General features: G+C 42.5%; 1 protein-coding gene across 3 annotated transcripts; it reads right to left on the minus strand.

Moving 5' to 3' along the window:
• Positions 1 to 1,213: 1,213 nt before the first annotated feature.
• suz12b (SUZ12 polycomb repressive complex 2 subunit b) lies at positions 1,214 to 60,738 on the minus strand. 3 transcript variants are annotated; one of them, XM_048555062.2, is made up of 16 exons: positions 60,428 to 60,738; positions 59,547 to 59,593; positions 59,197 to 59,261; positions 33,933 to 34,001; positions 31,414 to 31,463; positions 24,418 to 24,503; positions 22,885 to 23,116; positions 19,061 to 19,163; positions 18,292 to 18,397; positions 17,839 to 18,016; positions 15,711 to 15,799; positions 14,404 to 14,547; positions 11,709 to 11,866; positions 10,529 to 10,727; positions 9,830 to 9,909; positions 1,214 to 3,467 (listed from the first exon to the last, which is right to left on the minus strand). In XM_048555062.2, the coding sequence occupies exons 1-16, from the start codon at positions 60,525 to 60,527 to the stop codon at positions 3,125 to 3,127; spliced, it is 2,049 nt and encodes a 682-aa protein (XP_048411019.1). In that variant the 5' UTR covers positions 60,528 to 60,738; the 3' UTR covers positions 1,214 to 3,124. The 3 variants fall into 3 exon arrangements, with proteins under 3 accessions (XP_048411019.1, XP_048411021.1, XP_048411022.1); XM_048555064.2 differs by lacking the exon at positions 60,428 to 60,738 and adding an exon at positions 59,941 to 60,031; XM_048555065.2 differs by lacking the exons at positions 59,197 to 59,261; positions 59,547 to 59,593; positions 60,428 to 60,738 and having other exon boundaries at positions 24,423 to 24,503; positions 33,933 to 33,995.
• Positions 60,739 to 60,948: the final 210 nt, after the last annotated feature.

A 60,948-nucleotide genomic window follows, 5' to 3' on the forward strand; every position in this document is an offset into this window, starting at 1 on the left:
TGAGAAAAGATCAGAAATTATGGTAGAAAAATTGTGATTGAAAAGTTGGTAAATTTGCTAATTAATCTATTTATCAATAACTATGAATGTGGGGATATCTGATGGGAAGAGGTTTTATATTCAATTAGTGATTGTTGCAGTGAGCAGGATAGCATAAAAATCACAGGCAGAAACAGAAGTGGTGAAGGAGCGAAGAAAATTGGGAGGGTCAATTTTAGATGCATTCACACATTTGCCCATTACCCAAGGTAAAAATCACTCTCTAGCAGACCAAAGAATGAGGTTTCAGCAACTCAGGCTGATCCCATAAATTTCCCTCATGTCTTTAAACTCAGTGAAGATCTAGTACTCTCACACCTGCATGACTTTACACAATTCATGCTCAACTCACCTCACAAATGACAATAATCACAATTCAATGTTCCACAAGCTTCTGAACAACTCAATGCAGCATCTGCTTAAGTGTACAACTCAACCCATGTTAATAAACCTGTGCCTTTCCCTTGTACTACAGTCTGCGCTCAACTACTTTGAATCTGAACGGATAGAACATACTTAGTACTGCTTTCCCAGTTCCACTAGAGAATTAGTTCAAACTTCAACTGCATTAAACAAAGTTTCTGCTCTTAACCACTACTGTGCAAGTATGTAAATGGATTTTGAGGCAGCGTACAGCAAGTTGCAGCCTTCAGCAATTCAAACAGATACAGGAATAGTAGCCATTAGATGTGAAAGCCAGCTAGCACCTATGAACTGGAATCCAGAAAGGAAAATAACAGCTTCAAAACAAGGAGTGCAAGCATTGGTAATAGAGAAGAAAGCATGATTAAAAATCTGAACACAACCACCCTAACGAAAGGGAACACACTCTCTCAGGTCTTGATGAGTTAACATTTTCTACATATGGAAAAACACATGACAAAGATGGCTTGCATTGAAGTTACCTCTCAGTGCTAAGCACAAGAAACAGAAATCAAATACAGTGGCAGCAAACAAACTACTTCTTTCCTCTGTCCCACCAGCCTCCACAAAAAGAAGTTCTAGACCTAGTTAACTTCCCTTTATATTTTTCTTATAAAGCATAATGTGCAAAACACAAATTCCTTTGACATCAGCCATGCTGTGCCATTTCAGGGTTACTCAAGCTTAGCTTCATTAAGGAGTTTTATATCTCAATTTCTAAATTAAAATTTGCAAGGTTGGCAACTTGAAGTAGGAAAAATGTCTTATTTTTATTTTTTTAAATAGAAAAACCCATTAACATTTCAATGACCAGTTTGGTTACAAAAGTTGACAGGAAAGTGCGGGCTTGTTTTTTTTTTAAAAAGTCAGTGTGAAATTTCATGAAATCCAAAATTTCCAGCGTTAATTCAAAATCTCGAGCTGTCAAACTGTGCAGACCATGCCAACCATCTGTAGCAGGAAAGTGGAATTACTTTGCTAAGAAAGAAACATTAGCAGCAGGAAAACACTACAGCACCCCAACCATATTACAAAAAAAATTCTAATTTACACGTGCACAGCATTAGCAGATCAAAGCCACAGACAAGATATGCACAGGCTATACAGACACTAGATTAAAAAAAGGGAAAAACAGTCTAAAAAATTTCACAGAAATGCACTTACCGCTGGAAAAAATTGGTGACTCAAGTAGAGTCAAAAAAGTCTGTAGCTCAAAGTAAACTGTTTAAACAGAAGCCCCCTCCCCCTCATTTTAAATATTTTTTTTTAAGAAAGAAAAATATGCACATTTTAAGGAAGTTTTAAAAAATAAACACCCGAGGTGATAATGTGAATCGGTCCACAGTGCTTACTAAGTTTAAAAACCTGCATCCCTGGTACTGCACCAGTAGTGAAAAATCACTTTCCATTGGAAAAAAACTGTAAACATTTACATTACTCCAAAATGTGTTCTACCGGCACAAATGACTGTGCACTCTAATGTGGCAAAACATTGCGTAAATTACATACCTTCCGGTCATTACTTTTTAAGTGTCTATTGCAATAAATACATGGTGTGTTGATAACAGGAAAGCAAGAGTCTCAGAATATTGCAAGAAGAGTAGATAAGTATTCCTAGTCCAGCCTTGCTGTGCACTGCCACCCCACAGCCAACTGGAATGGCAGCACCAATACTCAGGCGACTACCCCAACTACTCCTCTCCTGTTCGTAGTTTTTCAAAGTGGCTGTCGATAAGACAGCCTTAATATATTCAGAACATAGCATTGGTGAAACACAGCAAAAAAAACTCAATCGCTTGCATGCCATTGAAAAGAGCAACATTACAAATAAAGCACATCAACCATGCGTGCACACAAGTCTGGCTAGACAGTAAGCAAAATAAACATATTTCAGTTAGAACAGACACTAACTTCAAAGAGGTGCGTGGATAAAGAGCGAGAAAGGGTAGAGATGTCATTTCAAACATACTATTAAACAGACACAAAAAATTCTAAACAGGAACAGAGAAGTGCTACTTCTGTGTCGCAAGATCAAGACCGAGAGATATACACACGCAAACTTTGTCCATTTAAATTGCACTTTTCTTTTTTAAGCAGAAAGGTTTTCATTACACTCATGGTTTTATATTGTATACTTCATCTAAAGAACATGCTTGTTTTAAAAAATGGAGAATGTAAAGTGAAACCCTATCCTTTTGAGATTCCTTTGACAAAAACAACTTTGATTTAAAACAATTTTTTTTTTAAAACTGCCATATGGATGGTATGAAAGATTTGGTTTTGAGCCAAAAAAATTTTTCTAGAAAGAATGATTTTTGCACAAAGAAAACATCTGCAGCTAGCTGAACTGTACATGTTCAGGTTACTGTGGCGAATGCAATGTCTTTTTAAATTGTACTCCATCAGCTAAATTAATTCAAAACCAACATTTACAAGAATAAAGAATCTTAATACAACACTGTTGTCTTGTTTCACTGTTACCAATTAACCCATTGTCCACTTGGATCTTCTGCAGATTTCAGCTGCAACATTTATGGATCAATCTTGTTTTGCCCCTTCTTTCTTCAGTGACTGTCCACTGTGCCCAGGCTGAGAAAGGGTCAAGTTGGGATGAGGGTCCATGAAGGGGGAGGGATTAAAAAAATAGGACAAATGTTTCATTTCAGAGCTTGTGCCTTTTGCTGTGTTTGGTAATTCCCGAAGAGAGACTGTCAGTGCTTGAATTTCTGTCTCTCATGCCCGTACCACTGTCGTCACTGTTTGGCCGACTCTCGTCCATGGGCTCCTGTCTCAGTTTTAAAGCAGAATCTCTTTGCAGCTTCTGTTGCAGCTCATTGAGCCTGGCCATTACTTTATCTATGGTGTTTAAATTAATCAGGTTGAAGTCGTGCATGCTAACTAAATGAAGCAGAAAGTTCCGACAAAGGTTTTTCTCAATTATTCTTGGTCCACAAGTCTCTACAAAGAGCAGGCAGGATTGATGCATCTGATTGTCAGCAATGAACCTGTAGAGAGTAACGAGAGCCTATTAACAGATTGTTACAAGAATCAGAATTCTCTAAACACCTAATGTAATTATGCAGAAAACAGGTAAGCTTCCTCCCACAACTAAATCTAGACACGGCAGGGCATACTTGATTACTCCATTCACCTTAGTGCTAAACTCCAAATCCTAGAGTAAGTGCAAGCTGGCTGACATCAAAAATATCAGATCTGAAATTTTACATCCAATACCAAAATAGGAAGCCAATGTACCCATCTAGGTAATAAAATGTGAGGCTGCATGAACACAGCAGGCCCAGCAGCATCTCAGGAGCACAAAAGCTGACATTTCGGGCCTAGACCCTTCATCAGAGAGGGGGATGGGGTGAGGGTTCTGGAATAAATAGGGAGGTGGGGGAGGCGGATCGAAGATGGATAGAAAAGAAGATAGGTGGAGAGGAGAGTATAGGTGGGGAGGGGATAGGTCAGTCCAGGGAAGACGGACAGGCCAAGGAGGTGGGATGAGGTTAGTAGGTAGGAGATGGAGGTGCAGCTTGGGGTGGGAGGAAGGGATGGGCGAGAGGAAGGACAGGTTAGGGAGGCAGAGACAGGTTGGACTGGTTTTGGGATGCAATGCATGGAGGGGAAGAGCTGGGCTGGTTGTGTGATGCAGTGGGGGGAGGGGACGAACTAGGCTGGTTTTGGGATGCGGTGGAGGAAGGAGAGATTTTGAAGCTGGTGAAGTCCACATTGATACCATTGGGCTGCAGGGTTCCCAAGCGGAATATGAGTTGCTGTTCCTGCAACCTTCGGGTGGCATCATTGTGGCACTGCAGGAGGCCCATGATGGACATGTCATCTAAAGAATGGAAGGGGGAGTTGAAATAGTTTGCGACTGGGAGGTGCAGTTGTTTATTGCGAACCGAGAGGTGGTGTTCTGCAAAGCGGTCCCCATCTAGGTAGTCAGGATAATATCCAACCTCTCTACTGAAGTAGCTTAGTGCTTGTGAAAACATGACAAGTGAATTGTAGGTCGACAAAGCTGCACTTTCAACTAAAATGCCAGTAGTCTCAACACCTGGTTATAGTCCAACACGCTTATTTCAAAATACAAGCTATCGAAACACTGCTCCTTCATCAGGTGAGGAGCGTACAGGGGGCAGACAGCATGATACACACTAGTTACAGGGAGGTGATCACACCACAGGTTCAGTCAGGTAGATGGGTAGCTGCTAGGCAGTTTCTGTGGCTATTCCCCTTTGTAACAGGAAGCTACTTTGTTTATTTTTATTTTATTGGGGGTGGATTGCTTCTCAGGGGAGTATAATAGCAGCCACCAGGCCTGTGGTATCACAAGCTGGTTCTGCGCTAGAGCAGGGTTCGGGCAAAGATAGCAATAGTGATAGGAGGCTCACTAGTCAGGGCACATATAGGCGTTTCTGTGGCCCCACCCTGACACCAGGATGGTGTGCTGCCTCCCTGCTGCCAGGCTCAAGGATGTCTTTGTGTGGTTGCATGAAATGCTTAAGGGGGGGGGGGGGTGTACAGCCAGAGGTTATTGTGCACATTGGTACCAATGACAGAGGTAGGAGGATGGATGAGTTCCTGTGGAGTGAGTGCAGGGAGTTAGGAAAGTAGCTGAAACGCAGGACCAAGGGTATTAATCTCTGGGTTACTGAGTGCCATGTGCCAGTGAAGACAGGAATAAAAAGATAGCACAGTTGAATGCACGGATAAGGAGCTGGTGCAGGGGGCAACGTTTCAGGTTTTTGGATCATTGGAAACACTTCTAGGACAGAGGTGACCCGTACAAGACGGACAGGTGCACCCAAGCCTGAGGGAAACCAATATCCTCACAGCACGGCTCACTAGTGCTACTTGGGAGGATTTAAACTAGAGAGGCAGGGGGCTGGGAACCACAACTGCAGGTCGGCAAGAGGAGGGATTGAGGGAGCAGGTAGACGTTAGGACCAGTCAGAAAGGAAGAACAGGTAGAGACAGGTAAATGAAAACTATGGTACTGGCAGACTGACTGAAGTGTGTTTATTTCAATGCAGGGAGTACTGTAGGTAAGAGAGATGGGCATAGAGCATGGATCAGCACACGAGACTATGACGTTGTGGTCATTTGGAGACTTAGTTGAGAGGAGGACAGGACTGGGTGCTCAACATTCCAGCGTTTCGTTGTGTTACTACTCAGAGAATGTCACATCTGCACTCGGGCAATTGGAGGGCTCATCCACTTGGGCAATGCGGGCAGCGCAGTGACTCAGTGGTTAGTACTGCTGCCTCACAGTACCAGGGGCCCTGGTTCAATTCTGACTGTATGTGGGAGTTTGCATATTCTCCCCAAGTCTGAGTGGATTTCCTCCAGATGCTTCAGTTTCCTCCTAGAGTCCAATGATGCTAAATTGCCTATTGTATCCAGGGATGTGTGAGCTAGGTGAAATAGCCATGGGAAATGCAGGGTTATACGGGTGAGATGCTATTTGGAGGATCACTGTCCACTCTGTGGGCCAAATTGGCTTCCACACCATGGGGATCCCATTAGAGACAGCTCAAAGATGGGTATAAATCAATCACACTGTTGGCATTATGCTATAGGCCCTCCAAAAGCCACCGAGTCATTGTGGAGCAAATATGTAGGCAGATTATACAAAGATGCATTAGCTGCCAGTGGGTGACGTTAACTTGTCTAATATTGACTGGGACTCCCTTACAGCAAGTTGCTTAGACAATGCAGAATTTGTCATGCGCATTCAAAAGGGCTTTCTTGAAACAAAATGCAGATAGTCCAATTGACCGGGGGTGCCATTTCGGACCTTGCATTGATTAATGAGCCTGGCCAGGTGACAGATCTTCTATTGGAAGAGCATGTTGGAAATAGTGATCGCAACTCATAGAACATAGAACATTACAGCACAGTACAGGTCCTTCGGCCCTCGATGTTGTGCCGACCTGTCATACCGATCTGAAGCCCATCTAACCTACACTATTCCATGTACGTCCATATGCTTAACCAATGACGACTTAAATGTACCTAAAGTTGGCAAATCTACTACCGTTGCAGGCAAAGCGTTCCATTCCCTTACTACTGAGTGAAGAAACTACCTCTGACATCTGTCCTATATCTTTCACCCCTCAATTTAAAGCTATATAACTCCTTAAGTTTTAAGATATCTATGAATAAGGATAAGTCAGGATCTTGTGACAAGGTACTAAATTAGGGCAGGGCAAATAAAGTCAGTATTAGGCTAGGGAGTGTTAACTGGGAGGAGCTGTTATCAGGCAAGTCCACATTTGACATGCAGGAACTGCTTAAAGATCTGAGCAGAGTTTAGGACTGGCATGTTCCAGCAAGGAGGAAGGACTAGGATGGCAAGCTAAGGGGTTCTTGAATAAAGAGGGAGTTTGTGAATTTAGTCGAAAAGGAAAGAAGCAGCACATGTAAGGTTTACGAAGCTGAAGTCGAACAGGGCCCGGAGGAATATAAAGAAACCAGGAAAAGACTCAAGCAGAGAATTAGGACAGCAAGGAGTTATTAAGTGACCTTGGCAGGTAGGGTTAAAGAGAATCCCAAGGCATTCTATACATACATCAAAAATAAAGGGATAACTAGCGAGAAGGTAGGATCATCAAGGATTGAAGGCAAAGGATGTGGGCCAAATCCCAAATGAGTACTTCGCATCAGTATTCACCCAGAAAAAGGATTTGGAGGATAGTGAGATTTGTGTTGAGCATGCTAATTGCTTTAGCATTTTGAGATCAATAAAGGTGGTGTTGGATCTCTTGAGCATTAAGATGGTTAAGCCACCAGTTTATTGAGGCTGGAGAGAGGGGAGATTGCTGGGGCCTCGACCAAGATCTTTGTACCATTGTTAGCCATTGGACAGGTCCCAAAACACTGGTAAATAGCTAAAGTTGCTCCTCCATTCAAGAAAGGAAAGAGAGATAATCCTGGAAATTACAGGCTGGTGAGTCTCATATCAGTGGCTTGGAAGCTATTGGCAAGAATTCTTGGATTGGATTAATGTGCATTTTGAAGAGCATGGCCTAACTAGAGATAGTCAGCATGGGTTTGTGCAGGGTAGGTCATGTCATACCAACTTGACTGAGTTTTGAGGAAGCAAAGATGATCAATGAAGGTAGTAAGGCTATCAAACAAGGTCCCTATGATAGGCTCAACCAGAATATTAACATACATGGAGTGCACAGTGACTAGGTTGCATGGATTCAGAATTGGCTTATCCAAAGAAAGCAGAGTGTAGTGGTGGGAAAGGTGTTTTTCAGGCCGGAGGTGAGTGACTTGTGGCATTGTGCAGGGATCCATACTGGGATCTGTTTTGACATATAAATGACTTGGATGAAAGTGTAGAGATAACAAGGTGTAGAGCTGGATGAACACAGCAGGCCAAGCAACATCAGAGGAGCAGGAAGGCTGACGTTTCAGGCTCAGACCCTTCTTCAGAAAATCCGATTTTCTGAAGAAGGGTCTAGGCCCGCAACGTCAGCCTTCCTGTTCCTCTGATGCTGCTTGGCCTGCTGCGTTCATCCAGCTCTACACCTTGTTATCTCAGATTCTCCAGCATCTACAGTTCCTGTTATCTCTGGATAAAAGTGTAGTTGGGTGGGTTAGTAAATTTACAGATGATACAAAGATGGGAGCAGTTGCAGATAGTGTAGAAGGTTGTCAAAGGATACAGAGGGATATAGATCAGTTGCAGATATGGGTACAGAAATGGCAGATAGAGTTTAGTCTGAGTACACGCGAGGTGCTGCACTTTGGGAGATCCAATGTTAAGTAACAGTATACAGTTAATAGCAAGACTCTGAACAGCACTGATTAAGTAGGGATCTTGGGGTTCAAGTCCATAGGTCCCTGCAAGTTGCCACCCAAGGTGGTAAAGAATATATACTAGCATGCTGGCTTGACTAGTCAGGGAATTAAGAACAAAAGTTAGGATGTCATGTTGCAGCTTTATAAGGCTTTGGTTAGGCCACACTTACATTTGTATTCAATTCTGGTCACTACATTACAGGAAGGATAACGAGGCTTTGGACAGCATGCAGAAGAAGTTTATTGAGGGTATGAGTTACAAGGAGAAGCTAGGAAAACTTGGACTGTTTTCTATGGAGCAGAGACTGACGGGAGACGTGACAAAATTGAGATGCACAGATATAGAGTTGATGGTCAGAATCATTTTCCTCCAAGAGTTGAGTGTCAAATACAAGAGGGCATGCATTTAGTGTGAAAGGGGCAAGTTCAAGAAAGACACGAGGGGAAAGTTGTTTTCTTCTTTTCATACAGAGCAGGAGGAATCTGGCAAACAACACCATAGGGACGTTTAAGTGACTTTTAGATAAAGACATGTATATGCAAGCAATGGAGGAATATTGACCAAGGGCAGGCAGAAGCGATTTGTTTCATGCGGCGTCAGGTTCAGCACAACACTGTGGGCCAAAGTGCTGTGCTGTACAGTTATGTTCTAAGAGACTCAAATTATTAGGGCGACAGGGGCATAGCAGGGGAATGAAATAGATTAGATTATTCTGCAGACAGCCAACATGGGGTCAATAGGCTGAATAGACTACTTGATAGGTGAGACTTAAGGAAAGCTATCACATGCTCACTAAGGCAGATTTCTGATTTAGGAAACATCACTTAAACATCAAGTTCACGCAGTGCTCTGTCAAATACAAAGGCCAGTTTCACATACAAAACCCACACAAATAAAAGTCAGAAGTGACCAGCTAAAGGGGGTTGGAGGATATTGGTGAGGAATGCTTGTCCAGGTAGAAGATCTTCCTGCTCCTCAGTATGCTACTGGGGGTCTTGATTATTCAACTAAAGACACCCCAACCAAAAATAATTCTCCCAGCACCTTATTAATATGTGCAGAAATTCATTATCCAATTTTAGAAATCTCTATAAGCTGTTAACAGTGATTCCTGTTCAAGTGTAGATCATTTCCTCAACCAGATCATAACTCACACTGGGACTTAAAGGGCTGCAAATACTCCTATCCAACAGAAACATTTCTCAACTTATTCCTTTTGCTCCACACTTCTAGATTAGGAATTGATCAAATTGCTCTGAATGCAACAAGCACAGCCACAGTTGCAACAAAGGCACATTCTATTTGTTAATTTCATGGTTAAAATGAGAAATTCACAATTTAACATATTCAATTTTTGAAAGACCTGGGTTAACACAAAAGTATCAAGTATCTGTTCTAACCATCTCTGGACTTTTCAAACATGAAAAACTCAGGATGCATCCTGAACAGCAGTTGGTAATTTGCTACTGCTTCAGAACACATTATCCTATTACAATATTCTACAGCAAACAGACCAGCCAATGGAGATTAACAAGATCTAAAAATTACCCATGCTTCATAACGTGCAGATTCCACAGTTTCATTACTTCTTTCTCTCCTTCATTAACATCAGTGAACTCATCGATTTGCTGTAGTTTAAAGAAAAACAAAAATCAAACTCACTTTCCTTATGCCAGCAATGGCAGAAACATTTCTTAAACAAATAGTAAAAACCAAAAAGGTTGTACTAAGGTAAAACACTGCTGAACTCATTACAGTGAAATACAATTGATAGGAAGGTTTATCAATTGTAAAAGCTTAATCTCTTCATTAGTTGCACAGCCAAAGATCATTATAATTTGAGGTGAACTCACCATCTACACCAAGTTAGCTGAACATGAAGCTTTGATTATCATCTCCAACAGTACTGCAGAGGGGAGCTAAAGAAATTGAATTTGAGTTCAATTGGAGATGTCAGAGACAGGACCAGTTAAGTTGTGATCCTCACTCACCATCCCAAAACAAGACTGGAGGGTGGCGACAGTTTCAGGCATCAGGAATTTCACAACACCCATCATCTTCAAAGGGTGGGTGGAAGTGATATACATAAATAAATCATACTGGGTGAACAGGAAGGGGAAAATGAGGAATTATATGCTTGCCTGACATTCCAATGAAAGATCAAAGACCAATTTGCTATCTCAACACCATCATCATGCACCTAAACACTTTGTACAGCAGTCCTTTGATGAAGTACTGAATACTAACTGTAATGGTTTTCTCTCTCAGCCACTCAGGATCCTTTTCATCCTCACTGTCCACATCCATCTCCTGTGGCCGGAGCGGCAGACAAGTGTCACTATGGAAATAAAGTCGGTTGTGGCCACTGATGTAGGTCCGCTGTTGCTCCACTTCCCCATCTTCAGACTCCAAGAACTCAGAGAGACTGGGTTTTGTGCGTTTTGGCCTTTAAAAAATAAATTACCAGAAGATTTGAATGAACCAGCCTTGACAGACACCTTGCAGTCTACATACAAATTAAAATGCTCCATGATCATAACATCACTTTCCCCTAAAATACATACAAGTACATCCATGTATAAATGCAACAGAAGTAACTTATTTTCTGCCTCTATCTCCTGAAGCTACCAATTGTCAAACAATCGTCAGGAGCCAAACATACCCCACGGTTTGGGAAGACTTATCACTCCATTTCCAGCTTGAAATTCATCAACTGCTCATTGAACCTGGAACCGCGTCCAAATAGGCCAATGGGAGCAGGCTGATGACAGTAGAAGGCTCAGATTTCCCCCAGAGTTCCCTGCTCAACTGGGCTGAAATGAGACAATGAAGGTAGCACATTTCTTTTGACAACATAAAACCTACACATTCAATCCACAAGTCAATAATCCTGAACTTCAAAGAGACCAGAAGGATTAAACAGGAAAGGCTTCAAATAATTTTATTTTTCGTGTTTTACATTAATCATTTGTTTACTCTAACTTAAATGACCAGGAAGATCACAATAGCATTTACCAGTTATTTACTGGAAAATGTTTGATTCCCAATCGTCATTAGTTCACACAAGTGCAACTGAAGGGTCAATTACATCAATGAGACCCAAGCAGTAGGAAGAATTTGACTGCATTTTTATGCATTTTTTGTCCTTTTTGCAAGCTTTCTTAAACTATTGCTTCATTGCTGGATAAGTCCAAAAGAACAACACCTAGAATCGCTACAGCTCACAGCTAAAGAGACAACATATTAAATGAGGGACAGGCAATGCATGTCACCCTCTTGGTTCCAAGTGGTTTACATAGAAAGTATGAAAAGACCAAGGATCACATGGTAATGCAACTCTAGATGGCTGAGGAAAGCAAACTGATTTATGAAAATACAAAAGCCACTACTGCACCAATACAACACAAGGGCATGTGTACGTCATTACCTGCAGACTAATATGTGAGTCACTGGCGTCCTTTTCACAGGACCATTGCGGCTAAAGGCAAACCCAGGCTGGGAGTGAATATCCTGAGGATTTCCTGCATAAGAGCCGTCATAACACTCATTGATAGATACGTCTATCCTAGCACCTTTAGGATGAGGCTGCAAAGAAATACCAAAATGAGAAGCTCCATAAATCAATTAGCCCGAAGAACTCTATAGTCAACACAAAGAGATCAACAAGCTTCTGGAGTAATGAACAGATGTAGAACTAACCTAACTCCCTTCAGCAACACTACTCTAACATCTTATTGAAATCCACTTCGCACTTACAAAATTACGTGACTCCTATGATAACATACAGGCTCCCCTGCCAACCTGCATCCAATGACATCTGCAAAGCAAGTTAATACACTTACAAAGTTGGTTATTAAAGAAAGCAATTTGTTGAATCCTGTATCCAGTAAAGCTACAAAAAATTCAAAGTTGTTCTTTCAAATTCTGACAATGGGGAATTCAGATTCAATGTATTTTTGTTCCATAATCAGACACCAATGCAGTACCAGATGCTTAAACTGCAGAGAAATAAGTATTTTCAACTCCATCACAAACTTGAGCCCACAGCATGACGCCAACATTTGAGCATCACCAAAACTAGATTTAGAGAAAACAAGTCTAGAGCTTCCTTAAATTCAATAGTTTGGGAGATGAGGAAATTATTTTTGTCATCTAATTTCCTGTCCCCTTGAGAAGGGGATCATCCACCCTTTAGAAACACTGCAATTGCATGTACTGCATGTACACTTACAATGCTGTTAGGGAGGTAATGCATCCATTTGGTTGAAAACAACTGAAGTTGCTGGTGCATGTTCAGAAGTGTGCAAAAGGGCATCTGGTCACAACCAAGGTAGAGTTATTAACATCAAGGTAGTTTACAGTGATTTCCTATATTAATCTGCCCTAACGTCAATCATCTGGGGTTGTCATTTTTGTTTAAACTCATTTACAGGTTGAGAGTAGTGGTAGCCAGTACTGATTGACCATCCCTATCTGTCCTCAATGAGGTAGCAGTGAGCTATCATCTTGAACAGCTGCAGTCACACATTATAGGCAGATCCACAATGCCATTAGGGATGGCACGCAAGATTCTGAACCAGCGACACCGAAGGAACAGTAATATATTGCCAAGTGAGGATAATCAGTAGCTTGAAGGGGTACTTGCTGGTGGTAGTTCTTCCCATATTTCTACTGCCCATGTCCTGGATTTTGGCACTGTTTAAGGTGCCTTGGTGAATTTCTGCAGTCGTCTTTTAGATCGAACATATTGCTGTGACTGAGTGCCAGTGAGAGGGAGCAGGTGTTTGTAGATGTGGTGCCAATCAGGTGGACTGCATTGTTGTTGGAGTTGCACTCATCCAGGCAAGTGGGGAGTCTGCCATCACTCTCCTGATTTGTGCCTGGTAGATGTAGTACAGGTTTTGGGGAGTAAGGATTTGATACAATGGTCACTTCTTTGGTGAAGTGATCAGATGGTGTGGTGAAAAGCCATTTATAAAAGCCCTTTTAACACAATAAGCTAAATGTGCCTCAGAGCAGCATTAAACAAATTATGACACCAAACTACATACTGGGTCAAACATCTGTTTTAAAATTACTTCTTGAAGGAGCAGGTTGAATTAAAACTGGAGAGAGATACCGGATGTATTTTCTGGTTCTTAGGGCCCTGACATGGCGGTGCTGGGAGGGGGGACGAGAGAGCGCGACAGAGAGCGCGACAGAGAGCGCGACAGAGAGCGCGACAGAGAGCGCGACAGAGAGCGCGACAGAGAGCGCGACAGAGAGCGCGACAGAGAGCGCGACAGAGAGCGCGACAGAGAGCGCGACAGAGAGCGCGACAGAGAGCGCGACAGAGAGCGCGACAGAGAGCGCGACAGAGAGCGCGACAGAGAGCGCGACAGAGAGCGCGACAGAGAGCGCGACAGAGAGCGCGACAGAGAGCGCGACAGAGAGCGCGACAGAGAGCGCGACAGAGAGCGCGACAGAGAGCGCGACAGAGAGCGCGACAGAGAGCGCGACAGAGAGCGCGACAGAGAGCGCGACAGAGAGCGCGACAGAGAGCGCGACAGAGAGCGCGACAGAGAGCGCGACAGAGAGCGCGACAGAGCGGTTTTAAATTACGAACTTACAAAAGGAAAAAAAAATTACAGAAATCTTGGAGGGATTTGGGGCTGGAAGAGGTTGCAGTAATATGGAGGGCCAAAGCCATACATGTGTTCAAAACAAAGGAAATGAAAGTAAATATTCAGATATTGCTTAACTGGGAGTCACTGCCAGAGATGACGGGGCACTAAGACTTGTTGCAAAGTCAGACACAAGCTGCAGAGGTCCGGGTGACCCAAGTTTACTTAGAGTAGGACATGGGAGCAGAGGACTGCACTGAAGTGGTCAAGTCTAGAGCTAACAAAGGCACGTAATGTTTTCAGCAAATGAGCTGAGGTATGGAGATGGAATAGGCAGCACTGAGTGAACGGGGAAGTAAATGTTCAGTAGTGCATCCTCCATCAAACAAAGCTCCAAGATTACAAACGGATGCATTTAGAGGGAAAAGAAAAAAATCTTGCCAAGACAAAAAAATCAAAGACTGATCCCAGCTGGCTGCATGGTCCTTTTTAAGAGACTTCGATGAAATTCACACACACCACATAATTGAAGATAAATCTGCTATGGCAAAGCTTGAGGTGTTTAAGCAGGCTGTACAACTTCCGACAGTTCAATGTGCACCAAGGACAGTGCAAATCATCTCTAGCTTCAGTTTGCTGGCGTGTGTTGTTGTTGTAAAGAAACTGTGAAAATAAATGCAAGCAGTTAAAAGTTGAAAGTCATTTCTTCCTTAAATATGACTTATTCGACAATGCAGGCTATGGTATGCAATGTCTATTGAGCGCCTGGAAGCTACCAATTAGAAAATGTGAATGCCTTATAATGAACAAAATTACAATTTGCTTAGCTGGACAGGTAGCTGTATAATTTATGACAAACTAACTGACCCCAGAGCTTTCAGCACGATAAATATGTACTTCCCATCACAGCAGATGGAAAGCTTGCTGCTAGATTTAATTAACGAGATCTGGCATGAAAAACAATGAAATGGAATCACATTGAATATGAACTCTAATCGGAAAGAAATGTGATCTGTCAAATTGAGCCTCCGTGATAAGCCACTGACAGAGCAGCCATTTTACGTTTGGTCTCTGGAAGCTTAATGCAGCTACAATTGAAGAATAACCTTATCCTAAGATCATTCGGTTCCCTTTGATTTAGATCACAGTTCTCAGTTAGACACTTTAAAATAAAAAAGTTATTTTAAATATTTCTGGTGCATTTGAAAACTGCTTTAAACCATGCTACAAGACCACCATTGCTGGTTTTGGACTTGGTATTGAGGCTTTGGAAAGGGAGAGTGAGCTGATTAAAATCAAAACAAAAGCCGGAAGAACTGTAGATGCTGTACATCAGTAACAAAAAACAGAAGTGGCTGGAAAAGCTCAGGAGACCTAGCAACATCTGAGAAGGGGAAAAAAAAAATCAGTTAACGTTCCAGACGCTGCCAGGCATGCTGAGCTTTTCACGCAACTTGTTCTCGTACTTGGTTAAAATCAAGTTACCTCCAAGTGAGGCTGCACTGTGGAGAAGCCGAATATTTGAAAATTCACAGTCCCTTGCATAGGACTGTACTGAAATCATCAAGTCTGGCAGTAACAAAAGGTAGAAATATGAATTCAGCAAGTGAGCTGAGATATGAGATAAAATAGGAGGCACCAGATCAACAGCTAAGTGGATTTTGGTAGCTCATCTTCCAAGATTTAAAAACACTGCTGTGCACAATCTCCACTCCCACTTCAGTCCAGTTTGTATTCTGACTGACAGGTAAGCAGTCAAACACATCTGTAGCCCATGCCCACTTCTTAAAAAGAGAGAAGCATGCTGCCATGACTGTTTACTGTACCTGATAAAATATCCTTAATTTCTGTCGTGGCTCCACTGAAACTTGCTCCTTTTTATTTTGAAGTTCAGTCGTCACAGAATCTTTTACGGCTGTATATTAAAAAAAAATTAAACAAAATGTGCATCTGGAATTTCTTGTTCACACTCCTCCATAATTCAGACTTGCTCACACTGACGTTGCATTGACTGGACTCAGTAAACATCAATTCTAGCTTTGTCAAGAAGTATCATTCGCTGTTGTTTTTCATTAATAAATTTTTGTAACCAGGTCTTTTGCTTGATATCTCGGATTGTTGTGACAGATCCTATGCCAGTGTTCAAAGAGCAGGAGTGCTCTCCAGTATCCTGGGCAATACCTATCCTATCAATATTACTAAACTAAATGATCTGATTTTTTATTTCACTACAGCACAGCAACCTTTCATTGTTGTGCAAACAACACTAATTGGCTTGCTCCATTCAAGAATTCCTGCACATTTGTCTGTTTAAAGTACAGGATCTAAACCTACTAGAATTTGCTAAGCTCCAAGAACTGTTTCCCCCTCCCAATTCATTTGGGGGTCATGGGTATTGCTGACTGGGCAACATTTATTACTTGATCCTAGTTGGTCTTGAAGATGATGGTGAGCTGATGCCTTGAAATGCTGCAGTCCACATGCTGACAATGCTCCTAGGGAGCTCCAGAACTTTGACCCAGCTACAGTGAGGGAGCAGTGATAGATTTCCAAGTCAGGATGGAAAGTAGCTCGGAAGGAACATGCAGCTCATAATATTCCTATAAAGATCTGCTGCCCTAGTCCTTCGAGATGGAAATGGTCATTGATCTGGAAGTGTTTTTTTAAGGATCTTGAGAAACATTTCTGCAGTGTATCTTTGCAGATAATAGCAGCAGTGTGTACCGAGTGTCAGTAGCAGAGGGAATGCATATGGTGACAATCAAGCAGGCTTTTCCCTGGATGGTGTCAAGCTTCTTGTGTTAGCGGAGCAGCACCCATCCACAAAAGTGGGAGCATTCCATCACACTTGTGACTTGTGCCTAATTATTGTCAGCATTTTCATCTTAAGTCATGAACAAAAAGGTTGCAAATAGGGAGCACTGATCCTTGTAGGGTTGCAGGAACTAACCTGCTCAACTTGTAAATGCCTGTTTAACCCTATTCTCTATTGCCTGCCTGTTAAACAATCTCCTGCCATGCAAAAAACATTATCCTCTACCTTTGTACTGCTGAGATCCTGTCTGCTCTCAGATGAACATCTGAGATGGAGAAGCAGGTGAATCACCGTTGTATACCAGCAAATATTTGTCCTTCAAATCAACCCTACCAAGAATTGACTTATTGCTCACATCTAATATTCAAGGAATCTTAATGGTTCACAATTCAGGCACATCAGCCAATGATGTTTTCTACCTCAGAAGTAATACTGCAGCAGTGAATTTCAGTCGCAGCCACAGAAGGCAATTGAGGCCAAAGAATTGAATGTTTTCAAGGAGGGCATCAACATGGATCTTGATGCTAAAGAGATTAAAGGGTGCCCAGAGAAGGCAGGAACAGAGTACCTAGTTGGGTGATCAGCCACCATCATACTGAACAGTGCAGCAGGTTTGAAGGGCCAAATGGCCCACACCCTAATTCCTATTTTTCTGAAGAAGGGTCTCGACCCGAAAGATCAGCTTTCCTGCTCCTCTGATGCTGCTTGGCCTGCTGTAATCATCCAGCTCTACACCTTGTTATTGCCTACTTGCTATGTTTCACAATTTCAGACCAAGGATGTCATATAAATGTATATCTGGTGTTATTTAAAAGAGAATGGATTGCAAACAGCAACTTCAACCACATCTCCCCCATTCACCGCTGAACACAAATTTACTTGATTTCAGTTAAACATGAACTTGAGAATAATGCACGTGACCACAATTTTTGATTTAGCATACACGCAGGTGAGAATGAATATTCTTCACGACCATCGAGAAATGTTTTCTCACTCTTCAGGTGCAGTGTTGTAATTACAGTAATGCTATGTTACTAATCCTGGGGACAAGGGTTCAAATCCTGATAATCATTTAATAATCTGAATAAGAGTTCTTTCAAAATACTGAGGTCAAAACTGATGCGAGTTCAAGTTTTTACCGAGGGTCTGTGCTGGTTTCACCGAGTTGAGCTTGGTCTCTGCAACTGGGATATCTGTATTGCGAGTTGAAAGAGGCTTAGCAACTGGAGCTGTGGATCTATCCACCGCATCTCCTGTCCATCGAAGGGTGAACTGGAGTGTAGGACCCTGAGAAAAGGTTTCAAAAGGATGTAACCGCTGCAAAACAAAAATATAGTAATTAGAGCAAAAAAAGCTTGAGGTACTACTGCAAAATTCAAAATATCAACAAGCAGACTGTAAGATAAAGAACAGAAGCCACAGGAGACTTTCAAGTTGTTGAGTGTAAAGCTGACAACTAAAAAGAAGAATCAAATCTGCTCAAATGCTGTGAAAATATTATGCCACAAGCCATCAAAAAGGACAGAGTAATGCATTTAACTCAGCATTGCAATGTCTGGAAATGAAAATTCCAGGGTCAGGGCAATACGCACCTTCCCATCCAGAATAGTTTCCCATGTTGCTCTTTTCTTGCTAACAGGGCATTCATCCATTTCTTGCATGGCTACTTCATACTCCCCGTCAAGCAGCTGCAACCTCCTGCAGATAAACAGCATCAGATTCAGGGAAGTACAATTACATGCACAAAACTTAGAAATGTAACAGTGGCCACAGTGAGCAGCATTGCTGAGACAAGGGTCAAGATAAGAAACTGCTACTGGAAGGTGAAGTTAAACAGTGTATTTTCATTCCAGAACAGGCAACTGCTCCACAGGAAATCTATTCACTCAGATCTTGCCTTAGGACACGCATGTTGCAATGTGCCCAGGCTGGGATGCTCGTGTCTGGAGTGAAGGGTTTTTAAGAGTGTCTGTGGTTCTATCTTTTACTTTTTAACAAAGGTGCTCCCAAGTCTGATCTTCAAGCAAATCAATTAAACACTGACATACAAAACAGCAACATGAGTAGGCCATTCAGTACCTCAGGTACGCTCCACCATTCAATGGGATCATGGCTGATCATCTTACAAAGTACTATGTTTCCACTCATCCCCATACTCTTCACATTCCTTTAGCCCCAAGAATTAGATTTATCCCCTTGAAGAACCACAGCATGCCAGCACATTTTTTCAAACATGTTTATCTGTTGCACATTGCAGCTTACCCATACTACATTGTATCAAAAGTTAGCCTTGAAAGGAAAGACAACATATACACATACGCATAGCCCTTTCAGTTGTATATCATACATGTAACTACCTACCTATTCTTATCAAAGACGGTCATCTGAGCAACAAATGTTTTCTCCCCATCATCTTTGTGAGACGAATTACGCTTGCGCCTACTAGGAATCTCGTCTGTTACTTCTTAAAAAAGATATCAATATCATATCATGAGTGGAGATTTCAGTTATTTATAGGATAAGGTTATCAAATGTGAACATGAGCACAACTGCAAGCCTTCCAGAAACAGTTCAGTTCAACCACACTGAATGATACAGAAACCAAAATTAATCAATGTCGTCTGAAAGATTAAAACACATTTAATTCAAAACATAACATTCTTTTACCAGTTTGTGGGCCATGGTTTGTCGAGACACTCGCATCTCAACAGGAACCAACTGACAAACTCCCAGGACTTTTTAAACTAATACCAAATTCAGTAAGAGACCTTAGTCAAGAACGTAACATTGCTACTAGACAAAACCAATGCCCAGGAATAGAGGATTACATGCAGGCAAGGAAAGAGCTCAAAAATGGTCTGAGGAGAGCCAGGAGGGGGCACGAGAAAGGCTTGGCAGAAGGAATCCGGGAAAACACAAAGGCATTTTACACTTACGTGAGGAATAAGAGAATGGTCAAAGAAAGAGTAGGGCCGATCAGGGATAGCATAGGGAACTTGTGTGTGGAGCCTGAGGAGGTAGGGGAAGCCCTAAATGAGTTTTTTGCTTCTGTCTTTACGAAAGAAACGACCTGTGTAGTGAATGAAACCTTTGAAGAGCAGGTGTGCATGCTGGAATGGATAGAGATAGAGGAAGCTGATGTACTGAAAATTTTGTCAAACATTAAGATTGACAAGTCGCCAGGCCCGGATCAGATTTGTCCTCGGCTGCTTTGGGAAGCGAGAAATGCAATTGCTTCGCCACTTGCGAAGATCTTTGCATCCTCGCTCTCCACTGGAGTCGTACCTGAGGACTGGAGAGAGGCAAATGTAATTCCTCTCTTCAAGAAAGGAAATAGGGAAATCCCCGGCAATTATAGACCGGTAAGTCTCACGTCTGTCGTCTGCAAGGTGTTAGAAAGGATTCTGAGGGATAAGATTTATGACCATCTGGAAGAGCATGGCTTGATCAAATACAGTCAACACGGCTTTGTGAGGGGTAGGTCATGCCTTACGAACCTTATCGAGTTTTTTGAGGATGTGACTAGTAAGGTTGATGAGGGTCAAGCTGTGGATGTGGTGTATATGGACTTCAGTAAGGCATTTGATAAGGTTCCCCATGGAAGGCTCATTCAGAAGGTCAGGAGGAATGGGATACAGGGGAACTTAGCTGCTTGGATACAGAATTGGCTGGCCAACAGAAGACAGCGAGTGGTAGTAGAAGGAAAATATTCTGCCTGGAAGTCAGTGGTGAGTGGGGTTCCACAGGGCTCTGTCCTTGGGCCTCTACTGTTTGTAATTTTTATTAATGACTTGGACGAGGGAATTGAAGGATGGGTCAGCAAGTTTGCAGACGACACAAAGGTCGGAGGTGTCGTTGACAGTGTAGAGGGCTGTTGTAGGCTGCAGCGGGACATTGACAGGATGCAGAGATGGGCTGAGAGGTGGCAGATGGAGTTCAACCTGGATAAATGCGAGGTGATGCATTTTGGAAGGTCGAATTTGAAAGCTGAGTACAGGATTAAGGATAGGATTCTTGGCAGCGTGGAGGAACAGAGGGATCTTGGTGTGCAGATACATAGATCCCTTAAAATGGCCACCCAAGTGGACAGGGTTGTTAAGAAAGCATATGGTGTTTTGGCTTTCATTAACAGGGGGATTGAGTTTAAGAGTCGTGAGATCTTGTTGCAGCTCTATAAAACTTTGGTTAGACCGCACTTGGAATACTGCGTCCAGTTCTGGGCGCCCTATTATAGGAAAGATGTGGATGCTTTGGAGAGGGTTCAGAGGAGGTTTACCAGGATGCTGCCTGGACTGGAGGGCTTATCTTATGAGGAGAGGTTGACTGAGCTCGGTCTCTTTTCATTGGAGAAAAGGAGGAGGAGAGGGGACCTAATTGAGGTATACAAGATAATGAGAGGCATAGATAGAGTCGATAGCCAGAGACTATTTCCCAGGGCAGAAATGGCTAGCACGAGGGGTCATAGTTTTAAGCTGGTTGGTGGAAAGTATAGAGGGGATGTCAGAGGCAGGTTCTTTACGCAGAGAGTTGTGAGAGCATGGAATGCGTTGCCAGCAGCAGTTGTGGAAGCAAGGTCATTGGGGTCATTTAAGAGACTGCTGGACATGCATATGGTCACAGAAATTTGAGGGTGCATCCATGAGGATCAATGGTCGGCACAACATTGTGGGCTGAAGGGCCTGTTCTGTGCTGTACTGTTCTATGTTCTATGTTCTATGAATATAGGCTATTCAGCAAATTTTGGGGCCAAGAAATAAAAATTAAGGAGAGATTAAGTATGATCACCGAATAGCCAACTGTCCAGTTTGACTGAAGATTTCATACTGCAATTAACACCCATCATTAATGCCACACTCAATGAGAAACCTGCAAAGGGATTATTGAAGCAGAATTCCTGCAGAAAAAAGGCCGTTCAGCCCATCGAGTCGACACTGACCTTCTGAAGAGCATTCCAACTAGATCTAACACCCTCTGCTATCCCTGCAATCCCACTTATACAATGGCTAATCCACCTAGTCTGCACATCCTTGGACAATTTAGTACTGCCAATCCACCTAACCTGTGGGAGGAAGCCAGAGACCCACAGACACCAGGAAAAAGTGAAAATTCCACACAGTCATTCATGGGACTCTGGCGCTGTGCAGCAGCAGTACTAATCACTGTGCCACCTGTTGTTCTCTTATAGAAAGGTTGAGCAAGTAGGCAAAAAACGAAACAAAAAATTTGCTACATTAAATTCTGCCTGCCAAGTGTGGAATCTCACACTTCGGCAGGAAAAGAGATTCACCACTAAATGTAGAGTCATACATGTATAGGACTCTCAGATCTGCTGTGCAAGAAACAAAAAGGGTTACATACAGTGGAGCAAGTAATTAAAGTAGTCAACGGAATTTTGGTCTTTAGTGCTCAGTATTGGAGTTTAAAATAGGCGAAGTCTTGCTAAAACTGGGACAGATCAGCTGTGTGTTTAGTGGTCAGCAGACTTGAGGGATTGAATGGCCTACTCCTATCTTACATTTCTTCACACAAGGTCACTTCAACCATTTGCTAAACTGCAGCATTTTTACAATCTTAACATGATCTTCAAATTCAACTAGGAATATTTGAGCTTTAAAATTAATTAAATCAAGGTATCAAAAATTCTCGCAAACAGAATGCAATTCACATTTTAAATCCACAAACTTCATACAGTTTCAATATAAATGCAAAGATGGGATTAAAGTTTCAAAACATTTTTAGTCCTATATGTGGGCAGCGCAGTGACTTGGTAGTCAGCACAGCGGTCTCTCAGCGCCAGGGACCCAGGTTCAATTCCAGCTTTGGGTGGCTGCCTGTGGAGTTTGCACATTCTCCCAACGTCTGAGTGGGCTTCCTCCAGTTTCCTCCCACAGTCCAAAGATGCACAGGTAAGGTGAAGTGGCCATGCTAAACCGCCCATTGAGTCCAGGAACATGCAGACTAGGCAGGTTAGCCGTGGGAAAGGCAGGGTTACAGGAACAGGTGGAAGGGTGTTCTGGACAGAGTGCTCTTTGAAGGATCAAACTGAATTTGATGGACTGAATGGCCAACTTCCACACTGTAGGAATTCCATAATGCTATTTACAGTATTAGTAAAATCCCAAGCTTTACAAGGCTCAGTAATTTACAGCAAGAATGCCCTCAGCCTCATGAAGAATCATACTCACCAATATTTTCATTAATCTCTCCATTGGTTAGTCCATTCATTTCCCTTCTACCTGGACGGGTCACTCTGAACAACAACGAATAGGATTTTACCATATGGCTGTTGCTGGGCTCAAACTCGTTGCTGGGGACTGCTAGGGAAGGACAGTTGCCTGGTTTGGCCTGGCTGTTGTCTGGGTTCAAAGGCACCTGCTTTTTACCTGTAGGCACTTGCTTGATAGGACAACTAACATCCTTGAAAAAGGAAATGGACAAGTTAATGAACTACTTGCTCGAATGCAAATTGCAACAAAGGTTTAAAAAAAAGTAATTTCTAATACTGCACGTACTCTCATTACTAAAAAAAGTGCTAAAGTAGTGACTTACTGCAGGAAACCAAATCTTAGATATCAGAAATTCCAGAAACAGCACATTTGGCTTTGGGGCAAGAGAGGACAAAAAGATTCCAATCCACTTCATTAATAGATGCGTAAATTTCCAGACAAATTCTGTGAAATGTAAGAACTCCAGGACGAAAAGGATCACACACAAAGCATCTTGTGGAGCAGATGAGCTTTTGGTTACTGAGTTACATCACTGCAGTGATAATCAAATTCAAGTCCTCCATGAATGCCCCATCTCGTGAAATTAATAATGGGGAAAACTAGGTCTATTAAAAGATTACAAGGAATAACAAGGGTGCAGCTGCGTAACAGTTTCATTAAAACTAGTAATCTGGAAACCCGGAAGCCCAATTTCAAATAACCCATGGTAAAGGGGAAATATAAATACAAATAAACATTCTACAATGAATGGTGACCATGAAACTATCACCATCCAAACCTCAGCTGCCATTTTGGGAAGGTAATTGGTTTTCTTTCTAGTCTGATATACATGTGACTCCAAATTCTCCACAATATGGTTGACCGAAATGCCCACTGAAAGAATTCAGGCAAGACACTTAATTGTATTCAAGGTGACTCATCACCTTCAAGGGGATTCAGGATTGAACAATATTGGCCATGCCAGAGATATATCCTCAGCCCGAGAATGAATGATAGAAAAGTTACTGGAAAATAGCACTATGACATTACTCAATAAGGAAGAGGGAAAACTATCCAATTTCCTTGTTTGTTCCCCCCTTCATTTAGGAACCCCTATTGTAATATTTATTTGCAATGGCAAAGGATGAAGATGCTTTGGGATGGGGCTCAAATATCACTGTGGTCACAAATTAGCATATGAACAAGACCATAAAGACCAATTAAGTCAAGATCAATTCCAGTATAACTCAATTTCATTATGGGCTTTTAACCATCTCATTTAATTCCTTCAGAGGAAACTTCCTGCCTGACCTGTCAAAGTTAAATCAAACATTACAAAAGCACTGTCACAAACCCTTAAGTAAACATACCAAGTATCTTCTAGGATAACTGGAAATGTAAAATTTCACCAAGGCACTCCAACATCCACTAATCACCTTTCAAAAATACACATCTAACAAGCATCCCAGATAACATTGCAGGCTAAAATAATTAAAAAGCTGTATACTCTACCTTACGTTTTTTATGACAGACTTTAACAAGTAGCACCTCCAGGGATACAGAGTTTTGTTCGTTCTCCGAGTTTTGAGATGGCTTTTCTAGTTGGGGGGTGGGGGAGGTAGAGAAGATATTGACACAAACCGATTTGAATAGTGAAAAGACATTAAATGCTCTAATTCAATAAAATTCGAACTAATTTTATCAGAACATTGTTCAGATTTACCTACAACTAAAGTAAGGAGCAATGCAAATAAAATAATTTTATTCAAACAAAACATACAGCATGAAACAAAGTATTGTTTGAACTTGTACCTCAGACTCTGACAGAAGGTTACATCTACCATTCCACAGTGAAGACTCAAACCCCACCAGGCTGTCAAAATGATACCAAGTGGCAGAGCGGCTCTGCCCAACAAAATAAAACCAAAACTGTGAATTCAAGGCAAGTTACCCACATCACCCCAATACTGCATCTTGTTGAAGTGAAGAGGGTTTGCTACATGCTATATCCAGAGGAAGAGGAGACCTGGGAGGCCAGGAATGTATTATAAACTTTGACATGGTGATCATTTATTGACAATTGCAGCACCCAGTGGTCGCACCTAATGCTGTGATACTGCATCCTAACTTAGTTCAGGTGGGCGAGGCTGAAAGCAATGGGAGGTGAGCGCATGGGCGCGCCAGAGACAGCAGGTGCAAGGCCGGAGAGAGCGCACACAAGACAAGAGAGTGTGCAACAGAAAAAGGGCCAGTCTTATAGATGCTGCTGGGAGGCAATTTAATTTTAATAAAACGCTGAGGCAAAGTTCAATTAAAGGAGTGTTAAGTGCAACTGCATATCTGTATTTAATAAAGGCAAAATAACTGGACAGGCATTACAAGTTCACCCATGATATTCAAGTTTAGGTACACTTCTGCCAGAACTTCGTACATCCATTAAGAAATTTTAGGCTAAGTTAAGGCACCCCATCCATTTAAGTTGAGTGGTGGGACTCAAGCCAAACCCACACCTTAAGAATGACAACTGAGTGAGTTGCAAATCAGAAAGCTCAAGTCAGCAAATAAATGCAGATGGACAGATGATTGGGCAAATGGTATTACCATGCAAAAGGGCTCAGTCAACCACAAATTTTTACTTCACAGATTCAATTAACTGTAGTAACAGTCACAGAATTAACTGACCGGACAGAAGAGGGACCTGGTTATATTTCACCTAAGGTCTGATGTACATTTTAGGCTGAGTACAGAGTATGCAGTAAATTATTGATCATTCTAATTTTTAATCATGCACAATAAAGTTGCTGAGCCAGTAAGATGACCACAGGGTGCAAGCACAAGTTGTTAAATGCCACAACTACAGCCACAAGGATGATTTCTCAACAACTGAGTATCATAAAAGCTACAACCAAACTGATCAATACATTTCCAAAGGTCTCAGATCCCTCAGACACTCAACAGGATCAGCTCTTGGACATACTACCAGGCTCTCAAATGTCTGGACTCAACACACGTATTCAGAATCAGCTTTTACTGGAAACCTGTGACAAACGGCGCATTCATCAATATGGAGATTACCCACAGAAAGATGCAGTTGTGCAACACTGCCACAATTCTTATAAGAAAGCTGATACTATTACATCAGGAATTTGCGCACTTTTAGTCTCAAGAGATTTTTAAAAATTCACTCATGGAATACAAGTATCATTGGTCACATGTTAAGATTTATGCCCATCCCTATTGCCTTCAGCGTGGTGGTGGTGAGCCATAAGACACAGGCCATTCTGAGGGATCATGACTGATCTGATGATACACAACACTACTTTCCTACCTCTTCCCCACTAATTCTCTAAGTAATATTACAGTCTTCAATAGGCTTAACCCAGCCTCAACAGCCCTCTGCCACGAAGAATTCCACAGATTCACTTCCCCAGATGAAATCCCATCTCCATCTTAAGTATGTGACTCCTTATTCTATATACTAGCATTGGTCAAGGCCACTTAATCTTATATGCTTGAATAAGTTCATCTCACTGTTCCAAATTCTGACAAGCACAGGCCCAACCCACTCAACCCTCCTCCAAATAGTCCTCCATATATGGAATCAGCCTAGGCAATCTTCTCTGGACTAACTCCAATGCCAACTAGGTTATTCCTTACATCAAGAGACCTAGACTGTATGCAGTATGCCAGCTGTAGACTGACATGTGCCATGTATGGTTTTAGCAAAACATTCTTATTTTTAATGCTTCATTCCTTTTGAAATGAAAGCCAACATTCTCTGAACTTGGATGCTACTTATTTTTTGAGATTCATGGATGAGGATTCCCAAATCCCTTCTTTCTGTAGCTTTCTGCAGTTTCTACGTTTAAGTAATATTTAGTACCCTCTACTCTGCCAAAGTGCATCACCTCAGCCCACATTATATTCCATCTGCAATGTTTCTACCCACTCATTCAGCCTGTCTATATCGTTCTGCAGACCGTCATCCTCGCCATTTGCCTGCCCACCTATTCTTAAGCCATCCACAAACTTGACTAACATATATTCACTTTCAACATCCAAATCATTAATATATATTGCAAATAAACTGCAGCTCCAGCAATGACCTCTGCGGCAGACCACAAATCAAATCCTGAAAATGCACCCCCCACCCATGTTATACCAACGTAGTCTTCTGTTTGTCAATCTTTTATTGATGCTAAAATAATTCCTGATCCTAGTATCACTTTCTTGAACCAGTATAGGTACAAGAATCAGATGGTCATATTCAAAGGGAGTTCCAAAATTTTAATCAAGCCATAGTGGAAGAGTGATGATTTGGTTCCAACCCTTACTGGTGTTCTATGTGTGAGCAGCCCTTGCCCTTTGTGGAGGAGGTTGCGGATTTGGAATTGGTTATTTAAGGAGCTTTGGTGCGTTGTTGCAGTGACTCTTGCCGATGGTACACACCATTGGTAGAAGGAATGAAGTGTTAAACAGGATAGAGTGCCAATCAAGCAGGTTGCTACAATCTGGACGATTTTGCGCTACTTGGGTATTTTGGAGCAACACTCATCCAAGCAACTGACAAGTATTCCATTACACGCCTGACCCTTGCCTTATAAACAGTGACCAGGCCTTTCGGGAGTTTGGAGGGAGGTCACTCGCTACAAAATGCCCAACTTCTGACCAAAAACCAAACTGGACTAGCCCGTTATATCCAGACTGTGGCTACATTAGCAAGTCAATGGTTACAACCCAAAAGGTGCACTCCGTAACACAACCTGGTTCCTTTGACAGCACCTTGTAAACCTGTAACTTATATCTAGGAAGACAACAGTTACAATAGAAACACATTTGCAACTGTATCACAACTCCTACTTTGACAATGGGTCAAAATCCTTGAATTTCCACCTTATCAGCACTGGATGTACCCTAGACCACATGGACTGCTTAAGGCAGCATTACATCACCACTTTTACATTGGAAATTAGAGATAAGCAATGAATGCTGGCCTGCCCAGCAATACCAATATCCCGGGGGGGGGGTCTAAATTGTAATTTAATAATGCAAAGTCACAGATCGGCCATGATCTGATTTAATATTAGAACAGATTTCAACAGTTTAACGACCTAAAAACTTCCTTGTATTCCACTGTACAAAGAGGATAATGTAATATGGGATAGCATGGTGGCTCAGTGGTTGGCACTGCTGCTTCACAGGGTCAAGGACACAGATTTGATTCCAGCTTAGGGGTGGAGCAGTTTACAAGTTCTCTCAGTGCCTCCAAGGATTTCCATGATTTGCTCCTCCTTCTTCCCACAGTACAAGGACGTGCTGATCAGGTGGATTAGCAATGCTACATTGCCCAGTGTCCAGGCCTCTGCAGACTAGGTGGATTAGCCATTGTCAAAGAAGGGTCAGAGAGATTCTGTGATGGAGAGGATATTCTGCGGAGGGTCAGCGAGACTCGATGAGCCAAATGGCTTCTAGCTGGACTGTAGGAATAAAAATGAACTGCTACTGAGTTGCATACCATTTAGGAGATATCAGCATAAATGAAAACTCAGCTATTTTCTATTTTAGTAGGCCTAAAATGGGAAAAATCAAACCGTCACAATTTAGAAAATGTAAAAATTAAAACTATGCCTGTTGGAAATTTAAATTTTATGTTGCATCTGAAGTATATTTTATGTTGCATCTGAAGTTCTTGCCATTTCACTCTTGCTTCCCCTACTCAATACACTTTTTGGCCTCTGTACCTCAGCATCTGATTTTTACATTCAATGGCTCCTTAAAGCTTGACTGATTTAATAAATCAGCACTCTCCAACAAAAAAAACTGGTATTGTGTTTTGTTGAGTGCATACAAATAAAACGCTAGACCCTACCTCCTCTTTAGTTTTTGATATGATCCAGTTTTACTCCAAACATTTTAAACCCTTACCCTCAATGATTATCCTGCCTATTTAGCAGGGCAAGTGAACACAAAGACAAAAAGCAAAGGGAGAGGCACTAATGACAAAAATATCTGGGAATACAAAGGCTAAAGGAACCCCAAAGCTTCACAACATACTTAATTGTGCCCTCACCCAACATCTGCCATTTGTAGATGTATTTGCATAACTAATCACAAGGAGTAACACTAACTAAATTCAATGCTGGCACACAAGCGTATTTGTACGATGCCCTCCTGGGGACGTTATCCCTTAACATTAACTACGAATAGGACATCACCTTAGTCTCGGGTTTTTCTCATCATCTGTTATCCATTTATTATTCTTTTGCTAGCATCTCACCTCTTACAGAAGTCAACTTGCTAAAATATGGGCACGATACAATGCCCAAATTAGTATCTTTCACATTCAATTGGCAGCACATACAAATGGTAGCACATTCACAACTGCAAAGGTTAACATGATCCTGCTTATTCTCATATAGCATCCAATTACAGAAGTCATGCCAGAGCTAATTTTATGAAAGTACTAATATTACCCAAGCATTTAGTTCAACTAACACAGCACAAACCGTACACCTTGATATTTTACATGACCCAGCTACCATTGTTTCAACCAGTAAACAAAACCCAATTAATCTATCTTAAATCAAAGGAATTGTCCAAAGGAACATATAGACACTGGCACGCAACTTCTATTTATAAAATCATGAAATCACAAAAATTGATAGTCCCGTGATTAAAAATAAATGCAACTTCCAGGCAGTAGAAAACAGACAAGCCCAATCAGTAATTAAAATACACAATCCCAGCCATGTGGCAAATCCATCATTGAAAGTTACAAAAAGGGAAGAGGAGTTTCACCTAATCAGATAACATTAATAGTGGGTGTGATCAGTTTAATGCTATGGGTGGGTGACCCGTACATCTATGCAACATATTGACATACACAAATAGTTTAAAATCCTGGACCTTTTAAAAAGCACAGAGAATACCTACACATGGATTGCAGGGGTTTAAAAGACAGCAGCTCACCACCAATTTTGAGGGCAACTGAGGATGGAAAAGGAGTGCTGACAAAGCCAGCAACGCCTGCATTCCATGGAAGTTTAAGAAAAATGACAGTATCAGAAAATCTTGGTTCCAACACCGAAGCAGCAGTCCTCCACCACCCCACAGGATGCTTCTAATAGAGTTATATGGGTGATGACACATTTGTACAAAAGATATATGGCTTCCTGTAAGGGGAGGTCATGTCTCACTAACATGATTGAACTTTTTGAGGTGATGAAGATGACTGAGTAGGGAAAAGTAGCTGATATCGTCTCCACGGAATTCAGTAAAGCCTTTGACAATGTCCCTCACAGCAGGCTGGTACAAAAATCGTCTCATGGTCAGCTAGCAGAATGGATACAGAATTACTTGGTCATGAGATAGAGGGTAACAGTGCAAGGGTGCTTTGCAGAATGGAGAGTTGTAACTTGCAGTGCTCCACAGGGATCAGCACTGGGACCTCTGATGTTCGTGATCCACATAAATGATGTGGAGGAAAACATGGTTGGTCCAAATACTAAATTTGCAAATGATATAAAAATTGGAGGAGTTTCAGACAGTGAGGAGGAATTTCAGAGAATGCAACAGGGAAAAGATCAGTTGGAGGCATGGGCAGAAAAATGGCAGATACAGTTTAATCTGGGCAAATGTGAGATGATCATTTTGGAAGTTCAGGTGGTAATTACACAGTGAATGGCAGAACCCTTTGGAGTATTGATGAGCAGAGGAATCTGGGAGTGTAGGTCTGCAGATACTGAAGAGAGCAGTGCAGGTAAATAAGATAGCAAAAAGGCCTATGGCGTGCTTGCCTCCATGGGAAGGGGCATTAAGTATAATGATAGGCAAGTTATGCTGCAGCTTTATAGAACTTTAGTTAGGCCACAATCGGAATACTGCATACAGTTCTGGTCACTACACTACCAGAATGGTGTGAATGTTTTGGAGAACGTACAGAAAAGGTGTACCAAGATGTTTGAGCAAAGAAGAAAGATCAGATAGAGATTTGTTTCCACAGGAATGTGGGAAGGAAAACGGGGCAACCTGATAGAATGTTAAAAGACTGTGAATGGCATGGATAAGAGGGAAAAGTACGATGCTTTTTCCCAGGGTACAGATGTCAATTTTTGGGGACGCAGGTTCAAGGTGCAGGGTGGGAGAGGCATAGACGAGGGGGTGAGTATGTTTAAAACAGATGTGCTTTTCCACACAAAGGGTGGTGAGTGCCTGGAATGCACTACTAGAGATGGTGATGGTAGCAGATACAATTGCAGAATTCAAGAAACACCTAGCCGAATATATGAATAGGAAGGGAATAGAGGGATACAGATCTTGTAATTGCAGACAGTGTTAGTACAGAAGGGAAAGATGTCCCAGTGCAGGCTTACAGGGCCAAAAGGGCCTGTTCCTCAACTATATTGATCTTTGGATAGAACAGTTAATATTAAAGTGCAAATAATCTCGTACACTGAGCAGCACTTACATCTGCTTCCCTGTATCAAACAGTATAATTAACATACATACCATTTTTATGGAAGAAACCAGTAAAAGTAAGTTGCAGATGAGCTGTCAAACTGAAGAAAAATTTGAAGAAATTAATTCCCTTGCACTTCACAAATGTTTGTGCACAAACAGCAACCCATTATACAAGAGTCAGCATAACCAACATTGCAAGGCAATTAACCTTAGTAACCATACCATTTACAACAAGCTTTGTAACTAAATTGTCAATGATTGGTTTTGTAGAGTGGGAGCAGACATATTCTAACAAATACACTGGGAACACAAGAAAATTGTTACAGCCTATTGTCTAATTAGAAGTTCTGGTGGAAAAACAACATTCGTGCAGCTTAAATCAGAATGGCAGTGAAAATGGAACATGTAAAAGTGAGATGACCCCCTAATTTCAGGTGAATCAAGTCCTATTGAGCCAAGCCTGTGAAAAGTCAAACTTTCGCATAGGTTACTCAGGATTGGATAAATTTGGAAATGTACGATACCAGATTAGCTACCTTGCTAAACTACTCAGTTACCTGGTGCAAACATAAGGTGGGATATAAAGAGTAGAAGCTTGGGTAGATTTCAATTTTAAGTGGAACAGGGCAGAAAGATTTGAAGTCTCTCAACTAGATTCAAGCTGTTAAAAGTATAATCTGTCCAAGTGGTGAGCTGGTTGCTATCTACACAAAATGATTGGGAAATGCAATTTCATAAGGAAATCTCAGAGTCCACCTTTTCTTTTAAATTTGAAGCCTAGTCCAGAGGGTAGGTAATTTGCTTGAAGGGGAGATCCTTTATGACAAGGTTGATGTGGAAGCGAGGGAGGAGACACTTATGTTTGTTTAATACATCTTAAGTGGTGTGACTCTTTGACCTATGTCTGATACTACGTCTCTCACTAACATCTGAAGGAGGAGTAAGACTCAAAGCTTATGTTTCCAAATAAATTTGTTGGACAAAACCTGGTGTCATGTGATTTCTGACCTTGTTTGGGAAAAAGGGTTCTATAATTTCAAAGCACACTGACTCAGAAGGCAGTGAAGGTGGAGTCGTGGAACGTTTTAGAGATGAAGGTGGATTGATTCCCTTACCTGATTAGGGCCTATGGTTAAGGGACATACGGCAAAGTAGAATTTGGAACAAGGAAAAATCAGTTATATTTTTAGTGAACGGAACAACGGTTTGAAGGGCCAATTGGCTTATTTCTGCAATTGTGTACAAGACAAACTATAATTTCCCTTTTGCTGCAAAGTAATGCAATCCACTTTCTCAGCAGATAGGTAAGTCATGTGGCTACCACTGCAGGGATACTTCACGTTGTGAATCTCCATTACACTCTAACTACTGTGAACTCCGGTGCAATTTGACAGTTGAATACATTCAATGTTTAAATCTTAAAGAAACAGGCCATAGCAGAACAGTGAGATCAGTCGCCATGATAGTATACCAAGGCAGGTAAGTTGCAGTACGAGTGGCATTAATTTTGTCCCAACATTAAGCTTAATCATTTAGATTTAACTGTCATTGGTAGGAGGTGAACAGTTGGCTCAGGTAGTCTTTAGACAATGGCTACTGCTCTCAAAAATATTTTTTTAAAAAACAAAAACAGCTATGACTATCGCAGCCAAATGTGTTCTTGCACAGTATATGTTTAATTTTGTCCGCGGAGACTACAGTGTCTACAAGTCTTTTTTTCTGCCCAGTGCCATATAACCATATAAGTTTCATAACTGATCCATTATTGCAACATCAGACCAAGCAAATTAAACATCTTGGTTTGAAAAAAACACATCTTGAACAAGGGAAGAATGCCGCAATTAACCTTACAGCTTACTGAAGTTAATCACTAATTACCAGAGACAAAGGACATTTCAGCCAGTTATTTTTTTAAAAACACATTGCCTCATGAAACAAAAATGTTTCAGTTGACACTGAAGTGTTATACTCCTCAAATAATATGGCAATGAAATTAGAAGATATGGCAGAAACGCAAGTGCAACTGTTAAAAAGCCCCAGAGGCATCTTCATTTGGGGGAAAATCATAATGAGACTACTCTAGGGTGTCATCAAATTATGAAGCAACATTTCTGCTGTTAAAAATCACAAAAGCTAACCTTAGCATAAGAAAATTTAGGACTAAATTTGAAAAAAGATTTCATAAATACAACTGACAGTGCGAAATACTACACAAAGGACTACAAGAAGATATTAGCATTGTGCAGAGGAAAAATATTCCCTAATTCTGAGTTGGAGGCAATGGCATGCTCCTGGTGGTACTTAACAAACTGATCTAGTTGGTGAGCCAGTTAAGAACATTTTACCATTTAACAAGTCTGAAAATCAGCAACTGAACAACCTCTCAGCCGACCTTCCTGCTCTCCTCCCACCAACAATCCCCTATTACATTCTCTGAAGATCAACAATGGAACACTGTACAGTCCCCAAAGTTTGCAGACCAAACATTACAAGGCTCCACTTGATAAATTAAGGGTCAAGCCAGTGCGAGCGCGCGAGCTCACTCACTCACGTTGAAACCAACTTACCTGGGAGATTCCTGCTCTCCCCTCATCTTCTCTACTTTGGCCAGCATATCATTCACTTTAAAGGTTTTCCTGCAGCATTGAAAAATATGTTTAATTTCAGATATTGTTACAAGAAGTTAACTAGTCCATGAAATACAAGTGGAATGACCTCAATTCACAAATCAACTTACATTTTGCCAGTTCGAAGTGTCAATTTGTAAAGACAGACTTGCATTTCCATTCTGCCTTTCAGTACCACATGGTGCTCCCCGAGCATTCCATGATAAATCAAGTACTTGGGTAAGCACTTGTGCAATATAGGAAATAGCAGTCAATGAGTTTTTGGGAGCTGACTATGCACAATCAGATAATCAGACTGTCTTTTAATGGGACTATTGGTAATGACACCACAGGTACCACCATTTTCTTTGAAACAGCACACGGAAGATTTTACATTCACCTAAGACAGACAGGAACCTCGGTTTAAGCATTTAATTTTTATTTGGATGTGCTGGCTTTTAACTGGAAACTCTACAAAACTAAACACAAGAAAAAGGAAATGCTGGAAACAGTCGTCAGTTAGCATCTTTGATAAAAATTTGGGAATCTAAAATACAAACATCTATGACATCATTAAACAATAAACAATTGAATTGGGGCTTGTTTGGATTGGAATGAAAGAATGGATAAGTGTGCAAGTGTACTGTACACTGAACCGTCACACCCTCAGGATATCCTAAATTACTGCATAACTAAAATTTAGAATCAGCATGGAAAATCATTGAAAGCAATCCAATCTAAACAGGATAGATGCACCTTGAAACACTAACTGCAACTGTTGTGTTAGGAAATGTTGCAACTGCAGTTTTGTAATACAAATTGACAATGACAATTACTTAAATACCAGAACACAGCTACTTAAGAGCAAAACTGCTTCTTTACAGTACAAACTAGAGAGACAGGGAAATGCCAGAAATGAGACACAACCACCATTAACTGAGGATGCAATTCAACTGAACCTGCCAATTAAAATTACTTCATTAACATTTTTACAGAATACAGTAATGCACAAGAAACTGGCATGGTGGCACAGAGGTTAGCAATGTTGCCTCACTGCCAGGTACTCAGGTTCAACTTCAAGTCTTGAGTGACTGTGTGGAGTTTGCACTTTCTCCCTATGTCTGTGTGGGTTTCAGCCAAGTGCTCCAGTATGCACCCCCCAGCCCCCCGACCCAAGAGGTGAGTTCAGAGTTTTATAATTTTTTCATGGGTTACAGGCATCAATGGCTGAGCCAGCATCTGGTGACCAACTTGAAATGCTGAAAATGCTACTGATGAATCAACATCTTGAACTACTGCAGTCCATGAAGCACTTCTGTTCAGGAGGGAGTTCTAGGATTTTGACCTTATAACAATGAAGGAACAGCACCATATTTCCAACTCAAGATTGTAGGATGCTCAGAGTGGGAACTTGCAGGTGGTGTTCGCATGCATCTGCTGTCCTTCTCTTAGGTGGTGGTGGTTGCAAGTTTGGAAGGTACTGCCAAATGAGCTTTGGTTATTTACTGCAGTGCATGTTGCAGAAGGTACACTGTTGTCACTGGGCATCAGTGATAGAGGCAAACACTAAGATGGGTCAATCAAATGGGCTGCCCTTTGATCTGATTATTCAAGAAGCTTGATGCTTACTTGGATGGGTGCAGCTCCACTACAGTGAAAAGTAGTCTACCACACTCCTGACTTGTGCCTTGCTGATGGAGTGTAGGTTGGGAGAGTGAGGAGAGGAGTTCTTCACTGCGCAGGATTCCAACTGTCACCTGCTCTTGTACACTTAACATTTTTATGGTTGATCTAGTTTAATGCTATAAACCACCCAAGATATTGATGGTGCAAGATTCACAGATGGTAATGTCAATTAACGTCATGGGTCAATGCTTAGACTGTCTCAACGTAGACGGTCACTGACTGTATATATGGCTCAAATACTATGCAGCACTTGTCATTCCAAATCTGGATCTTGCTCGGGTCTTACTGCATACAGACAGGGGCTGCTTTGGTACTGAAGAGTTGAGAATAGCAATGAATGAGTGTGACCAGTGAACATCCCAACTTCTGACCTTATGGAGGGAAGGTCACTACGAAGTAGCTGAAGATGTTTGGGCCTAGGATGTTACCCTGAGAAAAGGAGAGGCTCTTGTGATGCAGTGGTGGCATCTCTACTTCTGGATCAAGGTGCTGAGTTCCAATCCTACCTGTTCCAGGGGTGCACAACAATATCTCTGAACAAGCTGAGTAGAAAATATCTACCCCAAAGAACTCTTGCAGAGATATCCTTGGACTGAGAAAATTGATTTTAACTATCTTCCCTTCTGCAAGATTCCAAATGGCAAGTTGCTACAGGAGTTTGCTTCAATTTAAACTCCCCCATAAAACATAACCAAATGTAAATTTGTCAATGGCCCAAGCATGAGCAAGCTGGCTGAAGCACCATTACATGTAGAGCGGCCGGGTCCTTTACAATGATCAGAACCAGAATACATGGATGCCAAGCCAAAACAGAACATTAAGATCGGCGTCTAATAATTTAGTCGAAGGGGCTGCTTCAAAGGCAAAATTGGAAACAGTATGACAGATCATGCCCACCCTCTTCCAAAAACCATTTACAGCAACAGCAAGTGAGCAGATATCCAGCCAAATGGTACTTATCTTTTTAAAAGACAGGTTGTCTCCTATCCCAAAGCAGTGGCACACCAATGGTACTTAAAACAAAAAAGTCAGCAACCACCAGGTTTGGTAGCAAAATTTATCTTTGCACTGCAGAAGCACAGTAGACCAGTATTACCCAGTAAAGCAGTATTTTTCACCTATATACATTCGTAGAAATCATACAATCGTAGAAAAGTGCTAGCTGCTTACAATGCGCCTTCTCACTCATGTTTATTATGACATGAAAAAGCATGTCCAAAGGAGTAAAGTCATAGCAATGAATTAAAATGCTCTTCAAAAGAAAAGACAATAATTTCTGGTTCCCACACCAAATCTCAGACCAGAAACAGAGTCTGAAGTAGATAATACAGAATTTCAATGCATTGCTTGAGTTTCAGTTGAAGTCAATGATTTGTGGCATTAGTTAGCCTTGGCAGCAAGCTCTTCCGAAAAATATTAATCAGGATTAAACAACTTCCCTTTAATTGTTTTGCCATGGCAAAGAACTGGAATTAAAATCCTGCCTACTGCAACTTTCAGAAATTAAAACATGCTGTGACAAACTTTACCACATGGAAGTTTCAGTCTGCAGTCCAAAACACATTCATTTGGTGATTTATGCTGGTTAATTCTCTGAATTCGCAGTTGACACATCATTTTGTCACAATCCACTTTCACTCCCCATATTTCCTGGTCAACTCCATGAGTGATAATGATTAATAGATTCAATGACTTTATCATAAGCACAATTGGCACCATTTTCCCCTTATCCCAACTATGCTTATTATTTAGACAGTGATAATGGGAACTGCAGATGCTGGAGAATCCAAGATAAAAGTGTGGAGATGGATGAACACAGCAGGCCAAGCAGCATCTCAGGGGCACAAAAGCTGGAGTTTCGGGCCCAGGCCCTTCATCAGAGAGGGGGATGGGGAGAGGGAACTGGAATAAATAGGGAAAGAGGGGGAGGCGGACCGAAGATGGAGAGAAAAGAAGGTAGGTGGAGAGGAGAGTATAGGTGGGGAGGTAGGGAGGGGATAGGTCAGTCCAGGGAGATGGACAGGTCAAGGAGGTGGGATGAGGTGGTAGGTAGGAAATGGAGGTGCGGCTTGAGGGGGGAGGATGGGATGGGTGAGAGGAAGAACAGGTTAGGGAAGCGGAGACAGGCTGGGCTGGTTTTGGGATGCACTGGGGGGAGGGGACGAGCTGGGCTGGTTTTGGGATGCAGTGGGGGGGGGGGGGGGGGGGGGGGGATTTTGAAGCTTGTGAAGTCCACATTGATACCATTGGGCTGCAGGGTTCCCAAGGGGAATATGAGTTGCTGTTCCTGCAACCTTCGGGTGGCATCATTGTGGCACTGCAGGAGGCCCATGACGGACATGTGCATGGGGCCAAGCTATGCCTGCCTCTTTGTAGATTGCGTGGAACAGTCCCTCTTCCGCACCTACACAGGCCCCAAACCCTACCTCTTCCTCCATTACATTGTTGACTGTATCGGCACCGCCTCTTGCTCCCCAGAGGAGCTCGAATAGTTCATCCACTTTACCAACACCTTCCACCCCAACCTCAAGTTCACCTGGGCCACCTCCAACACATCCCTCACCTTCGTGGACACCTCAGTCTCCATCTCAGCTAACCAGCTAGAAACCGATGTCCATTTCAAGCCCACTGACTCCCACAGCTACCTAGAATACACCTCCTTCCAAGCCCCTGCAAAAATTCGATCCCCTATTCCCAATTCCTCTGCCTCCGCTGCATCCATTCCCAGGATGAGGCATTCCACACCCGCACATCCCAGATGTCCACGTTCTTCAAGGACCGCAACTTTCCCCACAGTGGTCGAGAACGCCCTTGACTGCGTCTCCTGCATTTCCCGCAACACATTCCTCACACCCCACCCCCACCACAACCGCCCCCAGAGGATCCCCCTCGTTCTCTCATACCACCCCACCAACCTCCGGATACAACGCATCATCCTCCAACACTTCCGCCATCTACAATCCGACCCCACCACCCAAGACATTTTTCCATCCCCACCCTTGTCTGCCTTCCGGAGAGACCACTCTCTCCGCAACTCCCTTGTCCGCTCCACGCTCCCCGCCAACCCCACCATACCCGGCACCTTCCCCTGCCATCGCAGGAAGTGGTACACTTGCCCCCACACGTCCTCCCTCAACCCCATCCCAAGCCCCAAGATGACCTTCCATATCAAGCAGATGTTCACCTGCTGTGGCTTCCTCTACATTGGGGAAACCAAGCGGAGGCTTGGGGACCGCTTTGCAGAACACCTCCGCTCGGTTCGCAATAAACAACTGCATCTTCCAGTCGCGAACCATTTCAACTCCCCCTCCCATTCCTCAGATGACATGTCCATCATGGGCCTCCTACAGTGCTACAATGATGCCACCCGTAGGTTGAAGCAACAGCAACTCATATTCCGCTTAGGAACCCTGCAGCCCAATGGTATCAATGTGGACTTCACAAGCTGCAAAATCTCCCCTTCCCCCACTGCATCACAAAACCAGCCCAGCTCGTCCCGTCCCCCCACTGCATCCCAAAACCAGCCCAGCCTGTCTCCGCTTCCCTAACCTGTTCTTCCTCTCACCCATCCCTTCCTCCCACCTGAAGCCACACTTCCATTTCCTACCTACCCCCTCATCCCACCTCCTTGACCTGTCCGTCTTCCCTGGACTGACCTATCCCCTCCCTACCTCTTTACCTATACTCTCTCTCTACCTATCTTGTTTTCTCTCCATCTTCAGTCCACCTCTCCCCCTCTCCCTATTTAATTTCAAAACCCTCTCCCCATCCCCCTCTCTGATGAAGGGTCTGGGCCCGAAATGTCAGCTTTTGTGCCCCTGAGATGCGGTTTGGCCTGCTGTGTTCATCCAGATCCACACTTTGTTATCTTATTATTTAGACAACTGTCTTTCCACACTAACACACTGCACCCTAAACCCTGGGCCATTATCTTAAGTTGTCTTACATACAGTATTTTATCAAACTCCTGGCAGCTGGGTGTTGTGCCCATTCCATGAAGATCAAGATAAGCTTTTGAACAAACAGCTTTCAACCAAAACCCAATTGCTGACTACCTGCATACTTGGCCAAGAAACTGCATACAACTTAAAAGACCGACAAGACAAACATTGCAAGGCCAATTTCATAGATTAAATGAGAAACTACTTGCAGTGGCAGCAAGGTATAAGGCACATAAGACTTCAAAGGTGATCAGCAAAATAGTCATGTGATGACATGGATAAAAATTACACACAGCAAGAGGTTATGACCTGTAAAAAGGTACCATAACAAAATCCAAGGGAAATTGGTTAATTACTTGAAGAGGACAAATTTGCAGGGACTTAATCTATCTCTCATCTGCAACATGCCCAGTTTGCTCAGTCAGTCAGAGGGTGGTGCTAATAACACCAAGGTTGCAGGTTCAATCCTTGTACAGGCTAAATGTAGTTTTCGGGCAGCATGAGGGCTCAGCAGTGAGCACTGGGTGGGTTATAGGGGGATGGATCTGGGTGAGATGTTCAGAGAGTCAGTTTGGACTTATTGGGTCAAAAGGGCCTGTTTTCACACTGCAGGGATTCTATGACTATCTTCTATGATGATAATCGACCAAGACAAAAGCTAACAGATCCAGTGTCTTTGGCGCATCATTCAAGATTCTCCAACAAGGAGCCCTGAGCTCCTCCCACTTAAAACATTCATTTTAGTGTAAAGTTTTTCTCAAAAAAGGTTCTTACAGCTGTGTCAGAAGGAGTGGATTTAGTTTTGTGCAAATAGTAGTAAAGCTAACAGAAAACTGAATACATTTTACCTTAAAATAGTACATAGAACTTTTCGTATTGTCACAATACACGCCACAGGAGATAGACAATTACAGCAGAAAAAGACAGGTTTTGAGGAAGTTAACAAAAGAACAGCGCAAATTATACTGGTACAGATATTCCCTATTTTTTCCTATTATTTTACTCAAGCAATAAGGTAGCCATTTGATTACTGAGCAATTGTCAACCATTCAATTCCAAATATAAAGTTATACCAAGCTGCCACTAGCAATATTTAAACAGGATTTACATTGGCATTTCCTCCAATATACCCAACAAAAATATATATCCCAGTCAATTACGATGATACAGCAACACAATTTAAAACAAACTTTGCAAAGTTAAAACAAAAATAATTACACTGAACATTCAGCTTTTCACACCCTGTATGTACATTTTACTACAAGTTAAACTAACCTGAACTGTCCTTAAAAAGGAGGCATCTACTCAGGGTTGCTTCTTTTCTGCTCTTGCCTTTTTGACTGAACTAGTGATTGCTGTCCAGCCAAGTCATCCCTAGAAGTAAAATGCAGCAAAATCCCAAGTGGAACTTTTGCTTTTTACTCCTTCCCTGCCACTGCTCTGCCTCATCAGAAAACAGGTCTTAAAATACAATATGGCTTGATACATTGCTTCATGCAAATATTAAATGTGAATCCATTTTGGAACAAAAGGAGGATAAAGACCAGAGTGTTTTTTTTTTAAGAAGGCACAAAATTAAATACAGCAAATGCCCAATGTGTTTTGGGGGTTCAGGTGCAAAACTCTTTAAACGCCACAAACAAGAACAGAAAATAATCTCTGACAGCAAATAAAATGGAGCGTTTCACTCCTGGACTTCCCAGATATCCTCCTACTTCAAGGCCCACAACTATCCCCCTCCGTTGGTCCACAATGCCTTAAAAATTATTCACCATCCCCCAGACCTCCCCTGCACTGAGGACGAATGGTCAGTTCTCAGCAAAAGACTCATGTGCATTCTCCTGCACCCATGGATGCTGGATGTTGAACTCTTTCTCCACCACCTCCCACTCCACACCTGTTTCTTTGACAAGGAGTCTAGGCCATACTCTGCAGACCCCTTCTCCCACCTTTAACTAACCCCATCCTGCTGGACACCACCCCACAGCCTTGTATCCTTCCTCAATCTCCTTCTCCAACTGCCATTGCAACAATCTCAATCTCTCCACCGCTCTGCCTCACTTCAACCTCTGGGTTCGAACACTCAGTCCTCCACCCCAACCCAACTTCAGGGGCGGGTGGGCTGCATTGTTGAGGTATGGCGTACTGACTTCTACATTGCAGAGTCCAGGCACCAACTCTGACATCTCCTCCTACCACTCCCACTGGCACTGTTGATCACCAAACCATCTCCCAGACCATCAATAACCTCATCACCTCAGGAGACCTCCCACCCATAGCCTCCAACCTCATCATCCCCCCAAAACAGCTCTGGCCATTTCTATCTCCTTCCCAAAATCCACAAACCTTACTGCCCTGCTCGACATATTGTCTTTGCCTATTCCTGCCCCATTGAACTCATCTCCGCTTACCTCGACTCTGTCTCTTCACCCCCCACCCAGTCCAGGAACCACACCCCTACGTTCAGGACACTACCCACACCCTCCACGACTTCCAATTACCCGGCCCACAACATATCATCTTCACCATGGACTTCCAGTCCATGTATACTTGTATCCCATGCTTATGGTCGAAAAGCCCTTCACTTCCTCACCCACAGGCCCAACCAGACCCCTCTACCAACACGCTCATCTGCTTAATGGTGTTGTCCTTACCCTCAACAGCTTCTCCTTTAACACCTCACACTTCCTACAAATTAAAGGCGTGCCTACGGGCATCCGTATGGGTCCGAGCAATGCCTGCGTCTTCGCAGGATACATGGAACAGTCTCTCCTCCGCTGTTACACAGGCACTATTCCCTCAGTTCTTCCTCCACTACATTGATGACTATATCAGTATTGCCTTGTGCTCCAATGAGGAGCTTGAACAGTTCAACTTTATCAATACCTTTCACCCCAACGTCAAATTCACCTGGACCATCTCCACTACCTCTCCTCCATTTCTTGACCTCTCCATCTCCATCGCTGGCAACTGTCTCAACAGCAACATCTATTTCAAACCCAGCAACTCCCACATTTACCTCGAGTACACCTCCTCTCAGCCATCCTCCTAAAAGAATGCAATCTCTTACTCCCAATTCCTCGGCCCCAAGATAAAGCGCTCCACTCCCAGACTTCATCCTACTTATGTCGCCCGCAACATTCCCTCCTCTGTTGATCCACAATGCGTTATGGGGCTTCCCTGCTCATCTGATGCTGCCTGAACTGATGTGTTCCTCCAGCTCAGAAATGTATTGACTCTGACTTCAACATCTGCAGTTCTTGCTCCATCCCAGAAAATAGTCAAGGCAGCTAATGCTGGCTTTCTTAGAAGGACTAGAGTACAAGGATGGATACGTCATGCTGCTGTTTTACCAAACCCTAATTAAAACCCACTTAGAATTAGGGCCAGGTTATTCAGGAGAGATGTCAGATAGCACACCTAAATCCAGTCAAGATTTAGAACACACTTCCTCAAACAGCAGATAATTCAATTGTTAAATAGAAATCTGAAATAGGCGTTTCTTAAATTAAGCAGAGACATCAAGGGATATGGCCCCAAGCTAAGCATTTTGAATTAGGCCACAAATCAGCCATGATCATACTAATCTGAGCCGAGAGGAACATGAGTGGGCAGATGAATGCTGTTGTGCTTCAAGGAGTGATTGAGGTCTTTGAAGACTGCTTTTCACTTTTCCTTAAAAAAAAATTGGATAATAAGTTGAGAAAGCAGGGCCTGGCTGCAGACAGGGCTTCCAGCAATTGGGATGTGATTCAATCTATCAAAGCTAATTAAGGGATTTTAGCTTGAATGCCATGGATCTGTTTACAAAAGATGTAGTTGGTGTTAGCCCACTAGCCTACCTGTTGAACCTGTAACAGACATTGCTGATGGTTGTGTTTTTAAAAAATTCCAGGTGCTACTACAGGAAGATGAGTACAACAAAACTGATCTGTATACTAGAACTGATTTGCAGAGATCTTTGTTATCAAACATTTGGCTGTAATTTATACAGCTGAACTAGTTTTGGATCTCAAGGGTGGCCAAAGTATGGGAAGTGCTCAAATTATTTCCATGTTAAACCATTTGACCTATCCTCTTTCATAAGATTGAAACGTTTAAAAAATAATTTTAAATAAAAAGCGGCATCTCACATGACCGAAAGAACTTCAGGATGGCCAGAAACATTTTACAGCAATTGCGAGTCTATTTCAAATGATGGAGTGAACTTATACTATCAATAGTAGCTGATTCATTAAGAGATCAATCTCTCAGAATCAATTTAAACATTTCAGGTATTCATTCAAGCACAGCAAACCAAGGCATCAAATCACAAAAGCTGACAACAGATCTATTTACGAAATTATTTAACTGGTAATGGGGACAACCCTGTAATCAAGACGGACACCTTGTCATATTCACATCCAAAGAATCAAGAATACCCTATGGTATGCTCCTGAACAAAAAAAAGTGTCATACTCTAGAAAGCCATTGTTTTTTCACTTGTATTTTCACAGGGAGGCATTACAAACATTATCCCAAGCATCCAAGTTCTGTCTGTTCTCATTTCTTTTTTGCTTGAATATGTTACGACACACCTCAATGGCACTACCATTGCACCAGAAGGTTGTCCTAGACTTATTCGCTAAACAGAAGGCAAACCTGGGCCACGCAAATCCTAACCACTGAGAAAACCAAAATGACTCTTCAGTCAACTTGTTCAAACAGATACTATACACCTCCAATAAATGGCAAATGGGACCTGGCCATTTTTTTGCGGCAGCAGCGGGAGTGGTCGTGAGGGGGGCTGCTGACGGGTAGGTAAGTTCTCCATTTCGACAGTGGATCTGAGTGGGAGCGGTCGAATTGCGCTCTGGGAAGGTGAGTGATCTGATATATTTGGGCAGTGGCCAAACCGGAGGCTCTGGTGTGTTGATAAGGATTATTCTTCTTCCTTTTTTGCAAAAAAATCATCGCGAGCTGGTAAGTAGTGATTGGTAATTTTTTTTTCAATTCATTTATCTATTTATATTATATTAGGGCTAAGCTAAGCTGGTGAGTAAAAATGGCAGGAGATCCCAGAACAGTGTTATGCTCCTCTTGCTCAATGTGGTAGCTCAGGGATGCGGGTGATGTCCCCAACTCCCACACATGCAGGAAGTGTGTACAGTTGCACCTCTTGCTGGACCACGTGACGGCTCTGGAGGTGTGGACGTACTCACTTTGGACCATCCGTGATGCTGAGGAAGTAGTGGATAGCACATTTAGCAAATTGGTCACACCACAGATTAGGATGGCTGAGAGAGAAAGGGAATGGGGGACCAAAAGGCAGAGAAAAGGCAGGAAGGCAGTGCAGGTATCCCCTGTGGTCATCTCCCTCCACAACAGGTATACTGTTTTGGATACTGCTGGGGGAGATGGCTCATGAGGGAAAGGCAGCAGTAGCAGGGTTCATGGAACCGTGGCTGGCTCTGCTCTACAGAAGGGCAGAAAAAAAAATAAGAGTGGAAGGACTATAACCATAGGAGATTCAATTGGAAAGGTGGTAGATAGGCAGTTCTGTGGTCAAAAATGAGATTCCTGAACGATATACTGCTTCCCAGGTTAGGAATGTCTCAGATCGACTACAGGCCATTCTGAAGAGGGAGAGTGAAGAGCCAGCTGTCGTGGTGCATACAGGCATAAATGGGATGAAATCCTATGAGCAGAATTTAGGAAGTCAGGAGCCAAGTTTAAAAACTAGGACCTCAGACGTAGTAACCTCAGGATTGCTACCAGTGCCACTGTACTAGTCAGAGTAGAAATGAAAGAACAGACAGGACAAATGAGTAGCTTGAGAATGGTGCAGGAGGGGTTGAGATTTTTGCAATATTGGGTCAGTTCTAGGGAAGGTGGGACTATTTCAAATTGGATGGTCTACACCTGTACAGGGCTGGAACCAATTGTCCTGGGGTGCTTTTGCTAATGCTGTGGGGAGGGTTGAAACTAATGTGGCGGGGGATGGAAACCAAATGAGGCAGCTAGCAGACAGTAAGGAGGTAGTAACTAAAGCCTGTAAGGAATTAGATAATGAAGTCATAGTGACTAAGGGGAAGAGCAGACAGAGAGCAGATGAAGAACGCAAAGGGACAAGTGGTCTGAGGTGCATTTGTTTGAATGCGAGAAGTGTAGTAGGTTAGGCAGATGAACTTAGGGCTTGGATTAGTACTGGGAGAATGATGTTATTGCTATCACTGAGACTTGGTTGAGGGAAGGGCAAGATTGGCAACTAAATATCTTAGGATATAGATGCTTCAGGCAGGATGGAGAGGGAGGCAAAGGAGGAGTCGCATTACTGGTCAAAGAGGATACCACAGCTGTGCTGAAGGAAGGGACTATGGAGGACTTGAGCAATGAGGCAATATGGGCAGAGTTCAGAAAAAGGAAGGGTGTGGTAACAATGTTGGGGCTGTACTACAGGCCTCCCAACAGTGAGCATGAGATAGAGATACAAATATGTAGACAGGTTATGGAAAGTTGTAGGAGCAACAGGGTGGTGGCGATGGGAGATTTTAATTTTCTCAACATTGCCTGGGATTCACTTAATATTAGGGGTTCGAATGGAGCAGAGTTTGTAAGGAGCATCCAGGATGGTTTTCTAGAGCAGTATGTAAATAGTTCAACTCGGGAAGGGGCCATACATGACCTGGTGTTGGGGAATGAGCCCGACCAGGTGGTTGACGTTTCAGTAGGGGGTTACTTTGGGAATAGTGATCACAATTCTCTAACTTTCAGAATACTGATGGACAAAGACGAGAGTGGTCCTGAAGGAAGAATGCTAACTTGGGGGAAGGCCAACTATAGCAAAATTCGACAGGAGATAGGGAATGTGGACTGGGAGCAGTTGTTTGAGGGTAAATCCACATTTGATATGTGGGAGACTTTTAAAGAGAGGTTGATTAGAGTGCAGGACAGACATGTCCCTGTCAAAACGGGGGATAGAAAAGGCAAGCTTAGGGAACCATGGATGCCAGGTGAAATTGTGAGACTAGCAAAGCAGAAAAAGGAAGCAAAAGGTCTAGGCGACTGAAAACAGACTAAGCTTTGGAAGAATATGGAGAAAGTAGGAGCAATCTGAAATGTGGAATTAAGAGGATGAAAAGGGGTCATGAAATATCCTTAGCAAACAGGGTTAAGGAAAATCACAAAACATTTTATTCGTGCATAAGGAGCAATAGGGTAACTAGAGAAAGGGTTGGCCAACTCAAGGACAATGGAGGGACGTTATGCGAGGAGTCAGATTCTTAATGAGTACTTTGCGTCGGTATTCACTGAGGAAGGGGACATGTTGTTTAGGGCTAGGTATTTATCACTCTAGGTCAAGTCGGCATAAGCGGCGATTCTGGTACGGGGGGGCACGGTGTTGGGTGTTCTCAAAGGCATTCGGGTGGACAAGACCCCAGGTCCAGGTGGGATCTATTCCCAGGTTGTTCAGGGAAGTGAGAGAGGAAATAGCTGGGGCCTTAACAGATATCTTTGCAGCATCCTTGTGCACAGATGAGGTCCAGGAGGATTGGAGAATTGCTAATGTTGTCCCCTTGTTTAAGGGTAGCAAGGATAACCCATGTAATTATTGGCCAGTGACCCTGACGTCAGTGGTGGTGGAAGTGCTGGAGAAGATACTGAGGGATAGGATCTATTTACGTTTGGAAGAAAATGGCTTATTAGTGATAGGAGCATGGTTGTGTGTACAGAAGGTCATGTCTTACCAATTTGACAGAATTCTTTGAGAAAGTGACACAGTTGATAGATGAGGGAAGGGCTGTAAGATGTCATATACATGAACTTCAGTAAGGTATTTGATAAGGTTCCCCACGGTAGGTAGGTCCAGGGTATACTAGCTAGATGGATAGAGAACTGGCTGGGCAACAGGAGATAGTTGCAGTGGAAGGGGGTTTCTCAAAATGTGGAACTATGACCAGTGCTGTTCCACTGAGGTCTATGTTGGGGCCACTGTTGTTTGTGATATACATAAATGGTCAGGAGGAAGGTATAGATGGTCTGATTAGCAAGTCTGCAGATGACACTAAGATTGGTGGAGTAGCAGATTGTGAAGGGGGCTGTCGAAGAATGCAGAATATAGATAGATTGGAGAGTTGGGCAGAGAAATGGCAGATGGAGTTCAATCCAGGCAAATGCAAGGTGATGCATTTTGGAAGATCCAATTCAAGAGCGAACTATAAGGTAAATGGAAAAGCCCTGGAGAAAATTGATGCAGAGAGATATGGTTGTTCAGATCCATTGTACCCTGAAGGTGGCAACACTGGTCAAGAAGGAATACAGCATGCTTTCATTCATCAGATGGGGTACTGAGTACAAGAGTTGGCAGGTCATGTTACAGTTGTATAGGATTTTGGTTCGGCCACATTTGGAATACCGTGTACAATTCTGGTTGCCACATTACCAAAAGGATGTGGATGCTTTGGAGAGGGTGCAAAGGAGGTTCACCAGGATGTTGTCTGGTATGGAGGGCACTAGCCATGAAGGGAGGTTGGAGTAAATTAGGATTATTTATGTTGGAAAGTCGGAGGTTGAGGGGGGACCTGACTGAGGTCTACAAAATCATGAGAGATATAGACAGGGTGGACAGCAAGCAGCTTTCCCCCCACCCCCCCAACGCATAAGAGTGGGGGGACTCAATTACTAGGGGTCACGATTTCAAGGTGCGAGCAGAAAAGTTTGAGGGAGATATGCATGAAAAGCTCTTTACGCAAAGGGTGGTGAGTGCCTGGAACGTATTGCTAGCAGAGGTGGGCACGTTAGCATCATTTAGGATTTATCTAGACAGATAAATGAATGGGCAGGGAGCAGAGGGATACAGATCCTTGGAAAATAGGCGACAGGTTTAGATAGAGGATCTGGATCGGCACAGGCGTGGAGGGCCGAAGGGCCCATTCCTGTGCTGTAATCTTCTTTGTTCTTTTGGTCTGCATGTAGCAACACCATCACTGTACCACATGTACCCATATTTCCAATCAACTTGCTCGTGCATATTATGGCTCATCTCCAGGGCTGGTGGGACTTCAACTCAAACCTCATGGTTGATGTGAGGAGACTAGGATGAGATTTCTAAATTCCTGGAAGTGCAGGGTCAGATTAAAACAAGTCAGAATGGTTTTATTAAGGGGAGGTCGTGCCTGACAAACCTGTTAGAATTCTTTGAAGAGGTAACAAGTATGTTAGACCAGGGAAACCCAGTAGATGTTAACTATCTAGACTTCCAAAAGACCTTTGATACAGTGCCTCACGGGAGGCTGCTGAGCAAGGTGAGGGCCCATGGTGTTCGAGGTGAGCTACTGGCTTGGATTGAGGTTTGGCTGTCTGACAGAAGGCAGAGATTTGGGATAAAAGGCTCTTTCTCGGAATGGCAACCGGTGACGAGTAGTGTCCTGCAGGATTCAGTGTGGGGGCCGCAGCTGTTCACCTTATATATTAATGATCTGGACGAAGGGACTGGGGGCATTCTGGCAAAATTTGCCGATGATACGAAGATAGGTGGACAGGCAGGTGGTACTGAGGAGTTGGGGTAGCTGCAGAAAGATTTAGACAGTTTAGGAGAGTGGTCCAGGAAATGGCTGATGAAATTCAAAGTGAGTAAATGTGAGGTTTTGCACTTTGGAAAAAAGAATACAGGCATGGATTATTTTCTAAACGGTGAGAAAATTCGCAAATCAGAAGTGCAAAGGGATCTGGGAGTGTTGGTCCAGGATTCTCTAAAGGTTAACTTGCAGGTAGAGTCCATAATTAAGAAAGCGAATGTAATGTTGTCATTTATCTCAAGAGGGTTGGAATATAAAAGCAGCGATGTGCTTCTGAGACTTTATAAAGCTCTAGTTAGGCCCCATTTAGAATACTGTGTCCAATTTTGGGGCCCACACCTCAGGAAGGACATACTAGCCCTGGAGCGTGTCCAGCGGAGATTCACACGGATGATCCCTGGGATGGTAGGTTTAGCGTATGATGAACGGCTAAGGATCCTGGGATTGTATTCATTAGAGTTTAGAAGGTTGAGGGGTGATCTAATAGAAACTTACAAGATAATGTATGGTTTAGAAGGGGTGGATGCTAGGAAGTTGTTTCCGTTAGGCAGGGAGACTAGGACCCGTGGGCACAGCCTTAGAATTAGAGGGGGTAAATTTAAAACTGCAATGAGACGACACTTCTTCAGTCAGAGTGGTGGGCTTGTGGAATTCATTGCCGCAGAGTGCAGGGGAGGCCGGGACGTTGGATGCCTTCAAGGCAGAGATCGACAAATTCTTGATCTCAAAAGGAATCAAGGGCTATGGGGAGTGTGCAGGGAAGTGGTGTTGAAATGCCCAGCCGTGATTTAAATGGCACAGTGGACTTGATGGGCCGAATGGCCTTACTTCCACTCCTACGGCTTATGGACTACTGCAGCACTCAAGTGGAAATGCAGATTTTTCCCACCCACGACCCCCACCCCCAGAGCATCCAAGAGATACCCAGCTAGTCCCACTCTCTAAAGGGCTATGTAGATAGGGCTGGAGAGTGGGACTAACTGAATAACTCTTAGGCACCCCTAGAGGAAGTGGGCCTGAACCCAAGCTTTCGGGCCCTGAAGTGGGGAAAATACCACAGCATCACAAGAGCCCTAGATTTTATAGGAGTATGAAACTCATTTAGAGCCAATAAATAGCTAATGCATGGAAAAGTGGTACAGCAATTATCATGGGGGATTTTAATCTACATATCGATTGGTCAAACCAGGTCAGTCACGGCAGCCTTGAGGAGGGGTTCATAGAATGCATCAGTGTTAACGTCTTTGAACAATATGTAACGGAACCTACGAGGGAGCAAGCTATCCTAGATCTAGTCCTGTGTAATGAGACAGGGATAATTAACGATCTCACAGTTAGGGATCCTCTCGGAAGGAGCGATCACAGTATGGTCGAATTTAAAATACAGATGGAGCGTGAGAAGGTTAAATCCAGTACCTGTGTCCTGTGCTTAAACAAAGCAGACTACAAAGGAATGAGGAAGGAGTTAGCTAAGATAGAACGGGAGCAAAAACTTTATGGTGTGTCAATTGAGGAACAGTGGAGGACTTTCAAAACTATTTTTCACAGTGCTCAGCACAAGTATATTCCAGTGATAAGTAAGAACTGTAGGAAAAGCGAGAGCCAGCCATGGATGTCTAAGGAAATAAAGGAAAGTATCAGATTGAAAAAAAAACACGAATAAGCAAAAAGTAGCGAGAAACTAGTAGACTGGGAAATCTTTAAAGGCCAACAGAAAGCCACAAAAAGAGTTATAAAGAAAAGATAGATGAGAGTAAACTAGCTCAGAATATAAAAACAGGCAGCAAAAGTTTCTAAATATGTCAATCGTAAAAGAGTGGCAAAGGCAAACACTGGTCCTTTAGAGGATGAGAAGGCTAATTTAGTAATTGGGAATGAGGAAATAGCCGAGACATTAAACAGTTATTTTGTATCGTGTTCACAGTGGAAGACACGAAATAACATGCTGAAAACTAATAGCAAGAAGGCTATAGCAGGTGAGGACCTAGGAACTATCATTGTCACTAAGGAGGTAGTGCTGGGCAAACTAATGGGGCTAATGGTAGACAAGTCTCCTGGCCCTGATGAAATGCATCCAGGGTACTGAGACAGTAATGGGGGAAATAGCAAACGTATAGTAATTATTTACTAAAATTCACTGGACTCTGGGGTGGTTCCCGCAGATTGGAAAACAGCCAATGTGACACCACTGTTTGAAAAAGAAAGTAGACAAAAAGCAGTTAACTACGGGCCAGGTAGCTTAACTTCAGTAGTGGGGAAAATGCTTGAATCTATCATTTAGGAAGAAATAGCAAGACATCTGGATGTAAATTGTCCCAATGGGAACACCCAGCATGGGTTCATATAGGGTAGGTCATGTTTAACTAATTTGGTGGAATTCTTTGAGGACATTACTTGCATGGTACACAATGGGGAACCAATGGATGTGGTGTATCTGGATTTCTAGAAGGCATTTGACAAGGTGCCACACAAGATAAAGTTGCACAGTATTAGAGGCAATATACTGGCTTGGACAGAGGACTGGTTGACCAGTAGAAAGCTAACAGTAGGGATAAATGGGTGTTTTTCTGGTTGGCTGTCAGTGGCTAGTGGTGTGCCTCAGGGATCATTGTTGGAGCCTCAATTGTTTACAATTTACATAGATGATGTGGAGTTGGGGACTAAGTGGGACATGTCAAAATTTGCAGATGACACTAAGGTGAGTGGTACAGCAAAGTATGCAGAAGACACAGTCTGCAGAGGGATACAGATAGTCTAGTAGTCTGGCAGATGGAGTAGAATGTTGATGAGTGAGGTCATCCATTTTGGTAGGAATAACTGCAAAATGGACTATGTTTTAAATGGCAAAAAACTGCAGCATGCTGCTGCGCAAAGGGACTTGGTGTCTTTCTGAATGAATCGCTGAAGGTGGGACTGCAGGTGCAGCAGGTGATTAAAAAGACAAATGGAATTTTGTCTGCCATTGCTCAAGGGATGGAGTTTAAAAACAGGGAAGCTATGTTGCAGCTGTACAGGGTCATGGCGAGGCCACACCTGGAGTACCGTGTGCAGTTTTGGTCTCCTTACTTGAGAAGAGATATACTAGCACTGGAGGGGGTGCAGAGGAGATTCACTCGGCTGATTCCAGAGTTGAGAAGGTTGGATTATGAGGAAAGGCAGAGTAGACTGGGACTATACTCACTGGAATTCAGAAGAATGAGGGGAGATCTTAGAGAAACATACAAGATTATGAAGGGAATAGATAAGATGGAGGCAGGGAGGTTGTTTCCGCTAGCGGGTGAAACTAGGACTAGAGGGCATTGCCTCAAAATAAAGGGAAGCAGATGTCAGACTGAGGTCAGGAGGAACTTCTTCACCCAAAGGGCTGTGAACCTGTGGAATTCCCTGCCCAGTGAAGCGGTTGAAGCTACCTACTGAACATTTTTAAGGCAAGGCTAGATAAATTTTTGAACAGTAAAGGAATTAAAGATTATGGTGAGTGGGCGGGTAAGTGGAACTGAGTCTCAAAGATCAGCCATGATCTTATTAAATGGCAGGGCAGGCTTGCGGGGCCAAATGGCCTACCCCTGCTCCTAGTTCTTATGTTATTGACCACCCTAATTGGCTGCAAAGCAGTTTACTAGTTCTGATGTTGAGATAAACATTATATAATTAATTGAAGACACACATCATAAGATAATACGAGACAATTATATACTAAACTGCAATTAGAATGGGAACAGCACAAGCAGCTGTAGTACAATTGAGGAGCCTAACTTCAAATGTCATCTCACTGCATGAGCACACTTCCACAGGTGCTGCTTTCACTCTGGTAACTTGCGCAAGGAGACGTCCACACACAAGCTCTAACAATCAGTAAGGTAGAATGCTCAGATAAAAAGGAGACTGCACAGCCAAGCTAATCTCAATGCTCACTGTGCATCTATGTACTTTTAGAGACTGCAGATAGGACCACTTAGGACGAGGTCAACACAAAAGACAAAGAATTGAACTTAAACCTTATCGGCAAAACAGTTCAATTCTAAATCTATCAGACAAGTTATAAGCAGGGAAAACTTCATACGCATTCAACTCTCATCAGCTCCAAATGAAGAGCTTTAAACTAAAATGATCGATTTTGTTTAAAAGTTTAAAACAGAATTAAATGCATCCAATAAAGGTTACAGATTACATTTATGAGCCCACCATTCCCAAATAATAAATTCAAATGAGATCACCTAGGCCAGTGCAAATTGACCTGAATCCCAAAGTCGAGAGTCATTTATGGCACAGAGGCCACTATTGCTCCGCAAGGAACAATCCAGTCAGTCCCATACCCAGCTCAACTCCTGTAGCCCTACAAAGTTTATGCTTCAAGGGCCCATGCAATTTTCTTTTTAAATAATAGACTGTTTCCCCTCCCACCAGCCTCATGGCAGCAAGATCTAGATAATTACCACTTGTTGCATGACAGTGTTCTTTCTCACATTTCTCTAGCATCCCTCGCACAAAAAATGAATCCTTCTACCATTAGATCATGGGAAGAGCTTATCATTGTTGACAGCAACTAACCTTCGCGCAATCTGGTATTCCTATCAAATGCCTCTCAATTAAGTAACAAGACTAATAATTCCATCCTAAATGAAACCATGTATAATAGAACATCAGAAAGCTTCACAGCAATAAATTAAAACAATATAAATGAGGGGGAAGAAGCAGCAATATTAATTGGTTGCAAATCTGCACTTCAAGTATGACATTGAAGAACAATGTAACCAGAGTGGATACACAGTGAATACACTTGACATTAGACAGTAGGAAGGGGCTACTGAATGACAACTGGATAATGAACAGTGAGCACAAACAGCTCACTGATTTAGTTCCATGTTTTAAAAATCGGGTCCAGATAAATTAAATTAGCAACCGCGCTAAATAATGCCACAACTCAACTCACTAATAAATAAGAAATGTCAGATTTCAAAAACTTAAAATCTATTAGCTCAAATCATCCAACCATTTTGGACATGTTTATGCAGCACTTCTCAGAAGTGAGTGTTAGGCCATAAGACTGCTAAATTGAAGCTAAATATTTTACAAAATGTCAGACAGAAAAAAACAACCTATGTCACTGTGCTAGAGGGTTGCTAAATGCCTAAGAAAAACCATTCAATAGTTTCACCTAAAAAAATGACATCAGTAGTAAGCATTTTCAGAAAAACACTTCACATTTCAAATTACTAAATTATCTGCAGGGGTATGATTATAAGAGCCAAACTGGGATATCATTGCATGGGTCAGGAATCAAAACAACCAGATTCCTGCAAATATCTCCAATTATCAAAAATTGTCCCTATGGTTTCCTGTTTACACTTAAAATGATATAACTTCAAAATAATTTTAAAATATTTCTTCCCCGTGTTATGAAATTTGCCCAATTTCTTAATTTTATCTAAGATACAAAACTATTTCAGTTGATCAGCATCATATTCTCATTGCAAGTTTGAAAGCATCTTTATCCCACATAGGTCAATGAATGCAAATTTGGCAAAAGCCATCAAGGATTACATTTTAGAAGGTGGTGGGGTTCAGGAAACCTATGTCTCAATCTGATAGTCCATTTGTCATAAAACTCTACAGCTCAAGAATGGGCCCTTTACTCATGATGGCTATGGTACATAGAACATGACAGCACAGTACAGGCCCTTCGGCCCGCGATGTTGTGCCGACCTGTCATACCGATTTCAAGCCCATCTAACCCACACTATTCCACGTATGTCCATATGCTTATCTAATGACGACTTAAAATGTACCTAAAGTTGGCGAATCTACTAGCATTGCAGGCAAAGCGTTCTATTCCCTTACTACTCTCTATGGTATTTCATATTTACCCACAACTTGCACCTTTTAAGTTCATGCAATACACCAGTCTTTGAGGAGCCTAAATGAGATCAATATACCATCAATTCCAAAGCAGATATATGGGCAAGAGTCAATCAACAAATACCCCATTGATTGAAAACTTATTTCAGTCATTTCAAATATATCATTCGTAGACACTCTGGTTCAAGTCATACAATGAAGATGGTTGTTTATTCAAGGTCAATCATTGCAGTTGCTGTACATCTTTGCGTGAGGTCTGCCAGGTAGTGTCCTAGGTCCAATCATATTCAGCTGCTTCAAGTGATCTATCGTCAATCACCAAGGTCAGAAGGAGGAATGCTCGCCTACAATTGTGCAATGTTTAGCACAATTCACAACTCCTCACATTATGAAGCAGTCCATGTACAGATGCAACAAGACCTGAACAACATCCAGGCTTAGTTTAAAAAATGCCAAGTAACATCTGCATCGCACAAATGCCAGGCAGTGAGCATCTCCAGCAAGGGACATCCAAACTACTGCCCTTGACATTCAATGGCATCTCCATCACTGAATCCTCTGACCTGGGGGTTATCATTAACCAGAAATTCAAATGGACTTGCCAGATAAATACAGTGGCTACAAGAATAGGTCACCGACTTATGAGACAGTGGGAACTGCTGATGCTGTAGAATCTGAGATAACAAGGTTATCTCCATTTCTGAAGAAGGGTCTAGACCTGCAACATCAGCTTTCCTACTCCTTGGATGCTGCTTGACCTGCTGTGCTCATCCAGCTCCACACCTTGTTATCACTGCCTTATGAATAGTGCAGCGAGTAACTCACCTCCTGACTTCCCAAAACTTGTCCACCATCTACAAGGCACAAGTCAGGAGTATGATGGAATACTCCCCATTTGCCGAGATGAGTCCAGCTCCTACAACATGGAAGAAGTTTTGACACCATCCAGGACAAAGTAGCCTGTTTGACTGGCATCACATTCACAAACCGTTACTATACCAGTATACTGTTAGTGAGCGTTACTATCTCAAAATTCACTACAAAAATTCAAAGATCCTTAGAAAGCATCTTCCAAAACCACAAACAATTCTACCCAGAAGATGGACAACAGCAAAAGGAACACCAAATGCAAGCTCCCTTCTAAGCCACCTGGAAATCCAAGCACTGCTCCTTCAATGTCACTTGTTCAGGGTCAAAACTCTGGAATTTCCACCCCAACAGCACTATGGGTCTACTGGCAGCATATGACCTGCAGTTATTCAAGGTGGCAGTTCACCACCACATTCCCATGGGCAACAAGGGATGAACAATAAATGCTAATCCCTCCCCCACGAGCAAATTAAATGAACAACTCTACAAATAGCCTCACCGGTGCCCTGTATAACTGAAGCATAACCTCCCTGATTTTGTACTGAATTCCCCTTAAGATAATTGATAATATTCTTTCAGCTTTTCTAATTACTTGCTAACATTTTGTAATTCATTCACTAGGTTACCACACCCTCTGTATCTCAGAACTATGCAATCTCTGACCTAGGATGCTTTTTTTTTAAATTCTTCCTGCCAAAGTAGGCAAATTTCATATTTTCTCACATCCTACTCTATTTGCCCCATCTTTCCCTACTAACTTATCCTATCTATATATTTTTTGTAACTTTGTATCCTCTTCACAGTCTACTTTCCTACCTTTCTTTCTAATTAGCAAATTTGGCAACTGTACTTTCCATCCCTTCATCCAAGTCATTCACATAAACTGTAAACAATTGAAGTCACAGCACTGACCTGAACGGCACACCACTTGTTAAATCTTGCCAAAGAATTACCCATTGATGTCTATTATGGCTTGCTAACAGGCAAGTCATCTACATGTGGGAAATGCTATACCAATGCTACTGTTTACACCATGATGTGTTATTTTCCACTATGTTTAATGTGGCATCTTATCAAATGACTTCTGGAAATAATAGTACATTACATCCACAGCTTTCCCCTTATTCATAACATTTCATTTCTTCGAAGAACTTTAGACTAAAAGTTAAACAATTTTTAAAAACCACGTTGACTCTACCTGAATACCTTGAACATTTTCTGGCTAATACAACCTCAATAGCTAAATGTCTGTCAAGATATTAGCTAATCAGCCCGTACTTTTCTACTTTTGTCTCCTTCCCCTTTTAAATATAGGCATTATCTTTCTAATAAATATTTGCAAATATCAAGGGAGCAGCCAAGAGCCAGCATGGAGCGGGTCAGAGGCCCAGAGCAACAGAGCTGGGACAGAGTGGGTACAAAACGGGGATAGTCGTTACACAGAGTTCTGGTGCAGGCAGTCAGGATCTTGCGAGGCCAGTCATTCCACATGTAGAAGTCCCTGTGCTAAGCTACAGCAACGTAATGTTTATCTGACAATATATGTTTATCCTTCTAAACGTGCCTTATTTCTAACTTACAATATGAATCACAGTAAAGTAGTGCAACTTTTCTTTTTATTCTTTCTTTGTATCTATGATTTGAACCTGGGTAATTTGCATCTAGAATGTTGCCATGAGAGAGGACATTGTAAACTTTTCACTGTATTCCTGTAACATGTCCGCAAGCACAGGGGTACAATAAGAGATATTCTATTGTATTTTAAAATGGGAGGCAAGGAGGTTTACAAGAGATTTATGGAAAAACCCTTTCACCCAGAGGGTGATGGGGGACTGCAATGCACAACCTGAGAGGGCACTTGAGGCTGGAAACCTCACACTTCAAAATGTGCTTGCACAAGCATTTGAAATGTCATAATATTCAAGGGCATAGGCCTACTGTGAGGAAATTGCACGAGAGTAGGTTGTAATATATTTTTAGGCTGTACTGACTCGATCTACTGAAGGCCCTTGTCTGCACTCTATGATTCTATGAAAAAGTTACATTGCGGATCACAAAAAGGATGGGAACAAGAAGCATTTAGTTCTTCAAATAATTTCAACTTCCGGTTCACAGTTAATGAATTTACATTGGAGATTGCTCGAACACTTTTTAAAGCATTTAAACAAATAAACCAGTACTTGTATGGAAAACTGCCAGGAAAACTGAAACTGTATTAAATATTGTGCAATGACATAAAACAGTCAATACATTACCAAGTTACATTGAAAATTTTATTTCCACCAGCATTTCCTTCTTCAATAAACAACTATCAGAACTGCACCAAAAAATAATCAATTGCTAAGCTTGAATGGCCCATGCTCAATTTGCAGAAGCTACTGTAAACAACAACTTATACCTGGCAATACATGGCGAAGGAAGAACCTGGTTACAAAAAGAAAAGTGCAAATCTTAAATTCCTGCACTGAGTTTAAGAGTTAAAAGGAAGGAGTCACAACACATTAAAAAGCTTCATTTACTTCAAAAATTCTCAAAATACAAGTCAAAAAATCAGACTTCTGCTCCTTTAACTGTGAGCAAGTCAGTCCTTAATTACGCTGGCAGTGATTCTGAATCATATCACTGCATACACTCAAAGATCAAATAGAAGAACCATTTACAATTGATTCCCAACATTATATTCATCTTGACAGCTCATGGACACCCAGTCCTGACAAGCTTACATCAGGGAACTAGCATTAAATTTGCAGTCTACATCTTTCAATTTCTTTGAAGTTCAATCCACAACGTATGTACTAAAGTCTACAATTGATGAATATCAAGAGATAATTTTTAACTACTTCCCACATCTATAATTCAACACTAAATAAATTTTCATAAACTTAACACCAAGCTCATTCAGCTTAGACAAGTCAGACTTCTGCTCCTTTAACTGTAGCTAAAATGCTATCAGTCAAACATCATTTCATGACTCAGTTATGCATTTGCCCTTCATGTTCGACACTTTTCTATATCAGGCACCAAGACAGATGGGCTTTGATCAAATGGATTCAATTAAGCATCAGAAAAGGACAGACCAGCTTGCAATGTGCATAGAGGCTTAACAAGCCCCTAAATCTCGGGTGAAAAAAATCAGACTTACTCTACATCTGAGGGCAATTCTTTCCCATTTGATATTTCAAACCATGAAGAGTTAAAGACTGCTTGTGGCTACTTGCTACAGATCAACAAAACACAATTAACACAAACACAACGAGGATATTTTGTGTTCCTTTGAGCCTCAGAAATAACATTACAAAAGCAAGAAATTACCTTTTGGCATTTGTTCTTGATAACCGGTGTGACATGTACGTAAGAGTTCTGTGCAAAAAGATGGGCTGAAATCCAGAACAGATTCGTCAGAATACTGCCATAGGCTTCATTGCGTAAAGATCGGGAATCAGTATTCGCATAAGTGATTTAGTAAATAAATTCGAAATCATTACATTTAAAAAGTGGCAATTTACGAGACGTATGGTTTTAAAATAACGAGAAACGGGTATCAACACTGACTATATTAGTACGTTAGCATTTAGGAGTACATTAGATAGCATAACGCCCTTTTCCCAAATACCACGATCTCCGACAAATGAGTCTACATCAAATTTAGCTCAAAAACTTACTGCTATGAGGTTTCTGGTTCGGAGAAATCTGTAAATTTGAGTTGGCTCTGAGAAAAAGAAAGGGAACGAATGTGTGTCACAATCTTAACCAGCTTTTCACCTCCCAACCTTCTCCTGGAAGCATTCGCGAAATACAAACCAAGGATCTTCTAGTTAACTTCCGAAGTTAAAACATGGGTGGGTTCTTTTACCGGTAAAAGAGCGCATTTTGGAAGCGCTGCAAACCAAAGCAGAGGAGGGAGTTATGGTTTTATTTTGAGTTGTTACCAACAACCCCGTTCCCCACCACCAGCCCCGAATCTTACAGGTTGGATTTCTAACACGAGAATCGCGAAGGGACACGATCCATTCAAGCTCAGAGGCGCGCAACCCCGGCACCTTTCTTTGCTCACACCTTAAAGATCGCATTTTTGTTTGAAAGGAGCTGGGATTCGGAGCAAGCCAGGCCGCCAGCAACACGCCCCCTCCCATCCTCTACTGGAGGGGAGGGGGGGGGGGGTGGAAGAGAGAGAACCTGGAATCGGCGGGAATGCTGTCTCAGGCTCTCTGCATGGACAGCTGAGCCGGGGAACACGTTACTTTGCACGGTAACGCGGCCTAGTGTGGAGCCGAATCCTCGGTGTTTACCGCCAGACGGAGCCGGCACCCGGGGAAGAAGAGTGACAGAAGCCGGGAGGTGGGGGGGGGGGGGGGGTGGAGAGAGTAAGACTGACAGGAGCCGGGTAAATAAACGCGATTATTGTAGAAACGCTGGGAAGGAACAAAAAAGGGGGAGAATTTAATAATTTCAGAAGGGGATGTTCATTTTGAAGGTTTTGTACAAAAGGGTTTCTATCGTTTTGGATTTATCTACATATACATGTATATAAGCCATCACTTACTCTCGAAGGCCTGCAAGAAAAGCTCGTGGTCGGCCTGGATTTGGTCAATCTTGGGCTTCCTTACAGCATTTTTCCCCCCTCCGTGTTTGTGAGGAGCCATGGCGGAGTCAGCAGCTCGAAGGGAAGGAGGGGGTAATTCCCTCAGAGAGGGACAGGGGGAAGGGCAGCGGATGTCGGCCGGTGGAGGAGGACGATGGAATGAAGGGGGGGTGGGGGGAAAGGAAAAACCAGAGAATTTTCCACCCGATGATTTTATACCGCCGGCCTCAACCAAACCTGGGGGCGGCTTTCCCTACCCCCTTCTCCCCCCACCCCCAAAGAACCGGACGTCCCACCCATCTTCCCGCCTCCCTGACCGTTCTCTCTCATCATTGGCCATGCGCCCCGCCGGACGGGGCAGCCTCCCGAGCTCCATTGGCGGATGGCAGCGCCACTCAGAGCCGGCTTCCCGCCAGCAAGTTCGGTTGCAGCGGCGCCCGCCAGGGGTTTTTTTTGCCGCTCGCTCTCCTTGAACCGTTTTC

The sequence above is a fragment of the Stegostoma tigrinum genome, chromosome 22, assembly GCF_030684315.1.
Source record: "Stegostoma tigrinum isolate sSteTig4 chromosome 22, sSteTig4.hap1, whole genome shotgun sequence".
In the NCBI taxonomy this organism is placed as follows: Eukaryota; Metazoa; Chordata; class Chondrichthyes; order Orectolobiformes; family Stegostomatidae; genus Stegostoma; species Stegostoma tigrinum.

Bases quoted from the DNA above. Each gene is read 5' to 3' on its own strand.
- suz12b (XM_048555062.2), bottom strand. From the start codon at position 60,527: ATGGCTCCTCACAAACACGGAGGGGGGAAAAATGCTGTAAGGAAGCCC. The intron at 18,398-19,060 runs GTAGGTAGTTAC...GTTTATCTGCAG, and splicing joins ACCGTCTTTGATAAGAATAG to GAGGTTGCAGCTGCTTGACG. The intron at 15,800-17,838 runs GTAAAAACTTGA...TTTAATATACAG, and splicing joins GAAACCAGCACAGACCCTCG to CCGTAAAAGATTCTGTGACG.